The sequence below is a fragment of the Pelophylax lessonae genome (genome assembly GCF_965119305.1).
Source record: "Pelophylax lessonae genome assembly, chromosome: 12".
Taxonomy (NCBI): domain Eukaryota; kingdom Metazoa; phylum Chordata; class Amphibia; order Anura; family Ranidae; genus Pelophylax; species Pelophylax lessonae.
Window position 1 is genome coordinate 134931404 of NC_138779.1, and position 72089 is coordinate 135003492.

Here is a 72089-nt window from a genome sequence, read left to right on the forward strand (position 1 = left end):
CAGGGGATTCGCTTACTTTTTTTAAGATAATTATTAGATCAGAGCATAACTCTTTGGAATGATTATCAAAGCTTCCAAATAACTTTCTAAGTGCTTTAGCTCTGCTTGACCACCTTGTTCTGCCAATATGTTCCAGCTTTTGAAGTTTAGAGCTGCCAGTCTTTTTTTTCATCTGGTCTTCCCAGAGTTTCATCCTTTTGTAGGAATCCGTAAAAAATGTTGATAGGTTACTAAGGAGCCCAAATAGACTGATTGCAGGAACACACACAGTACTTGCATCACCAATAACTAAGTTAAGTACATGTGCGTAACACCATGTGTGAATGTGCGTAGGGCGAGCTTTCTTCATTAACGCTTGCAAGCCTGAGTATGTTCCACTCATATTAGCTGCTCCATCAAAAGAATCACCTATGCACTTTTCTAGATTAAGTCCTAAAGCAGACAATGATTCAGTGAGTAAGGCATGTAGGTTTTTACTGCTGGAGTCTTCAATAGTAACAAGACGCAATAATCTTTCCTTAACTTTATCACCATCAGCATACCGAACAACAATAGCACATTGATCATGCGTTGACACATCTTGTGTGGAGTCCATTTGAATTGAAAATAGTCCAGAATTCTCCACTTCTTTTACTATTTCCTCCTTTATCATGTTACCAATAATCACAAATAACTTTGTTATAGTAGATTTACTTAAGAAAGTTACAAACCTCCCTCTTCCCCTTTTCTCTGGATCACGGCTCTTTGCTTTCTCTACAACATTAGTTAGATGCTTTTTTAAGACTGGACTGTAGTCAGCAAGAAGTTTCACAATCTCCAAAAAGTTACCTCGATTTTCGAGATGCTCCTCATCAAACACACCTGCCACAGACTCTAAATAACTGCTTCTGAATGGCAGTGCTTGAACACCAATGAAAAAAACAATATCAATTACGTGGCTTACAATAGCACGACGTTGTAGTACTTGCTGATTTCTTAGAGACATCTGACTACTTAACAATTTATGCTTAATAGATTTGCCACTCATATTAACAAAATAAGCATCACTTGCAAGTTTATGGCAGGTAGAGTTTTCATGTTCCATTAATCTTGTTGTGATGTGTCTCCAATCATTGCAACCTTGTATTAACTGAGTCTGCTTATACTTTTCTTGCCCATAATATAAGCAGATGGAACAATGCACGCTGTTTGTTTTCTCATTATGAGTGACCCATTTTCTTTGAACGCTGGACCCTTGTATGCCTTTTCGGTAATAAACAACATTACCATTAAATGGTATGCTTTCTGTGGGCTGGTTAGGATGGAAGTCCCAAAACATTTCAAAGGTAATTCCTGCTTTATGCAAGTCTTGGGAAAAGAGAAAGTAGTCTTCTTTCAATGGTGATTTTTCCACTCCAGATGGCTTTTTGGCAGGCAGAGGTTCCCATATATTTTCTCCAGTCGGTAGATCAATTTCAACATTTGACTCGGTTTCGAGATCTACAACATCTTCTTCTGTCACTGATTCCATTGGTTCATCACTGATCTCAACAGGAGCATGTTCATGAGGAACATCATCTGTTTTTTTACCAAAGAAAAAATCAATTTTGCTAGTAGAGGCCTCATTTTGTCGTCTTTGCCTACTTAATTTTCTTTTCATAGCACCACTTTTATGTTTATAAGTTGCAGACATTGCCAAATTTTTTTTTATACCTGATAAAATAAGGAACAAGTATCCCTAGTCATGAACAGTTGTGAAAAAAAATAACTACAACATGCTTTAAACATTTGCGGATTTTAATTATTGAAAAAATAAATAAAAAAAAACACAATATATGCCCCAATTTGTTTGTAAAATGTAAATTATGATGTTACTTTGAGTAAATAGATACCAAACATGTCACGCTATAAAAATGATCATGAATGCCGACAAACTATGGGACTTAAAAATCTCCATAGGCAGTGTTTTAAACACCTTTACAGGTTACCAGTTTAGAGTTACACAGGTATCTGTCACTAGAATTTTTGCTCTTGCTCTGACATTTGTGGCGATACCTCACATGTGTGGTGAGAACACTGTTTACATATACGAGTGTGACTTATGTGTTTGCTTCTGCATGGGAGCACGGAGGGATGGGGATGCTTTAAACGCATTTTCTTATTTATTTTTTATTTTTACACTGTCCCTTTTTTTTTTTTTTTTTTTTTTTTAGTCCTATTACAAGGAATGTAAACATCCCTTGTAATACAAATAAGGATACAGGTCCTCTTGATGGAGAGATCTGGGGTCAAAAAGACCCCAAATCTCTTCTTTTCCTTTAAAAGCTAAATATTAAAAAAAAACAAAAAAAAAACGGTTCAGTCATTCAGACAGGAAATCAGCTTTAAACAACACAATTCCTGCCTGCGGCTGCCAGTGACAACAATATGTTTTACACTGTGTCTGACCGACCTGCTGCTGCTCTTGCTCTGCCGCTCTGCACACAGGTCAGGGACCCTCAGGGTGGTTGATGGATAGGTGGGTCGGTGGGTTGCTGGCTTGCTCCGAGTTAGAGATGTGTAACCTACCTAGTCTTTTAAATAAAAAGAAAAAAAAAAAACAGTTCAGTCATTCAGACAAGAAATCAGCTTCAAAAACAACACAATTCCTGCCTGTGGCTGCCAGTGACAACAATATGTTTTACACTGTGTCTGACTGACCTGCTGCTGCTCTTGCTCTGCACACAGGTCAGGGACTCTCAGGGTGGTTGGTGGATGGGTGGGTCGGTGGGTTGCTGGCTTGCTCCGAGTTAGAGATGTGTAACCTAGTCTTTTAAATAAAAAAAATAAAAAAAAAAAAACTTCAGTCATTCAGACAATAAATCAGCTTAAAAAACAACACAATTCCTGCCTGCGGCTGCCAGTGACAAAATTAAGCTTTACACTGTGTCACTGTGTGTGACTGACCTGCTGCTGCTCTTGCTCTGCCGCTCTGCACACAGGTCAGGGTGGTTGGTGGATGGGTGGGTGGCTTGCTCCAAGTCAGAGATGTGTAACCTACCTAGTCTTTTAAATAAAAAGAAAAAAAAAACAAAAAATGGTTCAGTCATTCAGACAAGAAATCAGCTTAAAAAACAACACAATTCCTGCCTGTGGCTGCCAGTGACGACAAAGTGTTTTACACTGTGTCTGACTGACCTGCTGCTGCTCTGCCGCTCTGCACACAGGTCAGGGACTCTCAGGGTGGTTGGTGGATGGGTGGGTCGGTGCCGGTGGATGGCTGGCTTGCTCCGAGTTAGAGATGTGTAACCTAGTCTTTTAAATAAAAAGAAAAAAAAAAAAAAACAGTTCAGTCATTCAGACAAGAAATCAGCTTCAAAAACAACACAATTCCTGCCTGTGGCTGCCAGTGACAACAATATGTTTTACACTGTGTCTGACTGACCTGCTGCTGCTCTTACTCTGCCGCTCTGCACACAGGTCAGGGACCCTCAGGGTGGTTGGTGGATAGGTGGGTCGGTGGGTTGCTGGCTTGCTCCGAGTTAGAGATGTGTAACCTAGTCTTTTAAATAAAAAGAAAAAAAAAAAAAAAAACAGTTCAGTCATTCAGACAAGAAATCAGCTTCAAAAACAACACAATTCCTGCCTGTGGCTGCCAGTGACAACAATATGTTTTACACTGTGTCTGACTGACCTGCTGCTGCTCTACCGCTCTGCACACAGGTCAGGGACTCTCAGGGTGGTTGGTGGATGGGTGGGTCGGTGGGTTGCTGGCTTGCTCCGAGTTAGAGATGTGTAACCTACCTAGTCTTTTAAATAAAAAGAAAAAAAAAAAACAGTTCAGTCATTCAGACAAGAAATCAGCTTCAAAAACAACACAATTCCTGCCTGTGGCTGCCAGTGACAACAATATGTTTTACACTGTGTCTGACTGACCTGCTGCTGCTCTTGCTCTGCCGCTCTGCACACAGGTCAGGGACCCTCAGGGTGGTTGGTGGATGGGTGGGTCGGTGCCGGTGGATGGCTGGCTTGCTCCGAGTTAGAGATGTGTAACCTAGTCTTTTAAATAAAAAGAAAAAAAAAAAAAAAACAGTTCAGTCATTCAGACAAGAAATCAGCTTCAAAAACAACACAATTCCTGCCTGTGGCTGCCAGTGACAACAATATGTTTTACACTGTGTCTGACTGACCTGCTGCTGCTCTTGCTCTGCACACAGGTCAGGGACTCTCAGGGTGGTTGGTGGATGGGTGGGTCGGTGGGTTGCTGGCTTGCTCCGAGTTAGAGATGTGTAACCTAGTCTTTTAAATAAAAAGAAAAAAAAAAAAAAAAAAACAGTTCAGTCATTCAGACAAGAAATCAGCTTCAAAAACAACACAATTCCTGCCTGTGGCTGCCAGTGACAACAATATGTTTTACACTGTGTCTGACTGACCTGCTGCTGCTCTTGCTCTGCCGCTCTGCACACAGGTCAGGGACCCTCAGGGTGGTTGGTGGATGGGTGGGTCGGTGCCGGTGGATGGCTGGCTTGCTCCGAGTTAGAGATGTGTAACCTAGTCTTTTAAATAAAAAGAAAAAAAAAAAAAAACAGTTCAGTCATTCAGACAAGAAATCAGCTTCAAAAACAACACAATTCCTGCCTGTGGCTGCCAGTGACAACAATATGTTTTACACTGTGTCTGACTGACCTGCTGCTGCTCTTACTCTGCCGCTCTGCACACAGGTCAGGGACCCTCAGGGTGGTTGGTGGATGGGTGGGTCGGTGGGTTGCTGGCTTGCTCCGAGTTAGAGATGTGTAACCTAGTCTTTTAAATAAAAAGAAAAAAAAAAAAACAGTTCAGTCATTCAGACAAGAAATCAGCTTCAAAAACAACACAATTCCTGCCTGTGGCTGCCAGTGACAACAATATGTTTTACACTGTGTCTGACTGACCTGCTGCTGCTCTTGCTCTGCCGCTCTGCACACAGGTCAGGGACCCTCAGGGTGGTTGGTGGATGGGTGGGTCGGTGCCGGTGGATGGCTGGCTTGCTCCGAGTTAGAGATGTGTAACCTAGTCTTTTAAATAAAAAGAAAAAAAAAAAAAAACAGTTCAGTCATTCAGACAAGAAATCAGCTTCAAAAACAACACAATTCCTGCCTGTGGCTGCCAGTGACAACAATATGTTTTACACTGTGTCTGACTGACCTGCTGCTGCTCTTACTCTGCCGCTCTGCACACAGGTCAGGGACCCTCAGGGTGGTTGGTGGATGGGTGGGTCGGTGGGTTGCTGGCTTGCTCCGAGTTAGAGATGTGTAACCTAGTCTTTTAAATAAAAAGAAAAAAAAACGGTTCAGTCATTCAGACAAGAAATCAGCTTAAAAAAACAACACAATTCCTGCCTGTGGCTGCCAGTGACAAAAATATGTTTTACACTGTGTCTGACCGACCTGCTGCTGCTCTTGCTCTGCACGAAGGTCAGGGACCCTCAGGGTGGTTGGTGGATGGCTGGCTTGCTCCAAGTCAGAGATGTGAAGCCTAGTCTTTTAAATAAAAAAAAAAAAAAATGGTTCAGTCATTCAGACAAGAAATCAGCTTAAAAAACAACACAATTCCTGCCTGCGGCTGCCAGTGACAAAATTAAGTTTTACACTGTGTCACTGTGTCTGACTGACCTGCTGCTGCTCTGCCGCTCTGCACACAGGTCAGGGACCCTCAGTGTGGTTGGTGGATAGGTGGGTCGGTGGGTTGCTGGCTTGCTCCGAGTTAGAGATGTGTAACCTACCTAGTCTTTTAAATAAAAAGAAAAAAACAAAAAAACGGTTCAGTCATTCAGACAAAAAATCAGCTTAAAAAACAACACAATTCCTGCCTGTGGCTGCCAGTGACGACAAAATGTTTTACACTGTGTCTGACTGACCTGCTGCTGCTCTTGTTGTGCTGCTCTGCACAATGGTGGAAAGAAAAGAAAATCAAATCATCTAAAGGCTGCTTTAGAGCCCATTTATACCAGGTGCGGTAGGACAGCATTGGGCGACTATTCCAACACAGTCCCAGTGCAAGACACGGTGAAATGTTTTGTCTTCGGTGTGGCTGGTTCACAGCCCTGCATTGTGGTGGTGTTGGAGTAGTGTGTGCTGAAAAAAAAAGTACTGCGTGCATTACTTTTTTCCAGCACAGCGCGGATCACCACACACTGGCAGATAGAACTCTATGAAATGTCATTGTGTTACATTTGAATAAAGTTCATTATAAAAAAAAAAATCTCTTGGCACTTTCAAAGATATAATAACAAAGACTCAGAGATCAATGAAGACCATGTCATATGGTATTTGTTCAGCATAGGGAATAGATATCTATCCATTTATAAGATAGGTAATCTAGCGGACATCCCAAGGTTTGAAAAAAAGATACCAGCTAAATTCTTCCTGAACTAATGAACTTAAAGTGGAGTTCCACCCTAAATTTATACTTACCTCCATCTTCTCGCTCCGGGTCACCTGAAAAACAAATGGATAATCGCAATTTTTTTTTTTTTTTTAAAACTTACCTGGTTTAGAAGAAAATATACTTACCTTACTTCCTTCTTCCTCCCCTCGGCGGCCACGGCCCGTCGTCACTTCCTGGCTTTGCAATGATTCCTGGGAGCTGAACGTCATCACTCCCAGGAATCAATGCGCCTGCACCGGCCCCGACGTCAGTTCCAGTGCAGGCGCCGTCATACCTTGCTAAACAGCTTCTGGGCATGCCCAGAAGCTGTGCAGGGATGACACTGTGGCACCAGAAGTGACGGCGGGGTTGGCGCAGTGCATTGTGGGACAGAAGAGGACGCAGAAGAAGATCGCGCTGGCTTCAAGCTGCCCACACCTGAGATGGCAGCGCTGGAAAATACATTTTCAAGGTAAGTATTTCTTCTAAAAGTTAAGTGCAACCTGGGACAGATCAGAGGCTAGCCATTGTGAAATGCACTAGTCCTGACTGTCCCGGGGGTATTTTTATTAAAAAAAGCTTTCCCAGGGTGGAACTCCGCTTTAACACTGTAGGGTTGGAAACACACTTTCCTTGTAGATGAACCTGAGGGATGACTTACACCTTTGTGTTGTAGTAATGTTTCTGTTAATTCACGCTTTACTGCAACACCTATTAATCACCATACAGGCATTAGTGTGGTGCAGCCATTCATTTTCAGTGGTATCCCAACACACTAAGTTATTGCACTTACAAACATGCATTAAACACACTCCATTGAGACCTTAATGTTTCTAAGCATTTGAAATATTAATAAATATAAAGCAGGTGGAAATGCAAACACTTTGCACAGGCTACCAGTAACAGCAGAAAAAAAGCAATTCCAGAGAGAAGTTGGAATTGCTTTGACAAAATTTGTTTCCCAGTTCCCACCATATTAAGGGCTGCTTCCAAAGCCTTTAAATGTTTAGCACACTGACAACCCCCTCCCCCCTCCCCTTGCTATTACTGTGCTTCCGAACTTACACAGATAAGCACAGTAGCAGGCAGCAGAGCAGCAGACTCTTAATCTCCATTCTCCGGCACGAAGTTGTCACAGACACAGACAGATAAGCACAGTAGCAGCCGGCTGCAGAGGCAGAGCAGACTATAAATCTCCACGTACCTGTCACAACCTGTGGGTGGCTGGGCTGGCTAAGAGATGTCTTCCGCTCTCTTCTTCACTCTGCACTCTACCTCAGCATGTGATGATCTCCTGGCTGCCCCCTGCGGCGGGAACGTGTAGCCCCGCCCCTCAGCTGAATTCTGAGGTGGCCCGAGCGCCTGTTGCTTTATCATCCCCAAAGCTCCATTTAAATCATTCTGATCTTGACCGGCTCTCCTATAGCCGCATGCCCGCATCCATCGCCGGAAAGGATCCATCTTCGCTGCCTCACTGGAGCCTCCATTCCTCCATTCTGCAGTGCAAGATTGTGTAGGCACCTTCAGGGACAGACTGCTGTGGGGCCCCCCCTCAACCACGGGCCCTCGGGCAGTGCCCGACTGCCCGAATGATCAGTCCGCCCCTGGTAGGTGGAGGATCCTAAAGAACGATTTCAGGGACTTAGGTAATAAATTGAAGGTGGTTAATAAAAGGTGGTTTTCTCTGAAATACTGCCTGTACCTCGAGCCACACAGGAGAGGCAGAAGGAGCTTAGGGAACTTAACAAGTGGCTGAGGAACTGGTGTAGGAAGGAGGGGTTTGGGTTCCTGGAGAACTGGGCTGACTTCTCAGTCGGCTACCGGCTCTTTAGTAAGGATGGGCTGCACTTTAATGGGGACGGTACAGCTCTTTTGGGGAGAAAGATGGCCACCAAGTTGGAGGGGCTTTTAAACTAGGAGACGGGGGGGAGGGCTCAGAAGTAGAGTCAGTTAGGAGGGAGCAAAGGACTGAAGACAGTTGTAGGGTCAGCAGCGACAGTAGGTCCACAACGTCAATCGGTAGGTCTGTGCGGGAGAACCTCAGACTAAACAGGAATAAACATAACCACCAATCACGTTTAACTTCCGTAAAACTAAGAGGGGTATATGCTAATGCCAGGAGCCTAGCTAATAAAATGGATGAGTTGGAAATGTTAGTACATGAGGAGGAAATAGACCTTGTGGGAATAGCGGAGACTTGGTTCGACCACTCACATGACTGGCTGGCAAATATCCAAGGGTATTCGGTGTACCGGAAGGACAGGGTAGGAAAAAAGAGGGGGAGGGGTATGTTTCTACGTCAAGAATAATGTAAGGGTGATTGAGAGGAGTGACATTACTGAAGGGATGAGTATGAAGTTAGAATCCATATGGGTAGAACTCCATAGGGAAGGAGAAAAGGGAAAAGTAATTGTGGGGGTTTGCTATAGGCCACCTAAACAAGGGGAGGAGGTAGAGCTGGAATTTTTAGCACTTTTGGGTAAAGTGGCAAAGCTAGGATCAGTCATCATATTGGGGGACTTCAATTATCCGACATTGACTGGGGAGAGGGTACTACACACTCACATAAGGCCCGTCTATTCACGGAAACCTTACAGGATAATTACATGTCACAGCTGGTGGATTCTCCTACTAGAGAAAATGCAATCCTGGATCTATTGATCACTAATGACCCAGACATAATCTCGGAGGTAGAAATCCAGGACTACCTGGGCTCTAGCGATCACAGGATGATCACATTTAGCGTAAATAACAATATAGCAAGGCAAGTGGGGAACATAAGAACCCTTAACTTCAGAAGGGCAAACTTTCCAAAATTGTACTCATTGATGGAAAGGGTTAACTGGGACCAAACCTTGGGATCACTGACCACAGAGGAAAAATGGGAATGCTTTAGGAACATATTAAGCAAATGCATCTTGCAGTGCATTCCTATGGGAAATAAATTTAGAAGAGACAAAGCCAAACCTGGCTGGCTAAACCGTAGCATTAAAAAACTTATTAGGGGAAAAAAATTGGCCTTCAGGAAATATAAATCAGAGGGCACAGTATTGGCTTTCGACCAATACAAGGAGGCAAATAAGAAGTGTAAACACGAAATCAAGATGGCTAAAATAGACTTTGAGAGACAAATAGCGGAGGATAGTAAAAAAAAAAACAAAGAAATTCTTTAAATATATCAACAGCAAAAAAACTAGGGCAGAGCATATTGCACACATAATTAACGATGATGGGAGGATGGTTACAGAGGACACTGAAAAAGCAACCGTGCTGAATGCTTTTTTCTCGTCAGTTTTACACAGGAAAAGGAGGGGTACACTGACCATGACTGTATGATTAGTAGTAATACACAGGACTTGCCACTATGGCTAACAGAGGGTGAAATCAGGGAAAGGCTGGATAAACTTAACACAAACAAATCACCAGGCCCAGATGGCGTACATCCGAGAGTACTCAAGGAACTCAGGAAGGTTATATCCAGACCACTGTTCCTGATCTTTGCTGACAGTATTAGGACAGGAGATGTACCAGGGGAGTGGAGGAAAGCAAACGTGATTCCGATATTCAAAAAGGGTCAGAGGCATATACCGGGAAATTATAGGCCTGTCAGTCTGACATCAGTAGTATGTAAACTTCTGGAGGGCATGATAAGGGACTATATCGTAGAGTTTGCTAAAGACAACAGCATTATCAACAGTAACCAGCACGGGTTTACAAATGGGCGTTCTTGTCAAACCAATCTCTTAACATTCTACGAGGAGGTGAGTTGTGAGCTAGATAGGGGCAGACCAGTGGATGTGGTGTACCTAGATTTCGCTAAGGCGTTTGATACAGTTCTCCATAAGCGCTTAATTTATAAAATAAGGTCTGCAGGTATCGACAGCAAAGTTTGCTCTTGGATACGGAACTGGCTAAAAGGGCGTGTCCAAAGGGTGGTAATAAACAGCGCATACTCAGACTGGTCTGAGGTAGTAAGCGGGGTCCCCCAAGGCTCAGTCCTGGGACCAACCTTGTTCAATTTATTCATAAACAGCATTGAGGACGGGATCAGTAGTTCGATATCAGCTTTTGCAGATGTCACAAAATTGGGCAGGGCAATAACTGCACAGCATGAAGCAGATATCCTACAGGATGACCTGGACAAAATAACTGAGTGGGCAACGACTTGGCAAATGAGGTTTAACGTGGAGAAGTGTAAGGTTTTGCACTTGGGGACTAGAAACATAAAAGCACAATACACATTAGGAGGGGAACCCTTGGGGGAATCAAAAATGGAGAAAGATCTGGGAGTCTTGGTTGATGATAGACTAGGCAACAGCATGCAATGTCAAGCGGCAGCTGCCAAGGCTAGCAGAATATTAGCATGCATAAAGAAAGGGATGTATTCCAGAGATAAGTCTATAATCCTTCCACTATATAAAACTCTGGTCCGACCGCATCTGGAGTATCCTGTCCAGTTCTGGTCGCCAGTCTTCAGGAGGGATGTGTTGGAGCTGGAGAGAGTCCAGAGAAGGGCAACTAAACTGATTAGGGGATTGGAGGACCTTAATTATGAAGAGCGTCTGCAATCGCTTGATTTATTCTCCCTGCAGAAGAGACGCCTGAGGGGGGACATGGTAGCAATTTTTAAATATCTCAATGGGGATCTCAGCTTAGAAAAAAAGCTGTTCAGTCGAAGGGATTGCATGAGGACTCGGGGGCATACAATGCGATTAGAGGAGAAGCATTTTAACCTCAGGCAACGTGGGGGGTTCTTTACTGTTAGGGCTACAAGATTGTGGAATTCTCTACCACAAGAGGTGGTTTCTGCGGATAGTATGGTGGCTTTCAAAAGACTATTAGCTGTACATCTCAAGGATCAGAACATTTAGGGGTATGTGAGATGATTACAGCCGCACACACCTACACAGGTTGAACTGTATGGACTGTTGTCTTTATTCAACCTCACCTACTATGTACTATGAATCCAGCGTTTCCTCTGCACTAGGTCTCTTCTCCTCCTGCCGACGTCACCGGTAAGACAGCCGAATGTGCATGTGTGGCTCGCACTGCGAGCCCATTAGGTCAGCCTCATAAGAAACCGTGTATAATGCTTTCCTATAGGGTTTATTTGACGCTGGATGTCCGTAAGGATGTTCAGCATCGTTTAAGGGAGGAGAAGTCCCTTAACAATCCGGAAGCTCCCTCTAGTGGCTGTCAGGCAGACAGTCACTAGAGGCAGAATTGACTCCAAATAACCCTGCACTGTAAACAGTGCAGTTTCACCTAAAATGCAATGTTTGCGCCTGCAGGGTTAAAACTGAGATGAAGTTGTCCGGGTGCCTATAGTGGTCCTTTAAGTCATAACCCCACTGTTCAATCACACTTCTTAAAATCCATGCTACATTCACCTGCAGCATGGCACCACAATAGGCATGCACATGTAATTAATGTAAACTGCTATTAATGCTAGTATAAGTAAAGGATTACCATACCTGATATATAGCAAGGTAATGTTACACATAATATTCCCTTTCTATATTACTTTATTATAACTAAAAGATTATCCCAGAACTGCAACTGTATCTTTCTATCTACCTAAGGGATTTATCTACGTATTCTTCTACTAACCTTAGCCAGCATATTTTTTCCATTCCACATGTCCATAACTTCAGAGATCTGGAAGTAACGCACTCACACGTAAGTATAGTGAATAGGTTTTTTCTCTTACGTCCTCCGACAGTCGCCGCCCACTCACAAGTCTTCACCAATGGGTATTGACCTTTGCTCCGCAGGAGTAGCTAGGCACAAGATTTGTTAATAACAAAAGCTTTTAGCATAGACACACCCCTAGGGGCTGTCCCCTTAGTCAATACCTCCCTGCCCCAGCATTCCCAACTCAGTTTGATCTTGCCTAGCTTAGGAGTAGCAGGCTTTCCTGTGCTGGGGCTTCAGTCTCAGCCTTCTACCCTTTTTTTGATTTTATTTCAAGTATTTTTCTTTTCTTTACTAGCTGTTATTTTGTCAGCTTTAGTTTAGGGATCTTCGGATGAAGATGATCACGCGGAGCTGGGTCTCGGACTGGCCGCCCTGGATCCCAGGGCTGAGGGCCAGATGGATCCCCAGCCTGCCATCGAGCAATCAGCTACGGTTCGCCCTGGCGCCATGAACGACCCATCCCTGCTCGCTGCAGGGATGCTGCCTGTGAGGTGGCTACCTCACTGGATGCCATTCTGCGGTCTTGTGCTGCAGTCCACAGCGTCCTGGCTGCGGCACTCCCTGTCGTCTTGATAGCGGTTTGTCGCTGGAGACGGCTCCCCACGCCATCCGGTACGGTAAGCACCTTCTGTGTGGGGACCATCTGTGTGGGTGTCAGTTTGTGGCTGTGTGTACCCCCATGTCTGTGTGAAGTGCGGGCTCCCTGTCAGATCCCTGTATGGGTTAGCATGCCTTTGTGGGCTGCGAGGGGGGGGCCCTCCCGCTCTGCTGTGAGTTCTGTCTTTCTGTCTGGGGCAGATTGGGTGCAGACATGCTTGAGCGGTGGCCGCTGTTGCGGCCCGCCATTTTTTTGCAGAAATGCTATGGACGGCCCTGTCTCTGTACAGCGCTGTGTTTTGGTGCCACTCGCCGCCATTTTGGCGGGCCGCGCTCGTTCGAGCACATGTCGGCGCCATTTTCTTGTAGCCTCTATCCCTCAGCCGAGCGGCCATTTTTGCGGAGCCTTCATAGGCTATATCAGTCAGCCGGTTATTGCATCACTTCCTCTCTCTCTGGAACAGCGATCGGTGGCAGCAGCCTGTTTGTGCTCTCTCCAGGTTTTTCCTTCATTGTCCTGTCATTCCTTGCTCGGTGTTCTCTATCCCTGCGGGATCGGTGCATACAGTAGTGTACGGTGGGCTGCGCTCGCCGTGGTGTTAAAGGGCCAGTACCTTTTTTCCTTTCATTGCTGTGGGCATGGATTCTCCGGATAGCAAGTTTCCCCCCGCCCTGGTGGGGGACCAGGGGGCTGCTGCTCCCCCCGAGGGGGCTGATCTGGCCACGGTAGTGGCGTCCTTAGTTTCTCAGATGCATGTGCTGATGGCTGAATGATCAGCAAAAAGGGCCAGGTTATCCATTTCCTCTGATTCAGAGAACGATGTGGCTGCTGTGGCTGGCGTGCCCTTCTCAGGGTCTCGCTCATTTCTGGACCTTATGGGGTCTGAGGGGGAGGCGGAGGTGGAGGGGGTTGATGTTTCTCCCCCTGGCTCGCCTGAAGAGCTTGCACTCATGGATGAGCTGATTGCCTCCATTAAGGATACGTTGCACCTAGAGGAGGAGCCCACTCCTCCTGCTAGGGTGTCCTCCTTTGGGACGCAAAGAACCCGCAAATCAGCGCAGGTTTTTCCCTGCCCTGCAGAATTTCATCATACTGTTAATGAGCAGTGGCGCAATTCAAAGAAGCCCTTTACAGTGCCGAATAAGTTTAAACTGCTTTATCCGTTTGCGCCCTCCACCGACGAGCGTTGGTGTGTGGCGCCTCAGGTGGATCACGCGGTAGCCATTTTAAACAAAGCTACTGCGGTTCCTTCTGAGGATACCCCGGTTTTCCGGGACCCTACGGACTGGAGGTTGGAGTCTCTTGCCCGTCATGCCTATATGGTTGCTGGTTCTATGCTAAAACCTATTTTTGCTTCGGTTATGGCGGCCCAGGCGGTTGCCGATTGGACGAAGGTGCTCAGGCGCACCCTGGTGGCTGATTCGGCTCCGCCTACCACGTTGGCTATGGTGGATCAAATCCATCAAGGAGTCCTGTACTTGTGTGATGCGGACTTGAATTTAGCTCCTTTGGCTGCACGCCTGTCCAGCGTGGCGGTGCTGAACCGTCGTCTGATATGGCTGAAAAGTTGGTCGGTCGACCAATCTTCTCGCAAGACGTTGGCGGACTTTCCCTACGTGGGATCTCGCCTTTTTGGCGAGGCTTTGGATACTCTGATCAAAGGAGTTACGGGGGGGCAAGAGTACTCTCTTACCCCAGAATCCCAAGCACAAATCTTTCCGTGGCAAACGGAACTCCTCGTTTAGGCCCTCTCAGGGGTCCTTTCGTGCCTTTCGGTCGCAATCCAAGGGCAAGCCCTTCTAAGGCCAAGGCTCCCAGAAGAAGCCGTGGGCGGGTAAGCAAAAATCCGGCCAGTCCGGTTCGACAACCCACGCCAATTCCGCCTGAAGGGGCGCCCGCACCCGTTTCTGGGGTGGGGGGACGTCTGCGCGGTTTCCTCCAACCTTGGCTGTTCCGCATTCAGGACAGATGGGTTCAGGAAATCGTTCGATCTGGTTACAAGATCGAATTTCTCTCTCGGCCGGCGGGCAGATTTTTTCCCTCAAATTTTCAGCTGTCTCCGGAGCGCTTGCAGGATCTGCACCTGGCGGTGCGGGACCTGCGGGCCCAAGGAGTGGTGGTTCCGGTGCCTCATCGGGACAGATTTCGGGGGTTTTACTCCAATCTGTTCACTGTGCCCAGAAAGGAGGGCAAGATGCGTCCGATTCTGGACTTGAAAGCTCTGAACCGCTTTGTGCGGGTTCGCAAGTTCCGCATGGAATCCCTGCGCTCATTGGTGGCTGCCCTTAGTCCGGGGGAATTCATGGCCTCCATCGATTTGAAGGATGCGTACCTGCACATCCCCATTTTCGAGGGTCACCAAAGGTACCTTCGATTCGCCATTGCGGAGGATCACTACCAATTCGTGGCGTTACCTTTCGGTCTCGCTTCGGCTCCACTGGTTTTTACCAAGGTGCTGGCGCCGGTTCTGGCCCTGTTACGAGCACAGGGCATTGCTGTCTTGGGGTATCTGGACGATCTCCTGATAAGGTCAAATGCCAGCCAGAGTCTGGTGACCGACCTGTCCACCACGGTACAGACGCTGCAAGAGTTCGGTTGGACCATAAACGTTCCGAAGTCGACTCTGTGTCCTTCGGTTCGACTTCCCTATCTGGGGATGGTTCTGGATTCTGTTCAAGCGAGGGTCTTCCTGCCGGCAGACAAGCTCCGGACACTTCGGGACGAGGTCGGGTCCCTCAGGACCAACCAATACTCGTCTCTCCGGACATGCATGAGATGTCTGGGTTTGATGGTCTCGACTTTCAAGGCGATCCCTTTTGCCCAGTTTCACACGCGGGGTCTCCAGGCGGAGATTCTTGCCGAGTGGGACGGGCGACCGCAGTCCCTGGATCTGCGGATCTCATTGAGCCAACGCACCAGAAGGGATCTTCTGTGGTGGCTCCAGTCCCCGGCGGTGTCGGGGGGCAAATCTTTTCGTCCATTGTTGTGGACGGTGATCACCACGGATGCCAGCCTGTCGGGCTGGGGTGGTGTTCTGGGCGTTCTGTTCGCCCAGGGAACTTGGTCGGAGGAGGAGTCCTCCCTTCCGATCAACATTCTGGAATTGCGAGCGATGAAGCTTTGCCTTCTGCAATGGTCGGAACGGCTTCAGGGCCGTCCGGTTCGGGTTCAGACGGACAATGCCACCGCGGTGGCCTACATCAACCATCAAGGGGGCACCAGGAGTGCCCGAGCGGCTCGGGAAGTGGCCGACATTCTGTCTTGGGCCGAGACGCACATCCCGGCGATAACGGCAGTTCACATTCCGGGGGTGGAGAACTGGCAGGCGGATTATCTGAGTCGCCAGACCCTGGACCAGGGAGAATGGTCCCTTCACCCGGATGTCTTCCAGATGTTGTGCGCGAAGTGGGGTTCCCCAGATGTGGACCTGTTTGCGTCTCGTCTAAACAACAAGGTGGAAAGGTTCATGGCAAGGACGCGCGATCCTCGGGCGGAAGCCTCGGACGCGTTAGTGGCGCCCTGGCATCGGTATCGTCTGATGTATGCCTTTCCACCGATTCAGCTGCTGTCCAGGCTCCTTCGCAGGTTAGCCTCGGAACCGCATACGGTGATTCTGGTGGCACCGGACTGGCCTCGCCGGTCTTGGTACGCAGACCTCGTCAATCTGGCAGTCGACTCTCCGTGGCGCCTGCCACTTCGGAAAGACCTTCTGTCTCAAGGGCCGATATTCCATCCTGCTTTACAGTCGCTGGCTTTAACGGCCTGGCTGTTGAAGGCCAGGTCCTGAAGGATAGGGGTCTCTCTCCTGAGGTCATTCCCACTTTGATCAAGGCTAGAAAAGCCTCTTCGGGGAAGATTTACTACCGTACTTGGAAAGCATACTTTGCCTGGTGTGAGTCCAGGGGGTATTCCCCTCGCTCGTACTCGGTGTCGAGAGTGTTGGCTTTCCTCCAAACTGGAGTGGACCAGCGTTTGGCGCTGGCCACGATTAAGGGCCAGATTTCTGCGCTGGCCGTTCTTTTTCAGCGCCCTGTGGCGTCAAATTCATTGGTCCGCACCTTTGTTCAGGGGGTGCGACATTTGGCCCCTCCTAGGAGGGAGCCTTTGCCTCCATGGGACTTGAACCTAGTTCTGTCCGTGTTGCAACATGCTCCCTTTGAAAAGATCAGGGAGATCTCGTTGCCTCTGTTGACCAAAAAGGTGGCTTTTTTGGTGGCGATCACTTCGGCTCGCAGGGTGTCGGAGCTGGCGGCTTTGTCCTGCAGCTCTCCTTACTTGGGGTTCACAAGGATAAGGTGGTCTTGCGACCTAACCCGTCCTTTCTGCCAAAAGTGATCTCGGATTTTCTCCTTAATGAGGAAATTGTTTTGCCTTCGCTCTGCGCAAAGCCAAATCATCCTAAAGAGGTTGCCTTACATTCCTTGAATGTTGTCCAGGTGATCAGGGTTTACCTGTCGTCCACTAAGCCTTTTCGCAAGTCGGATTCCCTCTTTGTCCTTCCTGAGGGACCTCGGAAGGGCATGGCGGCATCGGCTGCGACTATCGCCAAATGGATTAGACAAACCATTGTGCAGGCCTATGCCTTGAAGGAGAGGGTTCCTCCCTTCCCTGTAAAAGCGCACTCTACCAGGTCGTTGAGTACGTCTTGGGCTTTCCGGCATCAGGCTTCTGTGGCCCAGGTGTGTAAGGCGGTGACTTGGTTGTCCGTTCACACCTTCTCAAAGTTTTATTAGGTGGATGTTCAGGCATCGGCCGATGCCTCCTTTGGCCGTAAAGTTCTCAGTGCGGCAGTGCCTTAGGGACCCTTGTTTTTGGGTCCTTGGCTGTTGGGGTGTTTTACCCCTGGGTTACTTGTTTTTCCTGGGTTGTTGCTCCTGTTGAGCACGTTTTCCTGTTGCCCAGTTGGTTCTCTTACTGTGTGTAAGGTTCCTTTCTCTGATGTGGGTACTGCGTTGCCTTTTTTTGCGGCTGCGTCTCCCACCCCTCAGGTCTACACTGCTTTGGGACATCCCATTGGTGAAGACTTGTGAGTGGGCGGCGACTGTCGGAGGACGTAAGAGAAAACTGAATTTTTGTAAAATCTTACCGTAAAATTCCTTTCTCTGAGTCCTCCGACAGTCGCCGCCCCCCGCCCCTCTTTTGGGGTTTTTGTGTACTCTTCCTGCTATGCTACCAAACTGAGTTGGGAATGCTGGTGCAGGGAGGTATTGACTAAGGGGACAGCCCCTAGGGGTGTGTCTATGCTAAAAGCTTTTGTTATTAACAAATCTTGTGCCTAGCTACTCCTGCGGAGCAAAGGTCAATACCCATTGGTGAAGACTTGTGAGTGGGCGGCGACTGTCGGAGGACTCAGAGAAAGGAATTTTACGGTAAGATTTTACAAAAATTCCGTTATTTTCATTCTTTGTGTCTTATATAGGATATTCAAAAAACAGGATATATTTCCAGTCTATACACGTCAGCAAAAACACTTAAAAATATACCTTCACATACAGGAAATAGGTGTGTATATTACAACAGGATAGCAAACATCCCAGAATAACAAAATACTATTTAGCCAACAAGCATTCCCAGGACTTCAGAAAAAATGGGAGGAAATTTATAGCAAGAATATCTCAGATACACAGAGACTTTCACTACCACAAGTTTAAAGTAGAACTCCGACCATTCAAATAAGCATGACTATAACATTTAAATAAAATGTAGCACTACTCCCTTTGGGAGCTGCTGAATACGGGTTCCCCTGGGTTACCATTAGCAACGACATGACAGTTTAACATTTTCCCAAGTGTTTCAGCTCAGTCAGGAAACAGTCCAGTAGCTTTGTTTTTTTTTTTTTTTCAAAAGCTTTGTTTTTTTATGTTTTATTTAGAACTTGGATGGGAAAAGGGAATGAGTGGGATATTCCAACTTTATACAGCTACGCACAATTAGCTGAGACGACTTGAATAACGTTGAGTAACACTGTGTAACTCTAGTCATGGCTAGGCCGTTGCTTCACTTTGCCCTTGACTGTGAAGTAGAATTAGGTGAGCTTCCTGAGGTAAACTGTAGAATGAGGTAAACTGTACTGTACTGCAGAACAATCTTCAGGGTCCTTCCTGGCACCCCCTTTGTTCCTATACTTCTGGGTCAACTACACGGCACCCCCTTTACTGATACACTTCCTGTGTGAGCTAGCTCCTTGATCCCATGACTTCTCTGGAATGGTCCCCTCTCCTAGGCAGACCCTTAGGCAGAACTCCTGGTACTCACGGTACTGTTTTTCCCAAAAGTCATTGCCAGCAACTCCACTTGTCAGCACTCTGGATCCTCTGCAGCTCAGCTCCACGCACACCCAGTTCACTAGGCCGACTGCCTGAACCACCTTCCTCACACCTACAGGAGGAGAGACAGCCAGCCACCTCCTCCTGGGACTTTGCTCCCGCCAAAAGACATCCTGCCTTATGCGCTCCCCTCTTTTATCATCAATCCCACGATTTACCTCTTCAGGTGCCAACCCACTGGGACAGTACAAAAGCTTGTGCGTCATTGTCCAGGTTTCCTCCAGTGTCCAACAGGCCTCTCTATTGTATACAGTGGGGACACGCCTTCAGACCAGATGAATACACACTGAGCACAGAGAGCAGGCCTAACTAAAGATCAGGCTCCCCTGATAAGCAGCAGGAGCATTAGATTCTTTTTCCTAGCACCTGTCTAGGAGGGTGCTATACTTTTATAGCGCAAGAAAGCACCATCAGACAGAGTAATATTTCGGAGCTTAAAGTCGAAAAATCACACACACAGCAAACCCACACCTCCCTCATCCCCCCTCCCAATCCACATACATTCATCTAGCTCTTCTGAGGGAACTCCTCACCTTCTCCTCCAGGCTCCAATGAAGAGGTCCATGCAACACATTTCTCACTTTCTATCGTCATGTTTGAATATGTACAAAAGACGAGACCAATAGTTCCAAACTTAAAGCCTGGGACATTATTGGCCGCTCAGCCAACACGTTCAGCTGGCCAGTTCTGCACACCATAATAAGGATGTGCTGCTTTCATTCCTGCTCAGAATGAGGGCACACAACACTTCACTGTTCTTCTTTTTGAATGCGCCATCAGACAGAAATCACGAACACACACAGTAAACACACTCCCTCACTTTCACCCCAAAATCCACAGACATTAACACAGAAAATCAACACCCCCAGCTTTTAAAATTAAAAAGCAACTCAAGTATAAATCTGAAAAGGTCCTACCTTTCGAAAAGTATCAACTTCTTCTTTGCTTGTGCAGATGGGATTCTTCTAGCTCTTCTGAGGGAACTCCTTGCTTTCTCCTCCAGGCTCCAAAGAAGAGGTCCGTGTAACACATTTCTCACTTTCTGCCTTCAAGCTTGAGCATGCACATCAGACGGGACCCATAGTTTACAGCTTAAAGCCCGAGACATTGGTCGCTCAGCCAATATGTTCAGCTGGCCAGTGATGCACACCATAATAAGGATGTGCTGCTTTCATTCTTCCTCAGAATGAGGGCACACAACACTTCACTGTTCTTTTATTGCGAAAAAATGCGCCATCAGACAGAAGTAATTTTTTGGAGCTTAAAGACCAAAATCACAAACACAGCAAAAACACTCCCTCACCCCAAATTCCACAGACATTGACACAGCAAATCCACACCCCCAGCTTTCAAATTTAAAAAGCAACTCACGTATAATTCTGAAAAGGTCCTACCTTTTGAAGAGGATCAACTTCTTCTATGCTTGGGGTTCAGCAGATTCATCTAGCTCTTCTGAGGGAGCTCCTCGCATTCTCCTCCAGGCTCCGATGAACAGGTCCATGTAACACATTTCTCACTTTCTGTCTTCATTTTGATCATGCACAAAAGACGAGAGCAATAGTTCTAAGCTTAAGGAACGAGACTTTGGTCACTCAGCCTATATGCTCAGCTGGCCATTTCTGCACACAATAATGATGTGCTGCTTTAATTTCCCCTCAGAATGAGGGCACACAACACTTCGCTGTTCTTTTTCTTTTATTGTGCAAAAATGCACCATCAGACAGAAGTAATTTTTTGGAGCTTAAAGTCCAAAAACACACACACAGCAAACACACTCCCTCACATTCACCCCAAAATCCACAGACATTAACACAGCAAATCCATACCCCCAGATTTCAAAATTAAAAAGCAACTCAAGCATGGATCTGAAAAGGTCCTACCTTTTGAAGAGGATCAACTTCTTCCTTGCTTGGGCAGAGGAGATTCATCTAGCTCTCCTGAGGGAACTCCTAGCCTTCTCCTCCAGGCTCTGATGAAGAGGTCCATGCAACACATTTCTCACTTTCTGTCTTCATGTTTGAACATGCACAAAAGACAAAGCCAAAAGTTCTAAGCTTAAAGCCCGAGACATTCTTCGCTCAGTCAACACGTTCAGCTGGCCAGTTCTGCACACAATAATGATGTGCTGCTTTAATTTCTCCTCAGAATGAGGGCACACAACACTTCGCTGTTCTTCTTTTTCTTTTATTGTGCAAGAATGCGCCATCAGACAGAAGTAATTTTTTGGAGCTTAAAGTCCAAAATCACACACACAGCAAACACACTCCCTCACATTCACCCTTAAAATCCACAGACATTAACACAGCAAATCCACACCCCCAGATTTCAAAATTAAAAAGCAACTCAAGTATAAATCTGAAAATGTCCTACCTTTTGAAGAGAATCAACTTCTTCCTTGCTTGTGCAGAGGAGATTCATCTAGCTCTTCTGAGGGAACTCCTCGCCTTCTCCTCCAGGCTCCGATGAAGAGGTCCGTGCAACACATTTCTCACTTTCTGCCTCAAGCTTGAGCATGCAAATCAGACAGTACCCATAGTTTACAGCGTAAAGCCCGAGACATTGGTCGCTCAGCCAACACATTCCGCTGGCCAGTTCTGCACACAATAATGATGTGCTGCTTTCATTTCTCCTTAGAATGAGGGCACACAACACTTCGCTGTTCTTCTTTTTCTTTTATTGTGCAAGAATGCGCCATCAGACAGAAGTAATTTTTTGGAGCTTAAAGTCCAAAAACACACACACAGCGAACACACTCCTCACATTCACCCCAAAATCCACAGACATTAACACAGCAAATCCACACCTCCAGATTTCAAAATTAAAAAGCAACTCAAGTATAAATCTGAAAATGTCCTACCTTTTGAAGAGAATCAACTTCTTCCTTGCTTGTGCAGAGGAGATTCATCTAGCTCTTCTGAGGGAGCTCCTCGCCTTCTCCTCCAGGCTCCCATGAAGAGGTCCGTGCAACACATTTCTAACTTTCTGTCTTCAAGCTTGAGCGTGCACATCAGACGGGACCCATAGTTTACAGCTTTAAGCCCGAGACATTGGTCGCTCAGCCAACACATTCTGCTGGCCAGTTCTGCACACAATAATGATGTGCTGCTTTCATTTCTCCTCAGAATGAGGGCACACAACACTTTGCTGTTCTTCTTTTTCTTTTATTGTGCAAGAATGAGCCATCAGACAGAAGTAATTTTTTGGAGCTTAAAGTCCAAAAACACACACACAGCAAACACACTCCCTCACATTCAACCCAAAATCCACAGACATTAACACAGCAAATCCACACCCCCAGATTTCAAAATTAAAAAGCAACTCAAGTATAAATCTGAAAATGTCCTACCTTTTGAAGAGAATAAACTTCTTCCTTGCTTGTGCAGAGGAGATTCATCTAGCTCTTCTGAGGGAACTCCTCTCCTTCTCTTTCAGGCTCCGATGAAGAGGTCCATGCAACAAATTTCTCACTTTCTGTCTTCAAGCTTGAGCGTGCACATCAGATGGGACCCATAGTTTACAGCTTAAAGCCCGAGACATTGGTCGCTCAGCCAACACATTCAGCTGGCCAATTCTGCACACAATAATGATGTGCTGCTTTCATTTCTCCTCAGAATGAGGGCACACAACACTTCGCTTTTATTTTTCTTTTATTGTGCAAGAATGCGCCATCAGACAGAAGTAATTTTTTGGAGCTTAAAGTCCAAAAACACACACACAGCAAACACACTCCCTCACATTCACCTCAAAATCCACAGACATTAACACAGCAAATCCACACCCCCAGATTTCAAAATTAAAAAGCAACTCAAGTATAAATCTGAAAATGTCCTACCTTTTGAGGAGAATCAACTTCTTCCTTGCTTGTGCAGAGGAGATTCATCTAGCTCTTCTGAGGGAACTCCTCGCCTTCTCCTCCAGGCTCCCATGAAGAGGCCCGTGCAACACATTTCTCACTTTCTGTCTTCAAGCTTGAGCATGCACATCAGACGGTAACCATAGTTTACAGCTTAAAGCCCGAGACATTGGTCGCTCAGCCAACACATTCCGCTGGCCAGTTCTGCACACAATAATGATGTGCTGCTTTCATTTCTCCTCAGAATGAGGGCACACAACCCTTCGCAGTTCTTCATTTTCTTTTATTGTGCAAGAATGCGCCATCAGACAGAAGTAATTTTGTGAGCTTAAATTCCAAAAACACACACACAGCAAACACACTCCCTCACATTCACCCCAAAATCCATAGACATTAACACAGAAAATCCACAACCCCCCCATTTCAAAATTAAAAAGCAACTCAAGTATAAATCTGAAAATGTCCTAAATTTTGAAGAGAATCAACGTCTTCCTTGCTTGTGCAGAGGAGATTAATCTAGCTCTTCTGAGGGAACTCCTTGCCTTCTCCTCCAGGCTCCGATGAAGAGGTCCATGCAACACATTTCTCACTTTCTGTCTTCAAGCTTGAGCGTGCACATCAGACGGGACCCATAGTTTACAGCGTAAAGCCCGATACATTTGTCGCTCAGCCAACACATTCAGCTGGCCAGTTCTGCACACAATAATGATGTGCTGCTTTCATTTCTCCTCAGAATGAGGGCACACAACACTTTGCTGTTCTTTTTTTTTTATTGTGCAAGAATGCGCCATCAGACAGAAGTAATTTTTTGGAGCTTAAAGTCCAAAAACACACACACAGCAAACACACTCCTCACATTCACCCCAAAATCCACAGACATTAACACAGCAAATCCACACCCCCAGATTTCAAAATTAAAAAGCAACTCAAGTATAAATCTGAAAATGTCCTAGCTTTTGAAGAGAATCAACTTTTTCCTTGCTTGTGCAGAGTAGATTCATCTAGCTCTTCTGAGGGAACTCCTCGCCTTCCCCTCCAGGCTCCCATGAAGAGGTCCGTGCAACACATTTCTCACTTTCTGTCTTCAAGCTTGAGCATGCACATCAGACGGGACCCATAGTTTACAGCTTAAAGCCCGAGACATTGGTCGCTCAGCCAACACATTCCGCTGGCCAGTTCTGCACACAATAATGATGTGCTGCTTTCATTTCTCCTCAGAATGAGGGCACACAACACTTCGCTGTTCTTCTTTTTCTTTTATTGTGCAAGAATGAGCCATCAGACAGAAGTAATTTTTTGGAGCTTAAAGTCCAAAAACACACACACAGCAAACACACTCCCTCACATTCACCCCAAAATCCACAGACATTAACACAGCAAATTCACTCCCCCCAATTTCTAAATTAAAAAGCAACTCAAGTATAAATCTGAAAATGTCCTCCTTTTGAAGAGAATCAACTTCTTCCTTGCTTGTGCAGAGGAGATTCATCTAGCTCTTCTGAGGAAACTCCTCGCCTTCTCCTCCAGGCTCCCATGAAGAGGCTAGTGCAACACATTTCTCACTTTCTGTCTTCAAGGTTGAGCATGCACATCAGACGGGACCCATAGTTTACAGCTTAAAGCCCGAGACATTGGTCTCTCAGCCAACACATTCAGCTGGCCAGTTCTGTACACAATAATGATGTGCTGCTTTCATTTCTCCTCAGAATGAGGGCACACAACACTTTGCTGTTCTTTTTCTTTTATTGTGCAAGAATGCGCCATCAGACAGAAGTAATTTTTTTGAGCTTAAAGTCCAAAACACACACACACAGCAAACACACTCCCTCACATTCACCCCAAAATCCACAGACATTAACACAGCAAATCCACACCCCCAGATTTCAAAATTAAAAAGCAACTCAAGTATAAATCTGAAAATGTCCTACCTTTTGAAGAGAATCAACTTCTTCCTTGCTTGTGCAGAGGAGATTCATCTAGCTCTTCTGAGGGAACTCCTCGCCTTCTCCTCCAGCCTCCGATGAAGAGGTCCGTGCAACACATTTCTCACTTTCTGTCTTCAAGGTTGAGCATGCACATCAGACGGTACCCATAGTTTACAGCTTAAAGCCTGAGACATTGGTCGCTCAGCCAACACATTCAGCAGGCCAGTTCTGTACACAATAATGATGTGCTGCTTTCATTTCTCCTCAGAATGAGGGCACACAACACTTTGCTGTTCTTTTTCTTTTATTGTGCAAGAATGCGCCATCAGACAGAAGAAATTTTTTGGAGCTTAAAGTCCAAAAACACACACACAGCAAACACACTCCTCACATTCACCCCAAAATCCACAGACATTAACACAACAAATCCACATCCCCAGATTTCAAAATTAAAAAGCAACTCAAGTATAAATCTGAAAATGTCCTACCTTTTGAAGAGAATCAACTTTTTCCTTGCTTGTGCAGAGGAGATTCATCTAGCTCTTCTGAGGGAACTCCTCGCCTTCCCCTCCAGGCTCCGATGAAGAGGTCCATGCAACACATTTCTCACTTTCTGTCTTCAAGCTTGAGCATGCACATCAGACGGGACCCATAGTTTACAGCTTAAAGCCCGAGACATTGGTCGCTCAGCCAACACATTCCGCTGGCCAGTTCTGCACACAATAATGATGTGCTGCTTTCATTTCTCCTCAGAATGAGGGCACACAACACTTCGCTGTTCTTCTTTTTCTTTTATTGTGCAAGAATGAGCCATCAGACAGAAGTAATTTTTTGGAGCTTAAAGTCCAAAAACACACACACAGCAAACACACTCCCTCACATTCACCCCAAAATCCACAGACATTAACACAGCAAATTCAAACCCCCCCCCCCCCCATTTCAAAATTAAAAAGCAACTCAAGTATAAATCTGAAAATGTCCTACCTTTTGAAGAGAATCAACTTCTTCCTTGCTTGTGCAGAGGAGATTCATCTAGCTCTTCTGAGGAAACTCCTCGCCTTCTCCTCCAGGCTCCCATGAAGAGGCCCGTGCAACACATTTCTCACTTTCTGTCTTCAAGCTTGAGCATGCACATCAGACGGTGCCCATAGTTTACAGCTTAAATCCCGAGACATTGGTCGCTCAGCCAACGCATTCAGCTGGTTAGTTCTGCACACAATAATGATGTGTTGCTTTCATTTCTCTTCAGAATGAGGGCACACAACACTTCGCTGTTCTTTTTCTTTTATTGTGCAAGAATGCGCCATCAGACAGAAGTAATTTTTTGGAGCTTAAAGTCCAAAAACACACACACAGCAAACACACTCCCTCACATTCACCCCAAAATCCACAGACATTAACACAGCAAATCCACACCCCCAGATTTCAAAATTAAAAAGCAACTCAAGTATAAATCTGAAAATGTCCTACCTTTTGAAGAGAATCAACTTCTTCCTTGATTGTGCAAGGGAGATTCATCTAGCTCTTCTGAGGGAACTCCTCGCCTTCTCCTCCAGCCTCCGATGAAGAGGTCCGTGCAACACATTTCTCACTTTCTGTCTTCAAGGTTGAGCATGCACATCAGACGTGACCCATAGTTTACAGCTTAAAGCCCGAGACATTGGTCGCTCAGCCAACACATTCAGCTGGCCAGTTCTGTACACAATAATGATGTGCTGCTTTCATTTCTCCTCAGAATGAGGGCACACAACACTTTGCTGTTCTTTTTCTTTTATTGTGCAAGAATGCGCCATCAGACAGAAGTAATTTTTTGGAGCTTAAAGTCCAAAAACACACACACAGGAAACACACTCCCTCACATTCACCCCAAAATCCACAGACATTAACACAGAAAATCCACACCCCCAGATTTCAAAATTAAAAAGCAACTCAAGTATAAATCTGAAAATGTCCTACCTTTTGAAGAGAATCAACTTTTTCCTTGCTTGTGCAGAGGAGATTCATCTAGCTCTTCTGAGGGAACTCCTCGCCTTCCCCTCCAGGCTCCCATGAAGAGGTCCGTGCAACACATTTCTCACTTTCTGTCTTCAAGCTTGAGCATGCACATCAGACGGGACCCATAGTTTACAGCTTAAAGCCCGAGACATTGGTCGCTCAGCCAACACATTCCGCTGGCCAGTTCTGCACACAATAATGATGTGCTGCTTTCATTTCTCCTCAGAATGAGGGCACACAACACTTCGCTGTTCTTCTTTTTCTTTTATTGTGCAAGAATGAGCCATCAGACAGAAGTAATTTTTTGGAGCTTAAAGTCCAAAAACACACACACAGCAAACACACTCCCTCACATTCACCCCAAAATCCACAGACATTAACACAGCAAATTCACACTCCCCCCCCCCCCCCCCATTTCAAAATTAAAAAGCAACTCAAGTATAAATCTGAAAATGTCCTACCTTTTGAAGAGAATCAACTTCTTCCTTGCTTGTGCAGAGGAGATTCATCTAGCTCTTCTGAGGAAACTCCTCGCCTTCTCCTCCAGGCTCCCATGAAGAGGCCCGTGCAACACATTTCTCACTTTCTGTCTTCAAGGTTGAGCATGCACATCAGACGGGACCCATAGTTTACAGCTTAAAGCCCGAGACATTGGTCGCTCAGCCAACACATTCAGCTGGCCAGTTCTGTACACAATAATGATGTGCTGCTTTCATTTCTCCTCAGAATGAGGGCACACAACATTTTGCTGTTCTTTTTCTTTTATTGTGCAAGAATGCGCCATCAGACAGAAGTAATTTTTTGGAGCTTAAAGTCCAAAAACACACACACAGCAAACACACTCCCTCACATTCACCCCAAAATCCACAGACATTAACACAGCAAATCCACACCCCCAGATTTCAAAATTAAAAAGCAACTCAAGTATAAATCTGAAAATGTCCTACCTTTTGAAGAGAATCAACTTCTTCCTTGCTTGTGCAGAGGAGATTCATCTAGCTCTTCTGAGGGAACTCCTCGCCTTCTCCTCCAGCCTCCGATGAAGAGGTCCGTGCAACACATTTCTCACTTTCTGTCTTCAAGGTTGAGCATGCACATCAGACGGGACCCATAGTTTACAGCTTAAAGCCCGAGACATTGGTCGCTCAGCCAACACATTCAGCTGGCCAGTTCTGCACACAATAATGATGTGCTGCTTTAATTTCTCCTCAGAATGAGGGCACACAACACTTTGCTGTTCTTTTTCTTTTATGGTGCAAGAATGCGCCATCAGACAGAAGTAATTTTTTGGAGCTTAAAGTCCAAAAACACACACACAGCAAACACACTCCCTCACATTCACCCCAAAATCCACAGACATTAACACAGCAAATTCACACCCCCCCCATTTCAAAATTAAAAAGCAACTCAAGTATAAATCTGAAAATGTCCTAAATTTTGAAGAGAATCAACGTCTTCCTTGCTTGTGCAGAGGAGATTCATCTAGCTCTTCTGAGGGAACTCCTCGCCTTCTCCTCCAGGCTCCGGTGAAGAGGTCCATGCAACACATTTCTCACTTTCTGTCTTCAAGCTTGAGCGTGCACATCAGATGGGACCCATAGTTTACAGCTTAAAGCCCGAGACATTGTTCGCTCAGCCAACACATTCCGCTGGCCAGTTCTGCACACCATAATGATGTGCTGCTTTCATTTCTCCTCAGAATGAGGGCACACAACACTTCGCAGTTCTTCTTTTTCTTTTATTGTGCAAGAATGCGCCATCAGACAGAAGTAATTTTTTGGAGCTTAAAGTCCAAAAACACACACACAGCAAACACACTCCTCACATTCACCCCAAAATCCACAGACATTAACACAGCAAATCCACACCCCCAGATTTCAAAATTAAAAAGCAACTCAAGTATAAATCTGAAAATGTCCTACCTTTTGAAGAGAATCAACTTTTTCCTTGCTTGTGCAGAGGAGATTCATCTAGCTCTTCTGAGGGAACTCCTCGCCTTCCCCTCCAGGCTCCCATGAAGAGGTCCGTGCAACACATTTCTCACTTTCTGTCTTCAAGCTTGAGCATGCACATCAGATGGGACCCATAGTTTACAGCTTAAAGCCCGAGACATTGGACGCTCAGCCAACACATTCCGCTGGCCAGTTCTGCACACAATAATGATGTGCTGCTTTCATTTCTCCTCAGAATGAGGGCACACAAGACTTCGCAGTTCTTCTTTTTCTTTTATTGTGCAAGAATGCGACATCAGACAGAAGTAATTTTGTGAGCTAAAATTCCAAAAACACACACACAGCAAACACACTCCCTCACATTCACCCCAAAATCCATAGACATTAACACAGAAAATCCACAACCCCCAGATTTCAAAATTAAAAAGCAACTCAAGTATAAATCTGAAAATGTCCTAAATTTTGAAGAGAATCAACGTCTTCCTTGCTTGTGCAGAGGAGATTCATCTAGCTCTTCTGAGGGAACTCCTCGCCTTCTCCTCCAGGCTCCGATGAAGAGGTCCATGCAACACATTTCTCACTTTCTGTCTTCAAGCTTGAGCTTGCACATCAGACGGGACCCATAGTTTATAGCGTAATGCCCGAGACATTGGTCGCTCAGCCAACACATTCAGCTGGCCAGTTCTGCACACAATAATGATGTGCTGCTTTCATTTCTCCTCAGAATGAGGGCACACAACACTTTGCTGTTCATTTTTTTTTTATTGTGCAAGAATGCGCCATCAGACAGAAGTAATTTTTTGCAGCTTAAAGTCCAAAAACACACACAGAAAACACACTCCCTCACATTCCCCCCCTAAAATCCACAGACATTAACAGAGCAAATCCACACCCCCAGATTTCAAAATTAAAAAGCAACTCAAGTATAAATCTGAAAATGTCCTACCTTTTGAAGAGAATCAACTTCTTCCTTGCTTGTACAGAGGAGATTCATCTAGCTCTTCTGAGGGAACTCCTCGCCTTCTCCTCCAGGCTCCCATGAAGATGCCCGTGCAACACATTTCTCACTTTCTGTCTTCAAGCTTGAGCATGCACATCAGACGGTACCCATAGTTTACAGCTTAAGGCCCGAGACATTGGTCGCTCAGCCAACACATTCAGCTGGCCAGTTCTGCACACAATAATGATGTGCTGCTTTCATTTCTCCTCAGAATGAGGGCACACAACACTTCGCTGTTCTTCTTATTCTTTTATGGTGCAAGAATGAGCCATCAGACAGAAGAAATTTTTTGCAGCTTAAAGTCCAAAAACACACACACAGCAAACACACTCCCTCACATTCACCCCAAAATCCACAGACATTAACACAGCAAATTCACCCCCCCCCCCCCATTTCAAAATAAAAAAGCAACTCAAATATAAATCTGAAAATGTCCTACCTTTTGAAGAGAATCAACTTCTTCCTTGCTTGTGCAGAGGAGATTCATCTAGCTCTTCTGAGGGAACTCCTCTCCTTCTCCTCCAGGCTCCGATGAAGAGGTCCATGCAACAAATTTCTCACTTTCTGTCTTCAAGCTGGAGCATGCACATCAGATGGGACCCATAGTTTATAGCTTAAAGCCTGAGACATTGGTCGCTCAGCCAACACATTCAGCTGGCCAATTCTGCACACAATAATGATGTGCTGCTTTCATTTCTCCTCAGAATGAGGGCACACAAAACTTCGCTGTTCTTTTTCTTTTATTGTGCAGGAATGCGCCATCAGACAGAAGTAATTTTTTGGAGCTTAAAGTCCAAAAAACACACACACAGCAAACACACTCCCTCACATTCACCCCAAAATCCACAGACATTAACCCAGCAAATCCACACCCCCAGATTTCAAAATTAAAAAGCAACTCAAGTATAAATCTGAAAATGTCCTACCTTTTGAAGAGAATCAACTTCTTCCTTGCTTGTGCAGAGGAGATTCATCTAGCTCTTCTGAGGGAACTCCTCTCCTTCTCCTCCAGGCTCCGATGAAGAGGTCCATGCAACAAATTTCTCACTTTCTGTCTTCAAGCTGGAGCATGCACATCAGATGGGACCCATAGTTTATAGCTTTAAGCCTGAGACATTGGTCGCTCAGCCAACACATTCAGCTGGCCAATTCTGCACACAATAATGATGTGCTGCTTTCATTTCTCCTCAGAATGAGGGCACACAACACTTCGCTGTTCTTTTTCTTTTATTGTGCAGGAATGCGCCATCAGACAGAAGTAATTTTTTGGAGCTTAAAGTCCAAAAACACACACACAGCAAACACACTCCCTCACATTCACCCCAAAATCCACAGACATTAACCCAGCAAATCCACACCCCCAGATTTCAAAATTAAAAAGCAACTCAAGTATAAATCTGAAAATGTCCTACCTTTTGAAGAGAATGAACTTCTTCCTTGCTTGTGCAGAGGAGATTCATCTAGCTCTTCTGAGGGAACTCCTCGCCTTCTCCTCCAGGCTCCGATGAAGAGGTCAATGCAACACATTTCTAACTTTCTGTCTTCAAGCTTGAGCATGCACATCAGACGGGTCCCATAGTTTACAGTTTAAAGCCTGAGACATTGGTCGCTCAGCCAACACATTCCGCTGGCCAGTTCTGCACACAATAATGATGTGCTGCTTTCATTTCTCCTCAGAATGAGGGCACACAACACTCCGCTGTTCTTCTTTTTTTTTTATTGTGCAAGAATGAGCCATCAGACAGAAGTAATTTTTTGGAGCTTAAAGTCCAAAAACACACACACAGCAAACACACTCCCTCACATTCCCCCCCTAAAATCCACAGACATTAACAGAGCAAATCCACACCCCCAGATTTCAAAATTAAAAAGCAACTCAAGTATAAATCTGAAAATGTCCTACCTTTTGAAGAGAATCAACTTCTTCCTTGCTTGTACAGAGGAGATTCATCTAGCTCTTCTGAGGGAACTCCTCGCCTTCTCCTCCAGGCTCCCATGAAGAGGCCCGTGCAACACATTTCTCACTTTCTGTCTTCAAGCTTGAGCATGCACATCAGACGGTACCCATAGTTTACAGCTTAAGGCCCGAGACATTGGTCGCTCAGCCAACACATTCAGCTGGCCAGTTCTGCACACAAAAATGATGTGCTGCTTTCATTTCTCCTCAGAATGAGGGCACACAACACTTCGCTGTTCTTCTTATTCTTTTATGGTGCAAGAATGAGCCATCAGACAGAAGAAATTTTTTGCAGCTTAAAGTCCAAAAACACACACACAGCAAACACACTCCCTCACATTCACCCCAAAATCCACAGACATTAACACAGCAAATTCACACCCCCCCCCCCCATTTCAAAATAAAAAAGCAACTCAAATATAAATCTGAAAATGTCCTACCTTTTGAAGAGAATCAACTTCTTCCTTGCTTGTGCAGAGGAGATTCATCTAGCTCTTCTGAGGGAACTCCTCTCCTTCTCCTCCAGGCTCCGATGAAGAGGTCCATGCAACAAATTTCTCACTTTCTGTCTTCAAGCTGGAGCATGCACATCAGATGGGACCCATAGTTTATAGCTTAAAGCCTGAGACATTGGTCGCTCAGCCAACACATTCAGCTGGCCAATTCTGCACACAATAATGATGTGCTGCTTTCATTTCTCCTCAGAATGAGGGCACACAACACTTCGCTGTTCTTTTTCTTTTATTGTGCAGGAATGCGCCATCAGACAGAAGTAATTTTTTGGAGCTTAAAGTCCAAAAACACACACACAGCAAACACACTCCCTCACATTCACCCCAAAATCCACAGACATTAACCCAGCAAATCCACACCCCCAGATTTCAAAATTAAAAAGCAACTCAAGTATAAATCTGAAAATGTCCTACCTTTTGAAGAGAATCAACTTCTTCCTTGCTTGTGCAGAGGATATTCATCTAGCTCTTCTGAGGGAACTCCTCGCCTTCTCCAGGCTCCCATGAAGAGGTCCGTGCAACACATTTCTCACTTTCTGTCTTCAAGCTTGAGCATGCACATCATACGGTACCCATAGTTTACAGCTTAAAGCCCGAGACATTGTTCGCTCAGCCAACACATTTAGCTGGCCAGTTCTGCACACAATAATGATGTGCTGCTTTCATTTCTCCTCAGAATGAGGGCACACAACACTTCGCTGTTCTTCTTTTTCTTTTATTGTGCAAGAATGCGCTATCAGACAGAAGTAATTTTTTGGAGCTTAAAGTCCAAAAACACACACACAGCAAACACACTCCCTCACATTCACCCCAAAATCCATAGACATTAACACAGCAAATCCACACCCCCAGATTTCAAAACTAAAAAGCAACTCAAGTATAAAGCTGAAAAGGTCCTACCTTTTGAAGAGAATACACTTCTTCCTTGCTTGTGCAGAGGAGATTCATCTAGCTCTTCTGAGGGAACTCCTCGCCTTCTCCTCCAGGCTCCGATGAAGAGGTCCGTGCAACATATTTCTCACTTTCTGTCTTCAAGCTTGAGCATGCACATCAGACGAGACCCATAGTTTACAGCTTAAAGCCCAAGACATTGGTCGCTCAGCCAACACATTCAGCTGGCCAGTTTTGCACACAATAATGATGTGCTGCTTTAATTTCTCCTCAGAATGAGGGCACACAACACTTCGCTGTTCTTCTTTTTATTTTATTGTGCAAAAATACGCCATGAGACAGAAGTAATTTTTTGGAGCTTAAAGTCCAAAAACACACACACAGCAAACGCACTCCCTCACATTCACCCCAAAATCCACAGACATTAACACAGCAAATCCACACCCCCAGATTTCAAAACTAAAAAGCAACTCAAGTATAAAGCTGAAAAGGTCCTACCTTTTGAAGAGGATCAACATCTTCCTTGCTTGTTCACAGAAGATTAATCTAGCTCTTCTGAGGGAACTCCTCACCTTCTCCTCCAGGCTCCGATGAAGATGTCCGTGCAACCCATTTCTCACTTTCTGTCTTCATGTTTGAACATGCACAAAAGACGAGACCAATAGTTCAAATCTTAAAGCCCGAGACATTGGTCGCTCAGCCAACACGTTCCGCTGGCCAGTTCTTCACACAATAATAAGGACGTGCTGCTTTTAGTCCTTCTCAGAATGAGGGCACACAACACTTCGCTGTTCTCCTTTTTTTTTTTATTTCTTTAATAAAGTAAAAGTACAATGTAGTGTCAAATACATCGGCTGCCACTTCCCCTGAATGCGACGGAGGGCCGCCGATCCCGCCCCATAAGCTCGACGTTGTTGCGACCACTACCTCCTCAAGGGGAACATAGCATTTCAATGCGTGAACCTAATTTTGAACCCAACAGATATTATGTCATGCAAAAGATCTCAATAAGGCATGGCTTCTTTTTGATAATTTTGTTTGTTTTTGACATTTGTTTTGTTTTTTTTTTTGTAGTTTTTCCCTTTATATGTGGTGCTGGCATAGGTGGTGGATGCAGTGGGCATACAGTGACCTATATATTAAATGACCAATTTAATAATAACCTCTTATAATGTTAGAGGTCTAAATCTTGCAGTTAAGAGACATAAGGTAATGAGAGAATTAAAGAAAACAGCTAGCTCCATTGTTTTTCTGCAAGAGTCTTATTTTACTCACACAACTACAGTAAAAATCTCCTCATTGCAGTATCCACAGTGGTATTATAGCCTCTCTGATTCTTATAGAGCAAAAGGTGTTGCTATTGGGTTTCATAGAAACATATCATTTCGTCTAACTAAAATGCTAGCAGATGACTGTGGTTGTATTTTATTTTTGAATGGATATATTGATAACTTATAGTGTACTTTGATTAACGTATAAGCACCAAATTATGATCAGCCTGTATTTATGTCACAGATACTATCAAAAATAGACAAATTTGCAGAAGGTATGACTGTATTAGCAGGAGATATCAATATGACATTAGATCCCTTAATGGATACATCCCAATCTCGTTCCCATATTTATTTTAAACGCATTTCGATGATTAAGAAAAAGTTAAATAAATTACAGCTGATGGATACATGGCGGTTACTACATCCTAAATCTAGAGATTATTCTTATTACTCTAAGGTACATAATGCATATTCGCGTCTTGATCATATATTTATTGATCATTATAACCTTCCATTTCTGCGATCAGCAACTATAGGTATTGCATCTGTCTCTGACCATGCCCAGGTTGGTTTGTCCTTGCCCTCTCTCTCCCCACGCTCTAACAATTGGAGACTTAATGAATATCTCCTCACTAACCCGGAAGATGTTGCGAGAATATTTTAGAGATAATAGCTCTGAAGAAATCCCCCCATCTTTGTTATGGGAGGCCCATAAAGCCACCATGAGGGGCAGATTGATGGAACTTGGGGCTAGGAGAAAGAGGGAGCAGGGACAAATACTTAAAGACATGGTGGCAGACCTGGAAAAAATGCACAAAATATCTATGCACAAGTTACACTTAGAGGCCTTAACGGAAAAAAGAGAAGAATTAAAAGATATCTTAGATTTGGAGGTGAAAAAGAAAGCTTATTTAGTAACGCAAAAAAGATACGAGTGGGGTAATAAACCAGTTGGCGAAATTGTTAAAAGATAAAAAAATGGCAGGTTTTATAGCAAAAATCAAACTCCCTTCGGGCGAAATGGTACACTCTTCACCCCAAATAGCTAACGCTTTTAAAGATTTTTACTCAGCGCTTTATAATATCAAAGATATTAATTCACTAACTGATAATTCTAAAAATAAATCTGAATTAATTCAAGATTTTCTTGAACAAGCTAACCTTCCTAAACTGCCCGAATTAGAATTGGAAGAATTAGAGGAAGATTTCACTATAGACGAATTTAAACAAGCATTAGCATCTCTCCCTGTTGGAAAGGCACCAGGCCCAGACGGATTTACCATTGCATATTATAGAACGTTTGATGAAATCTTGCTACCTAAATTAACTAAATACGCTAACTCCATTGATAGCTCCAGAGGTCTCCGATCAGAGACATTAGGAGCTAATATTGTAGTCATTCCTAAGCCCGGTAAGGATCCTACATGTTGTGGAAGCTACCGCTCAATCTCATTATTAAATGTCGATGTTAAACTATACGCAAAAGTATTAGCCACTAGACTAATGCACCTATTACCTAAGTGGGTCTCGTAAGACCAAACAGGATTTATCCCTGGCAGAGAGGCCAGAGATAGCTCCCTTCGAGCCATATCAATCATGCATTATGTCCGCAGTGTGTCCCAGCCCACCTTATTACTTTCAACAGACGCAGAAAAGGCATTTCATAGGGTGGACTGGGACTATCTTATGTTGACACTGCGACATTTTGGAATAGGACATAAAATGTATTATTGGATATCAGCCTTATACTCATGCCCCACGGCTAGGGTGAGAGTTAATGGACAGTTAAGTGACTCTTTTTCTTTGTTTAATGGGACTAGACAAGGCTGCCCATTATCACCTTTATTATTTACAATTGCTTTAGAACCTTTTTTATCAAGTGGCAGAAATGACCGTAACATCAAAGGAGTATCGATAGGTACAGTAGTTCATAAATATGCTGCCTATGGGGACGACATTTTGTTCTTTATCCAGAACCCGCGTATATATCTCTTCCGAACCATTTAGAAGCTTTCCGAAAATTTCAATACTTCTCTAACTTTAAAATAAATATAACAAAATCAGAAATATTAAATATTAATATCCCGAAAAAGGAAGTAGAACTTCGGAAACCAATATTCCCATTTATTTGGCAATTACATAAAATTAAATATTTGGGAATATACTTGACATCTCATTTATCCTCCCTATTCCGACTCAATTATATCCCGTTACTAAACGAAATTAAAACCAATCTTAATAAATGGTCATCACTTGCACATTCCTGGATAGGGAGGATCAATGTCATAAAAATGAATATTCTACCACAAATTTTATTTCTATTTCAAATGATACCATTTGGAGTTCCTACTGGTTTCTTTTCAAAGATAGAAACATTAATCTCACGATATATCTGGAGAAAGAAACACCCAAGAATCTCTAAACTGATCCTGTCCCAATTCCCTTAAAATGGAGGTCTTTCTTACCCTGACATAAAAACCTACTACCATGCTATAATCTTGAATAAGATTAAAGATTGGAAATAGGCGGAAAATAAAAAATGATGGGTCCAAGTCGAGTCAGAGATGGGGAAAATAGATCTAGTAGTTACTCCATGGCTTCCAAGATCTTTCAGAAGTATTTCAAAGGGTGTTTCACTATTAACTACTTCCACGTTGGACGTCTGGGACTTGTTGTACAAAAGATTTAATTGGCCACATAATTCTCCACTGATGCCGTTACTTACACATAAGTTCTTCCCCCCAGGTATGTTTGACCAGGGTTTTGCCCGATGGTCGCAGGAGGGACCTTTATTACTCTACCAGGTGCTTGATGCTGGTTCCCTCAGGCCTCTCACGGAGATCTTGAGGGACCAACCAATCAAGTACTTGGATAAATGGAGACATAATCAACTTGCGGGGTTTATAAGAGCTTTGCCACAACCTTTAAGAGGTATAGAAGAACTAAACCCAATCGAGCTAATATTTCAGAATAAACTACCCCCTCTCCATGGGATATCTAAATTTTATAAAGCTCTAATAAGTATTCACTCATCTACATATCCAGAATATCTTGAGAAATGGCAATTAGACTTACAACATTCATTGACGGATACACAGAAAGATAAAATTTTGCGTTTAATAAGTACAACTTCAGTTTCATCAAAAATTATATAAACTAATTATAAATTATTAGCAAGATGGTATTATACACCAGTCAAACTGCAAAAAATGTTTCCCTCCAAATCCCTGCTATGCTGGAGAGAATGTGGGAAATTTGCCTCCCACACTCACATTTGGTGGGACTGCCTGAAAATTTGTCAATTTTGGCAACAAGTGGTAGATTATATAGGAAGAATAACTAATTATATAATACGGATGGACCCTTGGATAATACTTTTTCATTGCACTAGCGAATCACCTTCTGCATATAAGAATTCAATTATTCCACATCTTTTGAACGCAGCGAAGGCACTAATTCCGGCTATGTGGGGGGAAATAGAAGCTCCGACATTAAAACAATGGATGAAGGGAATAGATGATCTGTGTCAGTTGGAAGAGCTTTTGCATATATCTAGAAGAAATGTGGACAGACATAAAGTAATATGGAACAAATGGTATTTGTTTAAAGGTACTCCAAATTATAGAGCAATCACAACCGCATTTGAGCTCTGAATATAATACTGTAGATGTTGATACAAGAATTAAACAAAGATATTTATTTGAGATTGTAAACTTTGGTCAGTACGGAACCCACCACCTATGAACAGCACACCCCCCTCCCCCCTTCCTTTATATATATATATATTTTTTTTTTTTTTTTTTTTGTTTTGAATTATTGTACTGTCTTGTTTGTAAATATTTTTTCTGGAAAATTAAATAAAGATAAAAAAAATAAATACATCAAGATAAACTTACAGGAGTACTTTGCCGAAAATGTTCCTTTTATATAACTTGGGTTACCCTCGGAGCACAGATTCAGATCGTGAGGTATTTATATGATAGATCACCAAGATGTGCCCGAGCTCACCCAATGGGACGTCTCCTAGAGACGTAAACGGATATATGAATAATAACATGAAAATCAGCAAGCCGTTAGATAACCTTGTGTGGGAAAGATTTAAAATAGAGAAGGAGGGAAAGAAGAAGGGAAGGAGAGAGATGGAGGAAGGAACAAACCGAAAATAAAAAGAGGGGGAGGGGATGGGGTTAAGACCAGTAGGACATCCTGCATAAAGAGATCGGACTATTGAGGTCAATGCCAGCACCAAAAGAAAAACGTCACGTGAGCTAAACGTCAGTAGAAACGGTGCCCTGTAGGTAAGTCTCAGTACCAGTGAAGTACACCCTAGGCTGCCACATTTTCCACAGTTTTTCCTCTGTATTATTCAATGTGGCTGTCATTGACTCCATGCGATGTATGTCATTAATTTTAAAAAACCATAATGAACGCAAGGGGGGCTGTGTTTGCCTCCACATGGCCGGTATACAGGCTTTTGCAGCGTTAAGGAGTTGGATTGTCAGTGACTTCCTTTCTTTCCAGGTCTGCCTCCCCGAAAGATGAAGTAGGCACATAGCAGGATTGTCTCTCACCTCAACAGAAGTTAACTTTTGATGATGGATGCCACCTCGTCCCAGAAGCCCCTGAGCAAGGGGCAAGCCCAGAAGATATGAAGCATAGTCCCTCCCTCAGAGTCAAACCTCCAGCACCTATCTGGGTTTTTTGCATCCATTGTGTGTAGCAAAGAGGGAACTCTTTACCATCTTGTAAGAATTTGAGCCCACTTCTTGATATTTATTAGCTATGGATGCTTTGTGCGCTAGGGACAGAATCTTGTCTGATTGTTTGGGAGTGAAAGAGATGCCAAGGTCCGGCTTCCATTGCGTAGTGAAAGGTAGCCGTTGTCCCTCATCCAAATCTGATAGATGGTTGTAAAGCAAGGGCAGGGTGTGTCTGATTGGCTCTATCTTTCTACAGATAGATTCAAATGGCATCAGAGGTCGGGGAGCATAGCCCATCTTCTGAAAAGATTGGAGGAAATGCCTAACTTGAATGATGGCTAAGGGGATCGAGGGGGGGATGAGACCAGCCAGCGATCTCCGAAGGAGAGGGAATGTCACCACTCGGCCACATGTCCAGCAAACTGACTTTCCTCGAGAGGGCCAACTTCTGCACCCTGGCACTCGTGCAGCCCGGGGGAAATTCAGTATTGCCCAGTATGGGCGTCACAGGGAAGGGCAGAGGGGCTAATTGCGAATGTCGTTGTAACAACCTAACTTCCCTAAGAGTAGCCAAAGCGTGGTTACACACAAGTTCCGAGGGGCTGGAGGAAAGCCAAGGGGCCAGAGGCAAAAGCAGGCCGGCGTCTTCACCCACCATCAGCAACCACTGCTTGGCATCTGCATTACAGTGCCAATCCACCACCCACATAAGGTGGGAAGCTCTGTAATACCTAAGGAGGTCCAGAAGACCAATACCCCCCTTCACCAGAGTTAACGTGTGCAACTTAATTCTAGGGGACCTAGTGGCCCAAACAAAGGACCTGAACACCACCCGCACTTGTTTGAAAAACGAGAAGGGGATGTGAATCGGGAGAGCCTGTAAAACATAAATTAATCTAGCTAACACATTCATCTTAAGTGCGTGCGTTACAACGACCGAACCACGTCAGCGTCAGTGATTGCCAGGCCCGGAGATCCGACTTGATGATTCCCAAAAGAGGAGGCAGTTTAACCTGGAAGAGGTAAAAAGGGTCAGCAGTGATCTGTACACCTAGGTACTTAAGAGAACAGTCTGCCCAGTGAAAGGGGAACAATGCCGAAGAACTCTCTCGACAGCTACAGGCGCCAAAATATTAAGAGCTGTCGACTTAGAGATGTTCATCTAATAATTAGACAGCTGACAGTAAGTTTGGAAAAAAGTCGGATCTCCAGTCATTGACCCTCACTAACGCCTGTTAACGTCATGTTGTCCCTGGCCTATCTAGACGGCCCAAAACCTACCTGGTCATAACAAATCAGGTGTGTGAGATGAGGAAAGAGCCTGTTGGCAAGAATCTTGGAAAACAGGTTGAGGTCGGCATTCAAGAGGGCTATGGGACGATAGCTCCCACAACACGACGGGTCTTTCCTTTCCTTGTGAATTACAGTGATGTAGGCCCAGAGAGAATCAACAGGCATGACCCCATCCTATTTGATGGCATTAAAAAACACTAACAGAGGCTGGTTGAGACGAGAGGCAAGAGTCTGATTGTTGGTAAGAGTAAACCTGTCAGGGCCCGGAGCAGTTCATCCTCTGTAATCTACGCCTCCAAAGCAAGACCCTGGTCCGCCGAGAGAGTGGGCATGCCAGAATTGTGGATGTATTTCCCTTGGCCCCCATCTCATTGGGGTCGGAGTCTGGAGCATCATCCGTATTGAGATTGGATCGGAAAAAGGAGCAAAATTCGTATGAAATGTCCTCTGAGGTGTGAGCCTTCCACCCTCCGGCTGACTGAACATTGGTGATGAACATGCGTTTCCTAGGCCCTCTCACTACCTTTGCCAACATCGCCCTGGGCTTATTAGAAAATTCATAGTAATGACGCCTAGCCCAAGCCAGACCTTAGATCAATTTCTGAAACAAGAGGTTATTCAGCTCCTCCCTGGCCTTCATAAGGGGCAACCAATGCTCCTCTGCTAATGATTTCTTATGTTTGGTACTCAATGTGTCAATGTGTGCTAATAGAGTTGCGACTTTCCTATCCCTTTCCCTCTTCCGTTGGGAGCCATTACGTTACAAGAACACCCCGAATGACACACTTATGAGCCTCCCAGACAGTGGAAGGTGCCAATGAGGGGGTCTGTGTTGTCCGCAAAATAGGCAGACAAGGCCCCGTCGAGTTCTGCCTGTACCTCGGGAATCTGTAAGAGCAATTCGTTAAGCCTCCATGTCGGGGGCCTAGTTTGTCTGGCGTCCCAGTTCATGGTGATATGTATAGGGGCATGATCTGAAAACGAGAAGGATCCCAACTGAGAGGAAGTGACCAAGGAAAGATCTTTATGAGGGATCAGAAAGAAGTCTATCCTAGTATACGTGTTGTGGGTTGCCGAGTAATAACTATAATCCCTTTCGCCGGGATGCATCACACGCCAAGGGTCAACCAGGTCGAGCATAGAGAGTTCCTTTTTCAATTTTCTTAAGTATGCATAAGAGACACGTGAGGTACCTCGTGCCATGTCCAGCAAGGGTTCAGGAGCATAGTTAAAATCCCCACCCATGAGGAGGAAACCCTCACGGAAGCCCATGACAACCAGAGTTAGTTGCTGCAAAAAGGACAGATAATCCGAATTGGGCAAATATATATTAATCAAGGTAACCACTGAGTGCCTTTTTGATTTCGGTGTAGGGGAGGGGGCATGGTACACCCACAGGAAGTCCCTATTGTACAATGTGGGAACAGAGTCCCTCCTGAAGTAAGTTTCCTGCAAAAACGCAAAATGAGGCCCACTTCTTTTAAGATCGGCCAGCAGCCATGAGCGCTTCTCCGGGGTGGACAGCCCCCTTGCGTTCAACAAGGTCATTTTATACCCGAGGGTACAGTGCCTGGAGTGAAGCGGCATGGTTAGATTATGTAGAGTCCCCCTGGCCCGTGGGAAAAAATAAAGGGGGCAAGGAGGGGGTTAGGGGACAGAGAAAGGAAAGGAAGGGAAGAATGGATTCGGAAGCGACGTTCTGACCAAAAAATACTTACTGCGCATGCGCGATGCATTCCAACATGCGTTCCACAGCACTATGTGTTCCATGATCTGACAGGTAGTGGTAATCTGATATAACATCAGCAGCAGACATGTTAATACACCCAGTTATGTCTTTAATTTCAGAATAATTTTAGCAATAAAGTGAGCGCATATAAAGAAGTATAGTATATTGATGCTACATTTTGTAACAAGCTGAAGTGGAGAAGTGTGTGGAACACATAGTGCGCCATGGAACGCATAGCGCATACGCAGTAATTATTTTTGGTGGCAACGTCACTTCCGTTACACAATCAGATGGGTAGCGGTAATCCGATAGAACACCGGACACTTTGCTATATAAACACATTAGGGGTGGGGGTGGATGGTTTCCGTGCAAACAGAGCAGCCAATGCAATGCGACCCTCTGGCTGGCAAGTTACTTACTGTTGCTCTGAGTGACGGTCGCAGGAGCAGGTTCCGCCCATTCAGTTCTAAGTGTTCAGTACATGCGGGCGAAAAAGCCCAACCTCTCTCCAGAGCAGGCACCGTCCCCTCAGTTCTATCATTCACCTCTTATATAACAACAGTTTGTCATGTAATCACCGTGTGACATAAAGCAATTTGACAACGTGGGTGTCGGCATTTGTAGTATGTGTTACCTCTGTTCTGGTTCCACCGATCCTTTATCAACAATGGTCACCTCAGGCTCATATAGGACCCCCCTATTCTCTTGGCTCTTTAGCAACTGTGTACTGAATTCCCCTCCTTCCTCCCAGACAGCGAACGCATTGCTGTGGAAACACATGGTGGGCGTGGTCTTAAAGCCCCTTGCGTCATGTAATCACCATCTCCCATAGAAGAACACGATGATATGATTGTTGTCTGTATTTCTAGTGTTCCCGACACCCACTCTCTTGTCGGGATTTATAGTATTTCTTACATCCACTCTTTTTTCCACCGATCCCTTCGAAAAAATGACCGCCTCAGGCTCAGAAAAGGCCTCCCCTTCTATCTAAAATCCTTAGCCGACTGACGCGTTGCTGTAGAAACACATCAAGGTGGGTGTGGCCTGACAGCCTTGGAGCCCCTTGTCTCCGCCGCTTCCCCTACAGAAAGAAGCAATCATGGCTGTGCGGCGCAGTTCTCCGTGTCCAATCGCCGTCCTCATTGAGGAGCTGCGGGTGAGAGAATGCGGGATGCTGACACTACTATCGCCGGCAGCGGGCATTGCAGGCCTGAGGAGGAGGAGAGGCCCCTCATAGTGTCAATATAAGAGGCCCTTACCCTGTGGAGTGAAGACCCCCTTACAGGGTACATCACAGTAGACTCTGGGGGGGTTAGCAGAGACCCTAGAGAATAAAATGGCGACCGTTGCAAAATTTTATGTTACGCGGTATTTGCGCAGTGGTCTTTCAAATGCAATTTTTTGGGACGAAATACACTTTCATGAATTATAAAGAAGTAAACCCAGTAAAGTTGGACTAATTTTATTGTATAATGTGAAAGATTATGTTACAGCGAATAAAGATACCTTACATGTCATGCTTTCAAATTGTGCACTCTCGTGGAATGGCGACAAACTTCGGTACTTACAAATCTCCATAGGCGACGCTTTAAAATGTTTAAATGGTTACCCGTTTAGAGTTACAGAGGAGGTCTTGTGCTAGAATTATTACTCTCGCTCTAACAATCGCGGTGATACCTCACGTGTGGTTTAAACACTGTTTACATATGTAGGCGGGACTTGCGTATGTGTTCGCTTCTGAACGCGAGCACAGAGGGACAGGGCGCTTTAAAAGACTCTAAAAGACCCCAAATCCCTCCTTTGCACTTAAAAGCATTCGAAACGCCAAGTTTGGGTGTTTTGAATGCTGTCTTTTTTTCAATTTGGTCCCTCTAAGGCTCCGATACCCGGAAGTGATGTCATGACATTGCTTCTGAGTTTTTACATTGGTGACCCGAACAGAGCCAAATTCGGCTTTGTTCAGGTCTTTGGCCAACCGACGCATGCTGGTCCCTCAGGTCTCGTGGTGGGACAGGAGACCTGGGCGAGCCGCGGAAGGCGGCGGGAGGGGAATGTCCCCTCCTACTCCTTGTAATGACAATAAGGCGGCTGTACAGCCCCTTCGGTTGACATTACAAGAAAGTGGACCATCAGCTCTAAACAACGGTACCGGGGTGATGCCTCTAGCTGCAGGCATCAACCCGGTACAACCCCCTGAAGCCAAGGCCGCATATTTGCGTTCCGTCGGTGCTAAGGGGTTAATGTGTTTTAGCCCCTGACAGCAAAGGAGGCCCTCAGTCTGCAGCAGGATGGGTTCCTCAAAGTGCTCAGTATGAGAAGCCTTCATACTCTAGGACTAAAGAGGAGGGGCCCCTAACAGTGTACTTTACCACTTCAGTCCCGGAAGGTTTTACCCCCTTAATGACCAGGCCATTTTTTGCAATTCGGCAATGCGTTGCTTTAACTGACAATTGCTCGGTCATGCGACCCCATACCCAAATACAATTGATGTCCTTTGTTTCCCACTAATAGAGCTTTCTTATGGTGGTATTTGATTACCTCTGCGGTTTTTCGTTTTTGCGCTATAAACAAAAAAAAATAAAATGTAAATTTTGAAAGAAACACCAATATTTTCTACTTTCTGCTATAAAATATTCCCAATAAAAAAATTTATAAAATCATTTTTTTTTTTATCAGTTTAGGCCAATTTGTATTTTGCTACATATTATTGGTAAAAAAAATCCCAAAAAGCGTATAATAATTGGTTTGCGCATAAGTTATAGCGTTTCCAAACTACGGGATAGGTTTATGGACTTTTATTTTTTTTTCATTTTTTTATTAGTAATGGTGGCGATCAGCGATTTTTATTGGGACTGTGACATTGCAGAGAACAAATTGAACCCCCAACTGACCTTTTTGACACTTTTGGGGGACCAGTGACATTAATACAGTAATCAGTGCTAAAAATATGCACTGTTACTGTATAAATGACACTGGCAGGAAAGGGATTAACACTGGGGGTGATGAAGTGGTTAAATGTGTTCCCTAGATGTGCTTACTAACTGCGTGGGGGATGGATTGAACAGAGGCAGAGAGAAATCGGTGATTCAGCTCAGCTGAATCACACAATCTTTCCCTGCCTCTCTGACTGGAGAGCCGTCTTACATTGTTTACATACCAGTCGGCTCTACTGTCAGTTTTGCAGAAGATCGCGGGAGGCCGATGGTGATCGAGCCCGCTCGTCCCGCAGTCTGACTCCCGCTGTGATTAGACGGGTGCGGTGATTAGAGGCGGTGCGGGTGTGTGCGCCACCAAAACCGCGTGCACATAATCACATAGACCTACGTCATTATGCGCAGCCGATCCACCCTGCAACAGTAAATCTGCATGGGGCGGTCGGCAAGTGGTTAAAGCAGGCACCTGAGTAAATAAGGGCCCCTTGCAGTGTACAGTAAAGGGATCCATCACCCCATATTCCTGAGGTGAAGGGTCAGCAGGGTTGGGAGCCCCTGAAAGTATACAGTATGCCACCCCCATGTTGTCATGGGTATAGTGTTGCATAACAGTACATTTGTCATTTAAAGTAAGACAGTGCTGAAAGCTGAAAATTGGCCTGGGCAGGAAGGGGTGAAAGTGCCCAGTAATGAAGTGGTTAAAGCCCAAAATCACACAGCAAACCCACCCTCCCTTACCTCCCCCCTCAAAAAAACACGCACACAGCAAATCCACACCCCCACCTTCCCAAATTCAATCACAACCCAAGTATGGATCTGGAAAGGTCCTACCTTTCGAAAAGGATCAACTTGCTTGTGCAGAGGAGATTCATCTAGCTCTTCTGGGGGAACTCCTCACCTTCTCCTCCAGGCTCCGATGAAGGGGTCCGTGCAACACATTTCTCACTTTCTGACTTCATGCTTGAGCATTCACATCACACATTGAGCTAACCCCGCCCCTTCAATTCATTTTATTTATTAATTTATCAGGGGAGAGCATGCGGCCCCACTTTCAGCATAGCCACCCTTGGTTGTCAAATAAATAATGTGTCCATGTAATCACCATATGACATAGAATAACACAACGGGGGAGATTTACTAAAGCTGGTGCACCCAGAATCTGGTGTAGCTGTGCATGGTAGCCAATCAGCTTCTAACTTCAGCATAATAAATTAAGCTTTGAATATAAAATCTGGAAGCTGATTGGTTTACTGTGCAGAGCTGCACCAGATATTTTGCTGTTCAAATTTTAGTAAACAGTCCCCAATGACATGAGCTCGCCAGAGTAGGCCACGCCTCCTCTATCTTTTTATTTGGTATGAGTGCATGGCCCCTCTTATGTCAGAGCCAGCCCTGTCCCCTCAGTCGTATTGTTTGCCTTTGGATGTTGAATATATATAGTGTGGTATGTAATCACTGTCTGACATAGAATAACACAATGACATGGGTGTTGTTGGAATTGATAGCATTTTATTTTGTATTGGAATTGATAGCATTTTATTTTGTATTGGATATAATTTTTACATAGCAGTGCATGAGTATTTTATTCACATATTTAGTATAATATATGCACTTTACGGGCATCCCAAGGATTTAGTTTCAATGGTTTTTATTGAATTTCAGATAACAAAATATATAGCAAAAACATAAACAACAGTAATACAGTGGCAATAATACACTCTGCATATAAAGATAATAAACCATGAGTACTGATAAGGTAGCACCATCAAGTAGAGCATTTCCAAGATGTCTAACAAAAATTTGGATGATTAGAGAACAACATACCGAATTGATAATTGTGGCGCTATACCCATCCCCAGTCACCCCAAAGGGAACAAAACTATGTCCTGGGGGGGAAGCAACCCTGTCAACCCAATAAACATATCAAAGGATGGAACAAGCAGGACTATGCAACAAACCAGCACGCAGAGGACGAGTGGTCCCTTCTAAGGCTTAAAGAAAGGAGAGAAGAAAAGAGGGGGAACGCAGGGAGGAGAAGGAGATAGGAAGAAGAGAGGAGTAAGGGGACAGGGAGGGGGAAAAGGGAGGGGAAGCCATCTCAAGGATTTAAAACATACATATTTTATAGAATACCGATCATGAAGACAAAACAGAATCACCAGCATTTTCACTTTACGTAACTTATGGAAGGAAGAACTCCCCCTGTATCCTGTACAAGATCAGTCCTTGCAATAAGGAGCCAAGATGATAACCAACAAGGGACTTCTTTCTGCTTGTGCTCTACATGTTTCACCGTTTCTGGCTTCTTCAGGAGAATGTGAAGATGGAAAACATGAGAGATTGTTAGATTCATAACATACATGTGATAGTAGCTTCAACATACTATTAATTATATGCTTATATATAATCTCTCAATCACACGAACAATGTCCCGGATGTAAAATCATCCCTAGATGAGCGTGGATGTGTACAGCAAGGAAGGGGTTACCCCTGTATCAGGCGAATATACATATTGGCATACATCAAGGTCTGTCACATGTAGGTATGGATGGGAATCTTACAATTACTCAGGTTTTTGATCCTCCTGAAGAAGTAGGAAACTGCAAAACATGTAGAGCCCAAGCAGAAGGACCCTTATTGCCAGAACTGATCTTGTACAGGGGGAGTTCTTCCTTTCATAAGTTATGTGAAGTGAAAATACTGGTGATTCTGTCTTGTTTTTATAATTACTATTCAATAAAATCTGTCTGTTATTGTGATCCATGGGATGCCTATAAAGCCCATAGTTATTCTACATCTATTGAGCTTCAATAATCAGGATGTGCTGCCCCCTGTTTTTCATCCTATTGGGTCTCGGTTTCGCCCAGCACAGTTCCATTCTAGGCTTTGGATTGATATATTATTTAAAATAGCTGCCACGGCCTCGCCAAGGGACCGCCCCCTCCTCTGCGTCTCCTAGCAACCATCTCCGCTCTCCTCCCTCCAAGTGGTGGGATGTGTTTCCTGTATAGCCGTGTTTCTCATCCAGGGTTCCTCCTGAGGTTGCTGGGGGTTCCTTGAGAAATGGGCAATTTCTGCCTCTCAGATAAGTTCCCAATGACACCATTGTTCCTTTTAGCTGTCTGTAAGGGGGGAATTCTTCCCAATGATGACAAGAGTAAGGAGCATTCTTCCCACTAATGTGTCATGAGTTGTAGATTCTTAATTTTTAGCAGGAGTTCCCCGAGACCAGAAATGTATTTCAAGGGTTCCTCTGTGCTGAAATGGTTGAGAAAGGCTGCTGTATACACACATTGGTAGCAGGCAGACCTGATTTGTTTCCTCACAGGCTGAGTAGTGGAACTATGCCGCTCCTCTGGTTGGCCAGCTACCCAATAAGGCTCCTTAATGTGGCTAAATCATTTCTTACATTGCCGAATGCGAAGCCAATCAAGTGCGAGCTCACAGCCCTGCCTCTCTAATATTTGTCAGAGCAGCCCCGCCCCCTTATTTCTATTGGTTTATCACCTTACAGGTGTGCGCATAGCACCGCCTCCCGCCAGAGCCGCCCCCTCGGTCCTATCGTCTTCCTTGACTAAAAGACAGTGTGTAATGTAATCACCGTCTCCCATAGAAGAACACGATGATAGGATTGTTGTCTTCATTTCTAGTGTTCCCGAAACAGCTCCGATATCCTCCGATTCCCTTATGTATAATGGCCGACTTAGCCTCGGCAAGGTTCCCGCCCCTTCCTTGAATCCCCCTATTAAAGAGGAAGTAAACCCTCCTCAGGAAGTTGTACCTATAGGTAAGCCTATGATAAGGCTTACCTATAGGTACTGTAAATATCTCCTAAACATGTACGGTTTAGGAGATATTTACCTTTAATGCAGCCAGTGACGTCACTGGCGCATGCGCTCTGAAGGAACGGCTGATCGTGCCGTTCCTTCAGAGCCCCGTGCCGTGACCGTCGGCTCCCGCGCGCGTGCGCAGGAGTGACGTCACCGCGGCTCCGGCCAATCAGATGGCCGGATGCCGCGATCCCGGAAGACGGGCGACTGAACATGTCGCTCGTCATACAGGTAAGAGAGCGGCACGGCGGGGGCTCGTTCTAAGGTAAGTATTTCATAATGAGCTAGTATGCGATGCATACTAGCTCATTATGTCTTTCTCTTGCAGGTTGCAAAAGAAAAAAAAAAAACTTTTAACGAGTTTACAACCTCTTTAAGTGTCTCTAAAGCTCACCTATCAGTGGCTGGAAACACATTCATGGTGGGCGTGAATTGTTGCCGTGCCAACAGAGCAGCCAATGCGATGAGCTCCTCTGGTTGGTCAGCTCTTTACTGCGGCTCTGAGTGACACTCACCAGAGCAGGCTCCGCCCCCTCAGTTCTATTATTCACCTCTTAAATAACAATAGTTTGTCATATAATCCCCGTCTGACATTAAGCAATTAGACATCGCCTCAGACAGACCCCCCCCCCCCCTCCATTTCTCTGAATCCTTAGCCCCTGTATCCGCCATCCCCTCACTCCCAGTCGGCGGACGCGTTGCTGTAGAAACATATGGGGGCGTGGCCTAATAGCTTTAAAGCCCCCTGCGTCATGTAATCACCGCCTCCCATAAATAACAGGGTGATATGATTGTTTGCTGGATTTCTAGTGTTCCCGACACCCGCTCCGATCCCCTATCTAGAATGGCCGATTTAGCCTCTGCAAGGTTCCCGCCCCTTCCTTGAATCCCCCAATTGACTGTCTCTAAACTCACCTATCAGCGGCTGAAAACACATTAGGGGTGGGTGAGGCTTGTTTCCGTGACAACAGAGCAGTCAATGCGATGCGCTCCTCTGGCTGTCCAGCTTCTTACTGTGGCTCTGAGTAAGGCTCCGCCCCCTCGGTAATAACGGTTCAGTACGTGCGGGCACGCGGCCCTCCCTCTCTCCAAAGCAGGCTCCGCCCCCTCGGTAATAACGGTTCAGTACAAGCGGGCACGCGGCCCACCCTCTCTCCAAAGCAGGCTCCGCCCCCTCAGTTCTATCATTAACCTCTTATATAAGACAAGTTTGTCATGTAATCACTGTCTGACATAAAGCAATTTGATAAGGTGGGTGTTGTTGGTATTGGTTATGGTTTCCACCAATTCCTTTCCCTGGAATCCTTAGCCCCTGTATCCGCCATCCTCCCCTCACTCCCATTCGGCGGACGCGTTGCTGTAGAAACACATGGGGGCGTGGCCTAATTGCCTTAAAGCCCCCTGCGTCATGTAATCGCCGCCTCCCATAAATAACACGGTGATATGATTGGGTGTTGGATTTCTAGTGTTCCCGATGTTCCGTGAAAAATCCATACCCGTGAGAAAACCATACCCTCGTCACTTCCGGTTCCGCTACGGAGGGTATGGATTTCTCACGGTAGTTAAACTTGCGGCGCTTACATTAAAACAGCTCCTCTGAAACGTAAATCATCTCCGCTCTTCGCCCTGTCACTGCCCTCATCTCCGGTAATAAATATAAAAGCGGATCACGCAGCCGCGATCGCCGTCACATTTACATCTCATACACCCGCCGCCGCTTTTATATTTATTACCGGAGATGAGGGCAGTGACAGGGGAAGAGCGGAGATGATTTACGTTTCAGAGGAGCTGTTTTAATGTAAGCGCCGCAAGTTTTACATTAGACACAGTGCCGTGAGAATTTCATGCCCACCGAGCATGCGCACTTGTCTAATTCTTTAATGTTCAATCACGTATCCGGGACTCTGAGCATGCGCACTGCTGCGCTGCTCAGCTGTTTCAGCCCGGAAGTGACGAGGGTATGGTTTCTCCACGGGGTATGGTTTTTTAACGTTACACCGACACCCGCTCCGATCCCCTATTTAGAATGGCCGATTTAGCCTCGGCAAGGTTCCCGCCCCTTCCTTGAATCCACCAATTAACTGTCTCTAAACTCACCTATCAGCGGCTGAAAACACATTAGGGTTGGGCGTGGATTGTTTCCGTGACAACAGAGCAGTCAATGCGATGCGCTCCTCTGGCTGTCCAGCTTCTTACTGTGGCTCTGAGTAAGGCTCCGCCCCCTCGGTAATAACGGTTTAGTACGTGCGGGCACACGGCCCTCCCTCTCTCCAAAGCAGGCTCCGCCCCCTCGGTAATAACGGTTCAGTACGTGCGGGCACGCGGCCCTCCCTCTCTCCAAAGCAGGCTCCGCCCCCTCGGTAATAACGGTTCAGTACGTGCGGGCACGCGGCCCACCCTCTCTCCAAAGCAGGCTCCGCCCCCTCAGTTCTATCATTCACTTCTTATATAAGACAAGTTTGTCATGTAATCACTGTCTGACATAAAGCAATTTGATAAATTGGGTGTTGTTGGTATTGGTTACATCTGTTATGGTTTCCACCAATTCCTTCCCCTGGAATACTCAGCACCTGTATCCACCATCCTCCCCTCACTCCCAGCCGTTGCTGTAGAAACCCATAGTGGGCGTGGTCTGTCAGCTTTACACCCCCCATATAATCACCATCTCCCATAGAAGATCACAATGATATGATTGCTGTCTGTATTTCTAGTGTTCCTGTCACCCGCTCTGATATCCTATGATCCCCAAGTTAAAATGGCTGATTTTGCCTCAGTAAGGTTCCCGGGTTCCCGCCCCTTCCCTGAATTGTGTAAATTTCTCTGTACTCGCTTATTAGCAGCAGGACGCTTTGCTATATAAACATGCTAGAGATGGGCATGGATTGTTGCCATGTAAACGTGCCAGCCAATCCGATGGTCTCCTGTCGCTGGTCTGCTCCCCGCCGTGGCTCTGAGGGAATGTTGCACTTATATACCCTGCGCTCCCGCGCGCGCTGCCCTAACACTGCACAGAAGGCCACGCCCCCTCAGGTCTGTGTGTTTAGATTCACCGATCCCTTATCAAAAATGGCCGCCTCAGGCTCAGAAAGTGCCTCCCCCTCTATCTGAAATCTTTAGCAGCTGTTATCCTCCCTCCCAGCCGACAGATGTATTGCTGTAGAGCAGGGTTCATACACATTTTTACCAATAAAATTCCATGACTTTTCCATGACTTCACATAAATATTCATGACCTAAAGTTTCATGAAATGTCCAAGTATACATGTTAAATAAGAAGAAAATCCATGTCACACCCAGCATATTTTTAGTAAAATAAATGACAAGCTTTGTAGTGTACAGTACCTCTGCACTTAGGGTTTCGTTTCTGGATACAGCGTGACTCGAAATGGTCTCTTGTTTTACAGTGGATGAGATGGAAGTACCGCTGCCGCAGCTGGGAGCTGGTGTCACATCAGGCGCACGGGTGAAAAAGCCAGCGATCGGATTGGAAGCTGTCGAACACGCAGCTGCAGACTGATGCTTTGCACCTTTAGCGTGGCTAGACAGTGCTGCCTCTCCCATGTTCGAAATGTCAAACGTTTTATAGCTCACACTGTACATTTAGCACGTCCCGGGTCCTGATCTTTCTCCAGCCACCTCTCATAGTTTTCATCATGAAGCCATACATTTTAAAGCTGCATTTCCCTGGCATTGCTACCCTGTGAACACACTAACTTTAGCTGAAACGGTGTTACCCCCATAAAGTTAACTTGTAATTTAACCAATATACTGTAACTGGATAAAGAAGATTAATGGCCGCTCCTGCTTGGGGATAAAGCTTCAGTTCAGGCAGTCATGATGGAGGTGCACCCGGACTGGTATGGATGGCACAGTCAGATGCACAAAATGCGGCTCTTACTCTATAGGCCCAAGCCACAGTCATAAGGGAGGTGCAGGTGGACTGGTATGGATGGCACAGATGCACAAATGCGGCGCTTACTCTTGTCTATACTCAGGGGTCAAGTCCTGGGAAAAAAAGTGTGGGGCTGTGGACATGATACAGGAGGTGGTCAGGGACTGTGGACATGATACAGGAGATGGTCAAAGGCTGCAGACATGGTACAGGAGATGGTCAAAGGCTGCAGACATGGTACAGGAGATGGTCAGAGACTGCAGACATGATACAGGAGATGGTCAGAGACTGTGGAGATGGTACAAGAGATGGTCAGAGACTGTGGACATAGATAGAAGGTAGAAGAGCACTAGGGGGGCCGGAGAGCACAGGTGAAGCAGAGAGCACTGGAGGAGCTGAATGGCAAGGAGGGGGGGTACTGGAGAGAATTAAGGGGGGGTTTGGAAAGCATTGCAGGGGGGTTGGAAGGCGCACTGGGGGGGGGGGAAGCAGGGAAAACCAGGGGGGTGGGGGGAACTGGAGAGCACTGTCTGGGGGGGAACTGGAAATCACTAAGGGGTGAGCCAGGGAGCACAGGGGGGGTGGAGAGCACTGGGGGAGCCAGAGAGCATGGGGGGGAGAGATGAAAAGTACTGTGGGGAGCTGAAGAGCACCGGGGGGGCTAAGAGCACGGGGGTGGGGGCTAAAGAACACTGAGGGGGCTAAATAGCACTGAGGAGGGGAGCTAAAGAGCACAAGGGGGGGCCAGCAAAGGAAGTTGTATAGGAGGGGGATGGGGCATCTGCATATAGATGAATTGAACTTTCCATATTCCTTCTGCAGCTGCTGAGAGGAGGAGTAACGAGCATTCAGCGACAGCAGGAGGAATATGAAAAGTTCAATTCATCTCTATGCAGCTGCCCCATCCCATCCCCCTCCTATCCAGCACACAAAACAAGGCTGCTCAGACATTCTCACTGACCTTCTTTCTGCCGCTGCAGCTGCCTTCTTCACATGGAGATGCGGGCGGCCCGACGGACATCGGTCTGACACCCCCCAGTGCGGTGATGTGGGCGGCCTGGCGGACACCGGCCTGACACGCCCCAGTGTGGCCTGACAACCCCCCCCTCACAGTGCGAAGATGCGGGCGACCCGGCTGACATCCCCCAGTGCGAGCCACCCCCCCTCCCCGCTGGTACGCCCCTGGGAGCGGGGACAGTAAGTGCACAATTTCTTGGTTTCAGGTTTAGGCAGATCAATCCGCCGCAGAGTTCCTAACCTGTCACGGTCTATTCATATTGAAGAGGCAAGTGACCAGGCTTCAGCTGTGCAGCGTGCTGCGGCTGATTAATCTGCCTAAACCTGAAACAGAGAAAATAGTCCACTTACTGCTCCCGCTCCCACAGAATACAGGGGGCCCGGAGACATTTTCTAAATAGTTGCACAAAATTCCATGACTTTTCCAAAACTTAGTGGGGTTTACTCATTTTCCATAACTTTTCCAGGCCTGGAAAGTGTCATGTCAAAATCCCATGACTTTTCCAGGATTTTCATGATTTTACGAACCCTGTGTAGAGAAACATCAAGGTGGGTATGGCCTAACACCCTTGGAGCCCCTTGTCCCCACCTCTTCCCCTACAGAAAGACCCAATCATGGCTGTGCGGAGCAGTTCTCTGTGTCCAATCGCCGTCCTTATGAGGGAGTGCAGGATGCCGACACTACTATGGCCAACAGGGGGCGTTGCAGGAGTGAGGAGGAGAGGCCCCTCATAGTGTCAGTATAAGTGGCCCTTACCCTAAGGTAACCAGTTTTTAAAATTCAATCCGGGGACATATTTTTTTTTTGTTTATTGGCAAATAGTAAACTATTTTATAAGCATATTTTCCTCAAATAATATATGAAGTGTATGTGGTATGTTTTTATGGAATGATTGTATGATATATATGTTATTTCATGCATTTTGTCCATGAGATAAAAAAAAAAGATAATTTTTTGAATTTTTTGGGATATGACTACCAAATGTTTTTTTGGTGGTGGTGTCCCTTTAAACAGAGGTAGAAGATTGCATGCCAAGGCAAGTACTGGGGATGTGGGGGAGAAACAACATTTTTACTTGCTAACAACTATACTGTAAAAGGGGAAAAAAAAGTCCAGTATCCAAAGTCACACTACTGTTTTGCTGTTTGATGTCTTTAGACTGAGGACCGAGTGACAGGACTACAGAGCAGAACAAGGCTAAAGCCCCGTACACACGTACTGATCGTCGGCCGAACGATCGGCCGTCTTTTGTCCAGGGCTGTCGTGTCTGTTGAAAACTGCAAAAGACTGCACACAAATTTTGTCGGCCAAGAACAGCCGACTGCAGAAGTGATGTCATGTGATGGTTAACTTTCCCTGTGTTTTTTCTTTTCTGAGCATGCCCAGTCTTGCAAATCTGCTGATTGTCGGCCGAATTCTGTACTGACTGGCGAACAATCGGCCGTTCTGGTGTTGGCCAACAAAAATTTTAATGCCTGCACGACAGATTCTGTTCGGCCGAAAATGCGCTGTCGGCTGTCGGAAGCATCATACTAACAAGCCTACAATCGGCCGATCGGTCGTCGGCCGAATATTTACGGCCGACGATCGGTACGTGTGTACGGGGGTTTAGTTATTGAGTGATCATTTATACTGCTAGAGAATTTGCAGACAGTATTGCTTCCAAAAGCAGAGACTCATTTAAAGTATTCTCGTCACATTTGTGTTACTTCCGGACCGCAGTGTGCATAATTAAAATGTTACATGTCAATAAAGTTGTGGCTATTCGTTTTCCCATAATCCTGTCTGGTGTATTTGTTGTTGATATAATGACAGATCAACCTGGAGATTTGGGATTTTGTGAAATAAACTTGAATGCTCCAGCTGCATCCAAATATTCACAGCAGTGTCTCAATTTTGGGCCAAACGTTCCCCCCAAAAAATGCAGAAATTCAAGCTAACCTTTCCTAAGCAGATTTGGATCCATCAGAGTTTCTATTATTCTGACCAAGCCACCGATGCTAATGAAAGACACGCCTGTGCTCATAGGAGAATATCTTAAAAGCCTGCACTGATGGGAAGGCACTTTAGGAAACTTTGCCTTAAACCGGCACGGTTTAGGAGATATTTACAGTGCATGCAGCCGCTCACGCGAGCGGCGCATGCGCTCTGAAGGTCCGGGGGGACCTTCAATTAAGTTGCCGGGAGCTTGCCGGAAAAATCACTCCCGCGCGCATGCGCGGGAGTGACGTCATCGCGGCTCCGGCCAATCATCGCGCCGGAGCCGTCTCTTCCGGCCAATCAGCGCGCCGGAGCCGCCGAACCCGGTAGAGACGACGAGGGATCATGGCAGCGCCCGCAGCGATGTCCGGGGGTCCGTGTCGGGGCTTCGTTGTAAGGTAAGTTACACATAATGGGCTAGTATGCGATGCATACTAGCTCATTATGCCTTTGTCTTGCAGGTTTTTTATTTTTTTTTTTTTTTTTTTTTATAGGGTTTACAACCGCTTTAACAATCCGGAAGCTCCCTCTAGTGGCTGTCAGGCAGACAGCCACTAGAGGCAGAATTGACCCCAAATAACCCTGCACTGTAAACAGTGCAGTTTCACCTAAACTGCAATGTTTGCACCTGCAGGATTAAAACTGGGGGGTCCTGGCACCCAGACAACTTCATTGAGATGAAGTTGTCCGGGTGCCTATAGTGGTCCTTTAAGTCATAACCCCACTGTTCAATCACACTTCTTAAAATCCATGCTACATTCACCTGCAGCATGGCACCACAATAGGAATGCACATGTAATTAATGTAAACTGCTATTAATGCTAGTATAAGTAAAGGATTACCATACCTGATATATAGCAAGGTAATGTTACACATAATATTCCCTTTCTATATTACTTTATTATAACTAAAAGATTATCCCAGAACTGCAACTGTATCTTTCTATCTATCTAAGGGATTTATCTACGTATTCTTCTACTAACCTTAGCCAGCATATTTTTCCATTCCACATGTCCATAACTTCAGAGATCTGGAAGTAACGCACTCACACATAAGTATAGTGAATAGGTTACTTAGTTTTATTTTCATTCTTTGCGTCTTATATAGGATAGTCAAAAAACAGGATATATTTCCAGTCTATACACGTCAGCAAAAACACTTAAAAATATACCTTCACATACAGGAAATAGGTGTGTATATTACAACAGGATAGAAAACATCCCAGAATAACAAAATACTATTTAGCCAACAAGCATTCCCAGGACTTCAGAAAAAATGGGACGAAATTTATAGCAAGAATTTCTCAGATACACAGAGACTTTCACTACAACAAGTTTAAAGTAGAACTCCGATCATTCAAATAAGCATGACTATAACATTTAAATAAAATGTAGCACTACTCCCTTGGGAGCTGCTGAATACAGGTTCCCCTGGGTTACCATTAGCAATGACATGACAGTTTAACATTTTCCCAAGTGTTTCAGCTCAGTCAGGAAACAGTCCAGTAGCTTTGTTTTGTTTTTGTTTTTTCCAAAAGCTTTGTTTTTTTATGTTTTATTTAGAATTTGGATGGGAGAAGGGAATGAGTGGGATACTCCAACTTTATACAGCTACGCACAATTAGCTGGGACGACTTGAAAACGCTGAATAACGCTGAGTAACACTGTGTACCTCTAGTCACGGCTAGGCCGTTGCTTCACTTTGCCCTTGGCTGTGAAGTAGAATTAAGTGAGCTTCCAGAGGTAAACTGTAGAATGAGGTAAACTGTACTGTACTGCAGAACAATCTTCAGGGTCCTTCCTGGCACCCCCTTTGTTCCTATACTTCTGGGTCAACTACACGGCACCCCCTTTACTGATATACTTCCTGTGTGAGCTAGCTCCTTGATCCCATGACTTCTCTGGAGTGGTCCCCTCTCCTAGGCAGACCCTTAGGTAGAACTCCTGGTACTCACGGTACTGTTTTTCCCAAAAGTCATTGCCAGGAACTCCACTTGTCAGCACTCTGGATCCTCTGCAGCTCAGCTCCACACACACCCAGTTCACTAGGCCGACTGCCTGAATCACCTTCCTCACACCTACAGGAGGAGAGACAGCCGTCCACCTCCTCCTGGGACTTTGCTCCCGCCAAAAGACATCCTGCCTTGTGCGCTCCCCGCTTTTACCATCAATCCCATGATTTACCTCTCCAGGTGCCAACCCACTGGGACAGTACAAAAGCTTGTGTATCATTGGCCAGGTTTCCTCCACTGTCCAACAGGCCTCTCTATTGTATACAGCGGGGACACGCCTTTAGACCACATGAATACACACTGAGCACAGAGAGCAGGCCTAACTAAAGATCAGGCTCCCCTGATAAGCAGCAGGAGCATTAAAATCTTTTTCCTAGCACCTGTATAGGAGGGTGCTATACTTTTATAACGCAAGAAAGCACCATCAGACAGAGTAATATTTTGGAGCTTAAAGTCGAAAAATCACAAACACAGCAAACCCACCCCTCCCTCACCCCCCCCCCCCCCAAATCCACACACATTGACACAGCAAATTAACACCCCCACCTTTCCAAATCCAAAAGCAACTCAAGAATAGATCAGAAAAGGTCCTAGATTTCAAAGAGGATCGACTTCTTCTTTTCTTGTGCAGAGGAGATTCATCTAGCTCTTCTGAGGGAACTCCTCGCCTTCTCCTCCAGGCTCCCATGAAGAGGTCCGTGCAACACATTTCTCACTTTCTGTCTTCATGTTTGAACATGTACAAAAGACGAAACCAATACTTCTAAGCTTAAAGCCTGAGACATTGGTCGCTCAGCCAACACATTCAGCTGCGAAAAAACAAAAATTGTGGGAGTGGCCCAAAATGGAGCACTCCCACGGAAAACCAACTAAGGATACTCGAGCAAAAAATATAATGTAAAAAGTTAAATTTTATTTAGGCACTTATGCCTGTAAGAATACGAGAATAGGACTCAATACAAGGCAATGGAGGAACACACTGCTTAGACACTTGTTAAAAAAAAACATACAATAAAAAGTGGCATGAAACACATGTAAAGAATGGGACTGGAGCGTGTCAAATCATTAATGAGAAAGAAAACCAATGGATTATCTGGAGTAGTGGATACACCTAAATGAGAAAATAACAATCAGATAATGGTTCCAATAACTCATGTGTGACCTAACATACCACCAGACATGTATCGAACATGTGGTCGGTACACTTGCCAGGTGGTATGTAATGACCTCTATGGATGCATCCGATAGCACAGTAAATGAACGTACTCCTATGTAAATTAATGAGAATCAATAGCTCACTAGTGCTTAATGAACCTCACGGTGTGTCCATGCAGGTGTATGTATGAGGCACAAGGAAGTCCTGCAGTCCTCTCAAAGGGAAGGAATAAGCTTCACTGCAAAGAAAGGGGACAAAGGGTAGGTCTCAAGGAGTTGATGGAGGGGTGTGCTACTCGGCTGCTGGAGTCCAGTAGAGCTCCGGATCCGCTGCTGTATGTACCAATTAAGTGACTATGTCCTCATGCAAAAAACTGAGGTACAGCCAGTATGGGGAAATGTTCCACTGGTATAACAGTAAAGGCAGCTTTACCTGCAGATGTTGTGAGGGTATGCGGTCCGGCTGTGCTCTAGATGGGATCCATGGAGGTATAGAGCTCCGTCCCAGTCCTGTTGTACTGTGCAGACCGGTCCGCTGTCTTCTCCGGAGCGGCGTTCAACCCGGTTATCGGCTACCACGGCATAGAGGATCCAGTTGCTTCCTGGTATGAGTGAAAGACGTCACTTCCGGTAGGTACGATCCGCCGGGTGCCTAGTAAGGGGAACAGCCGCTGACAGTAGCCAAAGAGATGGCGAGCAATATGGACTATGCTGCACAGGGGGACACAGTGTAAGATGCCACAACGCCAACGCTGACGCGTTTCACCGACGAGCAGTCGGTTTCTTCAGAGCTGATGGTGTAATCCAAGGTGTCCGCCTTTATGCTAGACTTAATTGGCTGCAATAAATTAACCATATCATAACCATTACGGCATTTAACCCATGTATGGGATATCTATGGATATTATCTCCCCGATGGAAAGAAGATACCTATGTCTTTCAGTAAGGTAATTAAGTCAAGCATAAGGGGTGGTACCATGGGAAATGTCGGCGTTCATAATAATGAACAATAAAAGATACTGCATAATACAGATAAACTGTACGATAAATAAAAAATCAAAGTTAAAGGTTGTTAGTTTATATAATTGCCATCACCGTGGGAACTCGTATAAACAGGGGAGGGAAAAAAGAAGGAGAATCAACTTCTTCCTTGCTTGTGCAGAGGAGATTCATCTAGCTCTTCTGAGGGAACTCCTCGCCTTCTCCTCCAGGCTCCAATCAAGAGGTCCATAGAACACATTTCTCACTTTCTGTCTTCATGCTTGAGCATGCACATAAGATGGGACCATTCGTTTACACCTTAAAGCCTGAGCTATTGGTCGCTCAGCCAATACGTTCAGCTGGCCAGTTCTGCACACAATAATAAGGATGTGCTGCTTTCATTTCTCCTCAGAATGAGGGCACACAACACTTCGCTGTTCTTTTTTTTCTTTTATAGCGCAAGAATGCGCAATCAGACAGGAGTAATTTTTTGGAGCTTAAAGTCCAAAATCACACACACAGCAAACACACTCCCTCACATTCACCCCAAAATCCACAGACATTAACACAGAAAATCCACACCCCCAGATTTCAAAATTAAAAAGCAACTCAAGTATAAATCTGAAAATGTCCTACCTTTTGAAGAGAATCAACTTCTTCCTTGCTTGTGCAGAGGAGATTCATCTAGCTCTTCTGGGGGAACTCCTTGCCTTCTCCTCCAGGCTCCAATGAAGAGGTCCATGCAACACATTTCTCACTTTCTGTATTCAAGCTTGAGCATGCACGTCAGACGGGACCAATAGTTTACAGCTTAAAACCAAAGACATTGGTCGCTCATCCAATAAGTTCAGCTGGCCAATGCTGCATACAATAATAAGGATTTGCTGCTTTCAGTCCGTCTCAAAATGAGGGCACAGAACACTTCGCTGTTCTCCTTTATCTATTATATTGCAAGAATGTGCCATCAGACATAGTAATATTTTGGAGCTTAAAGCCCAAAATCACACACACAGCAAACCCACCCTCTCTCAACCCCCCCCCCCCTCCAAATCCACACACATTGACACAGCAAATCCACACCCCCACCTTTCCAAATCCAAAAGCAACTCAAAAATAGATCAGAAAAGGTCCTACCTTTCGAAGAGGATCAACTTCTTCTGTGCTTGTGCAGAGGAGATTCATCTAGGTCTTCTAAGGGAATTCCTCGCCTTCTCCTCCAGGCTCCAATGAAGAGGTCCATACAACACATTTATCACTTTCTGTCTTCAAGCTTCAGTATGCACATAAGACGGGACAAATAGTTTACAGCTTGAAGCCCGAAACATTGGAAACATTGGTCACTCAGCCAAAACGTTCAGCTGGCCAGTGCTGCACACCATAATAAGGATGTGCTGCTTTCAGTCCCTCTCAAAATGAGGACACGCAACACTTCGCTGTTCTCCTTTTTCTTTTAGAGCGCAAGAATGCGCCATCAGACATAGTAATTTTTTGGAGCTTAAAGACCTAAATCACACACACAGCAAACACCCTCCTTAACCTTCACCCCAAAATCCACAGACATTAACACAGCAAATCCACACCCCCAGCTTTCAAAATTAAAAAGCAACTTAAGTATAAATCTGAAAAGGTCCTACCTTTTGAAGAGCATCAACTTCTTCTTTGCTTGTAGAGAGGGGATTCATTTAGTTCTTCTGAGGGAACTCCTCTCCTTCTCATCCAAGCTCCGATGAAAGGGTCCGTGCAAAATATTTCTCACTTTTTTTCTTCATGCTTGAGCATGCACAAAAGATGGGACCAATAGTTCAAAGCTAAAAGCCCGAGACATTGGTCGCTCAGCCACACGTTCAGCTTGCCAGTGCTGAACACGATTATAATAATGTGCTGCTTTCAATTCTCCACAGAATGAGGGCACAGAACACTTTGCTGTCCTTTTTCTTTTATAGCGCAAAAATGTGCCATCAGACAGAGTAATATTTTGGAGCTTGAAGTAGAAAAATCACACACACAGCAAACCCACCCTCCCCCCCCCCCTAAATCACCCCCCACATTGAAACAGCAAATCCACACCCCCACCTTTCCAAATCCAAAAGCAACTCAAGAATAGATCAGAAAAGGTGCTTCCTTTCGAAGACGATCAACTTCTTCTTTGCTTGTGCAGAGGAGATTCATCTAGCTCTTCTGAGGGAACTCTTTGCTTTCTCCTCCAGGCTCCAAAGAAGAGGTCCATGCAACACATTTCTCACTTTCTGTATTCAAGCTTGAGCATGCACATCAGACGGGACCCATAGTTTACAGCTTAAAACCCAAGACATTGGTCGCTCAGACAATATGTTCAGCTTGCCAGTGCTGCACACCATAATAAGGATGTGCTGCTTTCAGTCCTTCTCAAAATGAGGGCACGCAACACTTTGCTGCTTTCCTTTTTCTTTTAGAGTGCACCATCAAACATAGTAATATTTTGGAGCTTAAAGCCCAAAATCACACACACAGGAAACCCACCCTCCCTCACCTTTCCCTCCCAAAAATCCACGCACATTGACTCAGCAAATCCACACCCTAACCTTTCCAAATCCAAAAGCAACACAAGTATGGATCTGAAAAGGTCCTACCTTTTGAAGAAGATCAACTTCATCTATGCTTGGGGTTCAGGAGATTCATCTAGCTCTTCTGAGGGAACTCCTCACCTTCTCCTGCAGGCTCCAATGAAGAGGTCCGTGCAACACATTTCTCACTTTCTGTCTTCAAGCTTGAGCATGCCCATAAGATGGGACCAATAGTTTACAGCTTAAACCCTGAGACATTTGTCGCTCAGCAGATATGTTCAGCTGTGGTACTCAGTCCTTCTCAGAATGAGGGCACACAACACTTCGCTGCTCTCCTTTTTCTTTTATAGCGCAAGAATCCGCCATCAGACATAGTAATATTTTGGAGCTTAAAGCCCAAAATCACACACATAGCAACCCCACCCCCCCCCTCCCTCACTTCCCCCTCTCAAAAATCCATGCACAGTGGCACAGCAAATCCACACCCCAACCTTTCCAAATCAAAATGCAACAGAAGTATGGATCTGAATAAGTCCTACCTTTTAAAGAGGATCAACTTCTTCCTTGCTTGGGCAGAGGAGATTCATCTAGCTCTTCTGAGGGAACTCCTCGCCTTCTCCTCCAGGCTCCGATGAACAGGTCCGTGTAACACATTTGTCAGTTTCTGTTTTCATGTTTGAACATGCACAAAAGACGAGACCAATAGTTCCAAGCTTATGGACCGATACCTTGGTCACTCAGCCAACATGCTCAGCTGGCCAGTTTTGCACACAATAATGATGTGCTGCTTTCATTCCTCCCCAGAATGAGGGCACAAAAACTTTCCTGTTATTCTTTTTCTTTTATATTGAAAGAATGCGCCATCAGACAGAAGTAATTTTTTGGAGTTTAAAGTCCAAAATCACACACACACCAAACACACTCCCTCACATTCACCCCAAAATCCACAGACATTAACACAGCAAATCCACACCCCCAGATTTAAAAATTAAAGAGCAACTCAGGTATAAATCTGAAAATGTCCTACCTTTTGAAGAGAATCAACTTCTTCCTTGCTTGTGCAGAGGAGATTCATCTAGCTCTTCTGAGGGAACTCCTCGCCTTCTCCTCCAGGCTCCAATCAAGAGGTCCATAGAACACATTTCTCACTTTCTGTCTTCATGCTTGAGCATGCACATAAGATGGGACCATTCGTTTACACCTTAAAGCCTGAGCTATTGGTCGCTCAGCCAATACGTTCAGCTGGCCAGTGCTGCACACCATAATAAGGATGTGCTGCTTTCAGTCCTTCTCAGAATGAGGGCACACAACACTTCGCTGCTCTCCTTTTTCTTTTATAGCACAAGAATGCGCCATCAGACAGAAGTAAATTTTTGGAGCTTAAAGTCCAAAATCACACACACAGCAAACACACTCCCTCACCTTCACCCCAAAATCTACAGACATTGACACAACAAATCCACACCCCCAGATTTCAAAACTAAAAAGCAACTCAAGTATAAATCTGAAAATGTCCTACCTTTTGAAGAGGTTCAACATCTTCCTTGCTTTTGCACAGAAGATTAATCTAGCTCTTCTGAGGGAACTCCTCACCTTCTCATCCAGGCTCTGATGAAGAGGTCCGTGCAACACATTTCTCACTTTCTGTCTTCATGTTTGAACATGCACAAAAGACGAAGCCAATAGTTCTAAGCTTAAAGCCCGAGACATTGTTCGCTCAGCCAACACGTTCAGCTGGCCAGTTCTGCACACAATAATAAGGATGTGCTGCTTTTAGTCCTTCTCAGAATGAGGGCACACAACACTTCGCTGTTATCCTTTTTCTTTTATTTATTTATTAAAGTAAAAGTACAATGTAGTGACAAATACATCAAAATAAACAAACAGGAGTACTTTGCCGAAAATTTTCCTTTTATATAACCCTCGGAGCACAGATTCAGATCGTGAGGTATTTATATGATAGATCACCAAGATGTGCCCGAGCTCACCCAATGGGACGTCTCCTAGAGACGTAAATGGATATATGAATAATAACATGAAAATCAGCAAACCGTTAGATAACCATGTGTGGGAAAGATCTGAAATAGAGAAGGAGGGAAAGAAGAAGGGAAGGAGAGAGAGGGAGGCAGAAACAAGCCGAAAATAAAAAGAAAGGGAGGGAATGGGGTTAAGACCAGTAGGACCACCAGCATAAAGAGATCGGACCACAGAGGTCAAAGCCAGCACCCAAAGAAAAACGACACATGAGCTAAACGTCAGTAGAAACGATGCCCTGTAGGTAAGTCTCAGTACCAGTGAAGTACATCCAAGGCTGCCACAGGTTTCCCAGTTTTTCCTCTGTATTATTCAATGTGGCCGTCATTGACTCCATGTGATGTATGTCATTCATTTTAGAAAACCATAATGAACGCAAGGGGGGCTGTGTTTGCCTCCACATGGCCGGTATACAGGCTTTTGCAGCATTAAGGAGTTGGATTGTTAGTGACTTCCTTTCTTTCCAGGTCTGCCTCCCCGAAAGATGAAGTAGGCACATAGCAGGATTGTCTCTCACCTCAACAGAAGTTAACTATTGATGATGGATGCCACCTCGTCCCAGAAGCCCCTGAGCAAGTGGCAAGCCCAGAAGATATGAAGCATAGTCCCTCCCTCAGAGTCAAACCTCCAGCACCTATCTGGGTTTTTTAAGTCCATTGTGTGTAGCAAAGAGGGAACTCTGTACCATCTTCTGAGAATTTTAAAACCCACTTCTTGATATTTGTTAGCTATGGATGCTTTGTGTGCTAGGGACAGAATCTTGTCTAATTGTTTGGGAGTGAAAGAGATGCCAAGGTCCGGCTTCCATTGCGTAACGAAAGGTAGCCGTTGTCCCTCATCCAAATCTGATAGAAGGTTGTAAAGCAAGGGCAGGGTGTGTCTGATTGGCTCTCCCTTTCTACAGATAGATTCAAACGGCGTCAGAGGTCGGGAAGCATAGTCCTTCTGAAAAGATTGGAGGAAATGCCTAACTTGAATGATGGCTAAGGGGATCGAGGGGGGGTGTAAGGTAAACCGTATTTCCTCCACCAGAAGGCCACTACGGACTTTCGCTCACACAGGTGCACATTGCACACCTGCACTCACCAATTAGCATTTGGCTCCCAGTGGCCTATTTAAACTGCTCTAGTACTATGAGCAGTTGCTGAATGGTCTTCAACTTGTTCCTGTGGTTCTGAGACCTGATCTGTTGTTACTTCTCACCCGGCCTGCCTTTGGACTTTGCTTCTGCCCCTGCTCTGTTGCTTACTACCCTGACCTTGGCTTGCTTAAACGGATCTTTTCTGCCTGCTTACCCTGTACCGCGCTGCCCTGCTGTTATCGACCTTGGCTTATCTTCTGGACTTGCTTGCTTGCTGATTCTGTACCTCACTGCCCGGTTTCCGCTGGCTACTGCTCCCACGCTTTGGTGCCAAGCTGCCACTGCACCCTGTTCCAAGGACTACAACTACCAGCTGTACCCACCTACGGAGTGAACACCACCAGCTAGCCGCTACGGCACTCGTGCCATTCCTTGCCTTACACTCTCTGTTCCCACCTTCAGGAGTGACAGGCGGGAGGAGCAAGAGAGGCCTCCACAACATTCCAGTCTTCACCAGGTACGTGATAGTACCAGTCAGCCATGACTGAGACTGGAGGAGGCTCCTCTCTGCTTGAAGCGGTGTGCCAACAAATCACAGCCTTAAACCAAGTGGTGACCGGACTCCAGGAGAATTACTTCCGGATTGAAGGTCATTAACGCTCCCTGCCCATTGTATCTCAAGCTTCTGTATCTGGCACTTCAGTTACCGTTTCTGCTCCAGCTCCTGCATCTACAGTAATGGTTCCTCCCCCGGAGCCTCGGGTACCTACCCCGGAACGCTTTTCAGGAAATCACTAAGTTTCTGGCCTTCCGCCATGCCTGCCAGTTGTATTTCGAGTTACAACCACGAACTTTCTCCCTTGAATTTACTAAGGTGGGCTTTGTCATTTCTCTCTTGCGTGAGGAACCACAGTCATGGGCTCATCAGCTTCTGGAAAAGGCCAGCCCAGTTCTTGCATCGTTCTCTTCCTTCTTTGAAGCCATGGCCCAGATCTATGATGATCCCCAACGGACCTCCACAGCAGAAGCTATTCTACATAAACTCCAGCAAGGGCTTCAGCCTGTGGAGGACTATGTTGTTAAGTTCTGCAAATGGAGTTCTGACACTGCCTGGAACGATGCAGCCTTGCAGTACCAGTTTCGTTTGGGTCTTTCAGAGGCTCTTAAAGATGAACTTGCCAGACTAGATCCACCAACTACGCTCTCAAACTTGATCCAGCTTGCTATTCAGCTTGATCGCAGAATCTGAGAGAGGAGGGCAGAAAAATCTGGCAACATTCCACCTACATGGACACCAGCAGCACCTGTATCCCCAGCTCCGCCACCATCCTCTTTCAAGGTTGAGTCTGTTCAGTTGGGACTTTCTCGTTCACCTCTGTCAGCCAAGGAAAGACTTAGTGCCGGTTCACACTTGTGCGGTTTGCGAGATTGCATGTTATTCGGAGCGCACTGCTCCTTCATTACATGCGATCTCATGTGCGGATGCGAGTTCAGCCATACACTTTGTATGGCTGAATTTGCAGCGCATCCGCAGCAAACTCGCACATGAGGCTTTTTTTGAGCCGCCTCAGAATCGGATCGCACAGTGGTTCACACTTGTGTGATCCGATTCTGTGCGAACTTGCAGATCGCACTGCGATATGCGATCGCAACTGGGGGTGTTGTTAACCTTTAATTGACACCCCCTGAGTATCGCATATGGCAGTGTGATCTGCCAGATGTGCGGATGCGATGAGGGAACACGCTGCATATTCGCAGCGTTCCCACATCGCACAAGTGTGAACCGGCAAGCAGAACAACTTATGCCTTTACTGTGGGGGCATTGGTCACTTTCTGCGTGACTGCCTGATAAGACCACGTAAGACTGTCCTTGTTTCTGATACTTCCAGATATCCTCTGAAGAGCATCTCCTCTCACCTTTTGCTGACTCTCTCCCTGCAGCTACCTGGAGGGAGCATCCAAACTCAAGCCATTATTGACTCCGGGGCCTGCAGTTGTTTTATGGACTGTTCATTTGCTGAACAACACAAGGTCCCACTGCAAGCTAAAATGCAGCATCTGAAGATTCATTTGGCGGATGGCTCGAATCTCAAGTCAGGTCCTATCACACAAGAAACTTGTCCGCTACTGGCAGTAACCTCCTCTAATCATTCAGAATACCTAACCCTGAACATTATCCCATCACCTTTGTTCCCCATCATCCTGGGCATTCCGTGGTTGCAGGCACACAATCCCCAAATAAACTGGGAGTCTGGAGCTGTTTCATTCCCTACCACCTACTGCCAGCAACACTGTTTTCCCAATACAGTCACCACCTCGGCCATCCTTACGGAACTGAAACCAGAGACTTCAGTTTCACAATATGTTCCATTAACTTCCCATGATTTCTTAGATGTTTTTGATAGGAAGAATGCTGAGACCTTACCGCCCCATCGGCTGTACGATTGCCCAATTGAACTGTTACCCGGGGCCGAGATTCCATTCGGACGTATTTTTCCCCTATCAAAACTTGAGCTTGAGACATTGCGCCTATACATTAATGAGAACCTAGAAAGGGGATTCATCCGTCCATCCACATCCCCCGCTGGGGCTGGAATATTTTTTGTTGAAAAGAAGGATCGCACCCTAAGACCCTGTGTGGACTATAGAGAGCTAAACAAAATAACAATTAAAAACAGATACCCTCTTCCTCTTGTTCCAGAACTTTTCCAGCGGTGTAGAACAGCGAAAGTGTTCACAAAGCTTGACCTTTGAGGTGCATATAACCTAGTAAGGATCAGGAAGGGGGATGAATGGAAAACAGCTTTCCGTCCCGCTTTGGGCATTTTGAGTATTTAGTCATGCCCTTTGGACTGTGTAATGCCCCAGCAACGTTCCAGCATTTCGTCAATGATATCTTTAGGGACTTCCTTGACCTTTTCATGATTGTGTACCTTGATGACACTCATATTCTCCCCTTCCATTGAAGAACACCGGCTGCACGTTAAAAAGGTCCTCAACCGTCTCCGGGAACATCGGTTATACGCAAAGGCTGAGAAGTGTGAATTTGAGAAAGAAACAATCCAGTTTCTGGGGCTTATTTTGGCAACATCAGGCATTGCAATGGACCCACAAAAAGTTAGTGCCATTCTTGAGTGGCCAGTGCCAGTAGATCGAAAAGGAGTCCAGAGATTTGTTGGATTTGCTAACTTTTGCCATGTTGGTTCACTGCGCACTGCTCAGCGCAAAAACTTTAGGCTTTCAAAATGTATCATCCACACAGCATCAGATATCAATATATACACTCACTTTATTGCTAAAATTACTCTGAAATGTAAGACATAGCTGGGTGTAGTAAGATGTCGGTTGCCGCAGTTGTTGAACAATCTGATGAGCTCTGTTGGTAGGGAAGTGTGTGGAACACATAGTGTGCCGTGGAACACATAGCGCATGTGCAGTAATTATTTTTGGGGGCAACGTCACTTCCGTTACACAAACAGATGGGTAGCGGTAATCCGATAGAACACCGGACACTTTGCTATATAAACACATTAGGGGTGGGCGTGGATGGTTTCCATGCAAACAGAGCAGCCAATGCAATGCGCCCCTCTGGCTGGCAAGTTACTTATTGTGGCTCTGAGTGACGGTCGCATGAGCAGGCTCCGCCCATTCAGTTCTAAGTGTTCAGTACATGCGGGCGCGAAGCCCAACCTCTCTCCAGAGCAGGCACCGTCCCCTCAGTTCTATCATTCACCTCTTATATAACAACAGTTTGTCATGTAATCACAGTGTGACATAAAGCAATTTGACAACGTGGGTGTCGGCATTTGTAGTATGCGTTACCTCTGTTCTGGTTCCACCGATCCTTTATCAACAATGGTCCCTCTCAGGCTCATATAGGACCCCCCCCCCCGCCCCCATTCTCTGGGCTCTTTAGCACCTGTGTACTGAATTCCCCTCCTTCCTCCCAGACAGCGAACGCATTGCTATGGAAACACATGGTGGGCGTGGTCTTGAAGCCCCTTGCGTCATGTAATCACCATCTCCCATAGAAGAACATGATGATATGATTGTTGTCTGTATTTCTAGTGTTCCCGACACCCGCTCTGTTGTGGGGATTTATAGTATTTCTTACATCCACTCTTTTTTCCACCGATCCCTTCGACAAAATGGCCGCCTCAGACTCAGAAAGTGCCTCCCCCTCTATCTAAAATCCTTAGCCGACAGACGCGTTGCTGTAGAAACACATCAAGGTGCATGTGGGCTGACAGCCTTGGAGCCCCTAGTCTCCGCCGCTTCCCCTACAGAAAGAAGCAATCATGGCTGTGCGGCGCAGTTCTCTGTGTCCAATCGCCGTCCTCATTGAGGAGCTGCGGGTGAGAGAGTGCGGGATGCTGACACTACTAATCGCCGGCAACGGGCATTGCAGGCCTGAGTAGCAGAGGCCCCTCATAGTGTCAATATAAGAGGCCCTTACCCTGTGGAGTAAAGACCCCCTGACAGGGTACATCACAGTAGACTCTGGGGGGGGGGGGGGGGGGGGGGTTAGCAGGGACCCTAGAGAATAAAATGGCGACCATTGCAAAATTTTATGTTACACGGTATTTGCGCAGGGGTCTTTCAAATGCAATTTTTTGGGACGAAATACACTTTCACGAATTATAAAAAAAGTAAACCTAGTAAAGTTGGACTAATTTTATTGTATAATGTGAAAGATTATGTTACAGCGAGTAAAGATACCTAACATGTCATGCTTTAAAATTGTGCACTCTCGTGGATTGGTGACAAACTTCGGTACTTACAAATCTCCATAGGCGACGCTTTAAAATGTTTAAATGGTTACCCATTTAGAGTTACAGAGGAGGTCTTGTGCTAGAATTATTACTCTCGAGACAACAATCGCGGTGATACCTCACGTGTGATTTAAACACCGTTTACATATGCAGGCGCGACTTGCGTATGTGTTCGCTTCTGCACGCGAGCACAGAGGGACAGGGCGCTTTAAAAGACTCTAAAAGACCCCAAATCCCTCCTTTGCACTTAAAAGCATTCAAAACGCAAAGTTTGGGTGTTTTGAATGCTGTTTTTTTTTTTAATTTGGTGCCTTTAAGGCTCCGGTACCCGGAAGTGATGTCATGACATTGCTTCCGAGTTTTTTACATTGGTGACCCGAACAGAGCCAAATTCGGCTTTGTTCAGGTCTTTGGCCAGCCGACGCATGTGCCGGCTGCTCCCTCAGGTCTTGTGGTGGGACAGGAGACCTGGGCGAGCCACGGAAGGCGGTGGGAGGGGAATGTCCCCTCCTGCTCCTTGTAATGACAATTAAGCAGCTGCATTACATTACAAGAAAGTGGACCATCGGCTCTACACAACGGTACCAGGGTGATGCCACTAGCTGCAGGTATCATCCCGGTACAACCACCTGAAGCCAAGGCCGCATATTTGCGTTCCGTCGGTGCTAAGGGGTTAATGTGTTTTAGCCCCTGACAGCAAAGGAGGCCCTCAGTCTGCAGCGGGATGGGTTCCTCACAGTGCTCAGTATGAGAAGCCTTCATACTCTAGGACTAAAGAGAAGGGGCCCCTAACAGTATACTTTAACCACTTCAGTCCCGGAAGGTTTTACCCCCTTAATGACCAGGCCATTTTTTGCGATTCGGCAACAGGAACAATGTCCCAGATGTAAAATCATCCCTAGATGAGCGTGGATGTGTACAGCAAGGAAGGGGTTACCCCTGTATCAGGCGAATATACATATTGGCATACATCAAGGTCTGTCACATGTAGGTATGGATGGGAATCTTACAATTACTCAGGTTTTTGATCCTCCTGAAGAAGTAGGAAACTGCAAAACATGCAGAGCCCAAGCAGAAGGACCCTTATTGCCAGAACTGATCTTGTACAGGGGAGTTCTTCCTTTCATAAGTTATGTGAAGTGAAAATACTGGAGATTCTGTCTTGTTTTTATAATTACTATTCAATAAAATCTGTCTGTTATTGTGATCCATGGGATGCCTATAAAGCCCATAGTTATTCTACATCTATTGAGCTTCAATAATCAGGATGTGCTGCCCCCCGTTTTTCATCCTATTGGGTCTCGGTTTCGCCCAGTACAGTTCTGTTCTAGGTTTTGGATTGTTATATTATTTAAAATAGCCGCCACTGCCTCGCCAAGGGACCGCCCCCTCCTCTGCGTCTCCTAGCAACCGTCTCCGCTCTCCTCCATCCAAGTGGCGGGATGTGTTTCCTGTATAGCCGGGTTTCTCATCCAGGGTTCCTCCTGAGGTTGCTGGGGGTTCCTTGAGAAATGGGCAATTTCTGCCTCTCAGATAAGTTCCCAATGACACCATTGTTCCTTTTAGCTGTCTGTAAGGGGGAATTCTTCCCAATGATGACAAGAGTAAGGAGCATTCTTCCCACTAATGTGTCATGAGTTGTAGATTCTTAATTTTTAGCAGGAGTTCCCCGAGACCAGAAATGTATTTCAAGGGTTCCTCTGTGCTGAAATGGCTGAGAAAGGCTGCTGTATACACACATTGGTAGCAGGCAGACCTGATTTGTTTCCTCACAGGCTGAGTAGTGGAACTATGC